The 72,089-nt window shown below is 44.8% G+C and overlaps 2 protein-coding genes across 12 annotated transcripts in view; both read left to right on the top strand.

The window, feature by feature from the left end:
- The window catches only part of LOC147029018 (nectin-3-like), a 427,027-nt gene extending 424,809 nt beyond the window's left edge, over positions 1 to 2,218 (top strand). For all 11 annotated transcript variants that reach the window (XM_085876143.1, XM_085876142.1, XM_085876144.1 and 8 more), the window contains one exon: positions 1,404 to 2,218. In XM_085876143.1, coding sequence (XP_085732269.1) covers positions 1,404 to 1,466 — 63 coding nt within the window. In that variant the 3' untranslated portion in view covers positions 1,467 to 2,218. The remainder of the gene's footprint in view (positions 1 to 1,403) is intronic.
- An 11,721-nt stretch (positions 2,219 to 13,939) lies between these two features.
- On the top strand, positions 13,940 to 61,091 carry ESS2 (ess-2 spliceosome associated protein). Its single transcript, XM_085879936.1, has 11 exons — positions 13,940 to 14,151; positions 23,540 to 23,604; positions 26,946 to 27,105; positions 27,353 to 27,433; positions 33,234 to 33,382; positions 39,548 to 39,641; positions 41,791 to 41,921; positions 42,469 to 42,562; positions 51,528 to 51,628; positions 51,772 to 51,887; positions 59,445 to 61,091. Exons 1-11 carry the CDS (start codon positions 14,109 to 14,111, stop codon positions 59,785 to 59,787), a joined length of 1,377 nt encoding a protein of 458 aa, XP_085736062.1. The 5' UTR covers positions 13,940 to 14,108; the 3' UTR covers positions 59,788 to 61,091.
- The last annotated feature ends 10,998 nt before the right edge of the window (positions 61,092 to 72,089 follow it).

The raw sequence follows: 72,089 nt of genomic DNA, 5'->3' as shown, positions 1-72,089 counted from the left end.
AAACAGATGGTGTTTGGTTTATCACCAGCAGCCTGGATTTAGGGGGAGGGACAGGGGCAGTAGCAAAGTGAGGAGGGAGAGGGCAGGGGCGAAACTGGGAGTGGGAGGAGTGGCAGAGAAGCTGAGATGGGGCAGGATGAGGTGGAAGCTGAGAAGAGGTGGGATGAGGGGGGACCAGATGGGGGGGGGGAATGGTCCTGACATTGAGGGGTTTGATACCATGAATGGACGTGAAGAGGAAATTATTGTCGTGTGCAAAGCCTCGGCAAAATTGACGCCTCAGGATTCCTCGACTGGATGACCTGCGACAGACTTCCTCGGTGGGGTGGTGGTGGTGAGAATGTTTTTGGTTGAAAGCATGGAGAAAAATTCAGCTGGAAGTGAAAGAGGAGGCAGGCTGGATGAACTAAGCGTTTCGGAATGAGGAGTTTTAGGGAAATAAGCCTTGTCAAAGAGAAAAGGAAAGGTTTTTGATGAAGAAGAATATTGAATTGGTTGTTCATGATGGAGTAATAATCAGAGTAAGGCACTTCAAGATACATTTTGGAGAAAAAAAATTATGTTGTGAAGAGATTTTAAGGAAGGGCAATGCTTTTTTTCAATGAAGATTGAGTTTGGGGATATTGATGTCAAACGGAACACTAAATACTGCATTTGAGTCATCAGAAGGAACACACCGAAGTAAAGAACAAAGATGGAGTCATCAGGAGGAACCTGGAGAGGATTCACGTTTCAGCCGCAACTCCACAACCCTCAAACTCATCCAGGCACAGCCAAGTGAGCTTTACAGAAAAAAAAATTCTGCAAGAATTCACTTCTCCTTCGACAGGTAGATAAACAAAGAGAGAAATAAAGAAAAAAGCAAGAATTAGAATGAAAAAGAGAAATGTGAAAAAGTAGAAAGAAATGTGAAAGAAGAAGAAGAGGGGATAGGGAAATGAGTGAGCACTGAGATAAAAGTTTGGGTTCTTTGCTTTTCCTGACGTTGTTGTCGGTTGTTTCAGGTTTATTTTTCCGAGTGTTTTTTTTTTCTTTCCGAAATGTATTGCTTGTAGTTTTTGAGGGAGGAGGGGAAAATGATTCAGCTGAGGGACCAGAAGTAACAATACCCTGGAGAACAGGAGCAAAAATGAGGCAAAGAACGGAAGGGAAACACACTCGACTATCACCAGTGGGCCCGACTTAACTCGGGCGCTGAATTAAATGACTCAACACAGCAGGATGTGGAAAAATGACGAAAAACACGAACAGCAAAACAGGAGTACTAATAAAACAGTAAATGCAATGTAACTGGTCCGAGAATCTAAGCTCAGATGTACTAGTAAATCAAATTAACAAGATAAATCAAATTTTAATGTAAATATCAGCTGAATATTAATATTATAATGTTTTCTTCCTCAAAGGTTTCATCAAAATTGGAAAGCAACAGCGAATATGCTGAGATATGTTCCAAAAGTCAAGATTAGCCTGATGGAGTCTCCAAAGACCAAGGAATAAATGGTCTCGCTGAACCTTCATTCAGCATCTCTTAACGACACCCTGCTTTACGTTTTGCACAATATTGCTGAATATTTTCATTGCTCTTTGATGCTAAAAGCTTTCCCACCTGATGTATTTGTATTTACTTCGGATTAACAGTTTGTACCGCAAATCCTCTGCTTTGAATTGTGGGTTTCTCTCGGATCTGAGAGCTTGGTTAGTACCTCTCTTCTCCGGTCTATGGAACCATATTCCAGAGGCTGTTCTGTCTCACTCTTCCCTCCAGGGGTTCAAGCATGCATTGCACAATTATCAATTGTCATCCCCATTTCTAACCCATGACCTTTATTACCACCATTAAAATTTCCTTCATCAACCATTTTACTTGAGAGTCTCAGGGTTTCCTCCCCTACTCCCCTCTTCTTTGTCTGTTCATTAATTCCCTTGATGGTTGTCCCACTGCCAGTTCTAACAATACAAAAATGGAGATATCCACTGAAGGTCAGGTATTTTAAGGCTGGGAAATGGCAGAACAGCAATTGCTACTTGTCTGTTCATGAACATGTTCCCCCGTGGATTCAAATCCACTCTTGAACTCTCTCGCAAAGAAACATGTGCATTTGCAATTAACCCTTAAAAGCACATGGTAATGAAATAGAGAAGTTAACTTCGTGAAAATGTTATACAGTATGGTAACAATTTTTATAGGTACTTTGAATAAAAAAATTTAACTACTTGATTGGTTGTATTTTTCATTGATCAAAATACTGAAACCTCTGTTCTGTTCTTGCGTATGGCAGCCTGGCTGTCAGAAAGCTATAATTTCTTGGAAGCGTGGCTGTGCCGCTGATGCTGTGCTCCTCTACCAGTACACTGGTACTCATTTCGACGACCTTGGAAGGATGACACGCTAAATCGACCCCACCTGGTATTAATTCAGCAGCCAATGGGGCATGAACTCAGGGCCCTAATATTAGTACAGTCAAAATGTTGGATGATTCCTGGATTTGTCCTCAGTGACAGAAAAAAAGTCCGAAGGGATCCTCCGGGGGGGAAAGTCCTGAAATCATGGAAATCCAATATGGCCACCACCCGGCTTCGGGGAAAATGAGAAAATTGCAAAGATTGATATTTTAAGATGTAAATATATGTTTTTCTGCATTCTAATTGTTTACAGTTATGGTCAGTGCATTGATATACAAGAATAATTATTAAAAAGTGAAATGTATTGAGGGTAAAATAAAAAATTATAGCTTTTTTGTCCAAAAATGTAAATTTTTTGTCCTGAAAAAAATATATATTAACCTGATACTGATTTTGCCTCCTGGACCAAAAAAAATAAGAAATGTTGAAGACACAAGATGAAATCAAGTCTATGGCAATACAATATAAAAATGTAAATAATTGAAACATGACAAAATTCACAATTCCACTCGGGGCAATCATATCTGCCTGACGAAGGTTTCGAAATGAACATGAAAATTTGCATTAAACTCAGAAACTACATCCATTATAAACTTACCATACATGTTGAGAAAAATCAAGCGTATTAAAGTAGAACTCGACAATGTCGTCATCATCCTCATCATTGTCACATGGAGTGTTTGTGCAGCCAGAGCCCCTGCAGTTTCCACAAGCTGGAGTGCACTCATTGTTGTGCATCTCATGGTGCTACATTCAGCCTGGCAGTTGCACCTAATGACACGTAACATCTTTTCAGGAGCTGGAGCTATTGATGTCTGAAGTGGCACAAAACCCTCGTCACACTTCTGCCAACCCCAGTCTGTCGGAAGAAGATCATCTGCACATCCCTTCCATTCATGGACGTGCAGATACACGCGCAGGCTGTGATACTTTGCTGCTTCTGATGTTGGTGGTAACGTCTGTGGTTGCACGTGAGAGGAGCTCCAAGCCACCTTGTCCCAGTTCTGCTGATACCGGAGGGTGTCCAGGGTGTCAGTTGACTTTCCGTTGTAGATTATCACCAATGTTTTTTCTCCTGCATCTGCCACATCACATACGGAAGCTGGATATGTATCAAAAACCTTGGCCTGCTCACGGAATGTGTTGTTTGCTTTGAACTTTTTGAGGGAAGCTCCCTTTCCAATCCCATGAAGACGAGATGTCGTGTCGCACCCAAGAACTGCATGTAGAAACAGTATGTGCTTGCATATGTCTGTACCAATCATTTTCTTTGTTGCCTTGATGTTCCAGATGCGAGGCTTCTTCGTGTTCTTCTTTGGCTCGGGACAAAAGAAGAGGTCATGGGATTCTAAACTTGCATGGTAGCATAGGAGGACAGGGAGGTCTGTGTCATCACCAACTCGCACAGTGTTGGTGACAGTAGCAGACTGCACGGCCTTCAGTACAATCAGATCAGCATCCCCTGAGGCATGGTTTGTCTCACAGTTCTTTTTCTGAAGCTCTTCACTCAACATAAAAATGAATTGCTGGTTATTCTGCCTATTGGCAAGAAACTGTTCCTTCTTCATTGTGAGACTCATGTCAGCTGTAAATGTCACAGTAGTGCCAGCATTCCCTTTAGACCGTCTCTGATGTGTCATGTCCTTCGTGTTGGTACTCTCATAACCATCAAACACGACTATGGCATCTCCGTACTTCTTCGTTACATAATCAGTGCACTGGTGGCATATGTCTCTGTATGTAGATCCACGAGACCATGGAATGCGTTGAACAAGTGCCCCGCCATCCAAAACATACTGTTGTCCATCATTGGGGACATCGGATCCAAGAAAATCCCAGATGGCATCAGCAAAGACTGGCTTGTGTGCTTCTCGGAGCTGAAGAGAGGAATCAAAGAGGGCTGGTGGATAGCTGCACAGTTCATATTTGAAGGCCGACTCCAGTTCTTCTGCTGTCTATGCAACAGTGATCAGTCTCTGGAAGAGGAGTTGTGGGTCAACCTGGACTTGCTCTCCATCAATCTTGACAGATGACTTCATGCCGAGGGTGACAACTTGGTCTTTCCTCTTAAATGTGGCCTCTTAAATCTTTCCTCAACGTGTGGCCCTAAATGGAGTTCTTTCATCCCCTCTTCCTGTGCAGGCTGGAGTTCCTCAAGGTAGCGTTCTGTGCCCTGTTCTTTTTCTGGTTTTCATCAATGATCTCTCGGACTCTCTGGAAAATCCTCTATTTCTCTTTGCCGACGACTCCACCCTCTGCCGTACCATCTGTCATCCCTCAGACCGGCAAGCAGCAGCTTCTTCGCTCACTGCAGATCTGGATAAAATCACAAACTGGTCCAACACGTGGAACATGTCTTTCAATCCAGACAAATCTCACACTCTCACTATGTCTCTTCGAAAGGACCGTTTACAAAACCCCCCCATCCACTTTCTCAACAATCCTCTGGAAGAAGTCTTTTCTTTCAAGCTTCTAGGTCTCACTATCTGCCATGACCTTTCCTGGGAAAGTCACATTTCCAACCTCGCTTCAAAAGCCAGTCGCCGACTGGGAATCCTCCATCATGCTAAGTCCTTCCTCGGCCCTCTTGAGCTCCTGACCACTTACAAAGCTTTTGTCCTTAGCCTGATGGAGTACTGCTCTCCCCTCTGGGCTGGTGCTCCTGCCTCCCACCTTTCTCGGCTTCACGCTGTCGAAACCAGGGCATTTAAGATCATCGGCATCTCCCGCAATGAAGCTGAGTCTTTGGGCCTCTCACTCAATCACCGCAGGTTGGTCGGTGGTCTTTCTGTCTTCTACCGACTCCTCTCCAGCCTTGCCCCCCTGCTCTCTCTGCGATTTGTCCCCACCACATTTCCACAGGGCGCTCAAGGTCCGCCAACAACCCCCTTCTGGTAAAACTACCAAAATCACGAATCACTGCTCATCTTCACTCTTTCATTCCTCTTTTTTCCCACCTTTGGAATAAACTTCCTCACTCTATTCTTTCCCATTCTTCCCTCCAGGCTTTCAAAACAGCTGTTCACCACCACCTCTTATCTTCTCCCATACAAATCCTCGATCTTTTCTAACCCCGATAATCCACCCAAGCCCACTTCCTTCATTTCTCCTGCTTTCCTTCCTGAAAGTCCCTGAAATGTCCATCTTCTCTTCGCCATGTTCCCCGTCCCATCCCCATCCCTCTCCCTTCCACAGTTCACCTAATGTGTCTGTTCCCCACTGTTTTGTCCCTTCCACTCCTGTCCCTCTTGTCTCATGCCTCCTTGCTGTGAGTTGTGTGTTAGCTCTCATACGAGCCTCGACCAAGGTATACAAAAAAAAAAAATCTGTACTCGGCAGGTGTTTTCCCATCCATAGATTTCAATATTTTGGCTCCTACAGCATGTGCTGTATCGACGTTGACGGTGGGGTGTGCATGAACTCCAGTGGCAATGTTCCTCAGACGTGGATCACTACTGAACGGATTCCGTTCTTGTAAATACTGAAGAGCTGATCGTGTGTCCTTCCAGTCACGAGATTGTCTTGCCTTGGTCATGTCCTCCTTCTGCTCTCCAGTGTTGTAGTTCACACGTGTGAGCTCCTGCATTGCCTGGTTTATTTCTGCACAGGCAGGCATTGATAGTAGCCATACCAGCCATTGTTGCTCTGTCATTCCTCGCCCTCGTGTGAGCCCCCCGCTGGTCTTCAAACTTCTCATCAGAACTTGTTCGATGATCAGGTCAGATGAAAGACCTGCCCACAGGCGATCACTTCGTCGAACCACATGGAACCCCTCATCAAAACGTTGTTGGACATTGGGATGTTGAGTTTTGAGGTTGGACATCTGCTGCAGATACACCCTCACAGATTTGGCATACAGGTTGTGGCCCGAGGCTGCCAGGTAAGGCAGTATTTCCTGGATGGCCTGAAGATGTAGTGCCCAGTTCCCAGTGCGCTCTGCCCGGATGTATTTGCGTAGAATGTCTAGCATGTCCATATACTGAACCCAGAGCACTGAAGTTCTAGAAGATATCTTTGCAGACTCGGCATGCTTCTGAAGGTGGTCTTTGATTCGTTTCAAGACGTCAGACTTGCATACTTCTTCCACAGACTGGGGTTGGCAGAAGTGTGATGGGGGTTTTGTGCCACTTCAGACATCAATAGCTCCAGCTCCTGAAAAGATGTTCCATGTCATTAGGTGCAACTGCCAGGCTGAATGTAGCACCATGAGATGCACATGCAAGAAGCACAACATTGAGTGCACTCCAGCTTGTGGAAACTGCAGGGGCTCTGGCTGCACAAACACTCCATGTAACAATGATGAGGATGATGATGACATTGTCGAGTTCTAACTTTAATACGCTTGATTTTTCTCAACATGTATAGTAAGTTTATAATGGATGTAGTTAATGAGTTTAATGCGAATTTTCATTTTCATTTCGAAACCTTCGTCAGGCAGATGTGATTACCCCGAGTGGAATTCTGAATTTTTTCATGTTTCAATGATTTGCATAATTATACTATAATGCCATTGACTTGATTTCATCTTGTGTCTTCAAAGTTTCTTTGTTTTTTTTGTTGTTCAGGAGCCAAAATCAGTATCAGGTAAAAAAAAAATTTTCGGGACAAAAAATTGACATTTTTGGACAAAAAAGCTATAATTTTTTATTTTACCCTCAATACATTTCACTTTTTAATAATTATTCTTGTATATCAATGTACTGACCATAACTAGAAACAATTAGAATGCAGAAAAACATATATTTACATATTAAAATATCAATCTTTACAATTTTCTCATTTTCCCCGAAGCCGGGTGGCAGCCATATTGGATTTCCATGATTTCAGGACTTTCCCCCTGGAGGATCCCTTAGGACTTTTTTCTGTCACTGAGGACATATCCAGGAATCTAAATCTGTTGAGTTTGCTTTTGTTGCAATTTGTGGGAGGTTGACCAAATATTTCTGCTAAAATGCCTGTACTATATCCTAAGCCAGCCACCTGAGCCGCTAAGCCAACACGTCTTACTGAAACCTCTGAATGAACGTTTGCACTCAGATAGAATCAGATTTGTGGAATTGTTTTGAAATGAAGTTTTTTTTTTGTTTGTTTGTTTGTTTTTAGCTTCTTGCTCTGTCATAATGAGCCAACACCGTCTATTCAGAACACTGTGAATCTGTTTAAGATTCTCATCCTATTTTCCATTAGAGTATCACCATTCAAAATAATGTTACGGGCCGGGGTCCAGTGGCGAGAACGACCACTAGGTGGGGGAAGTTACGTCGTCTCCCACAAGACTCCCGGAATTGTAGGCCGTCGCTCACGGATAATTCTGTGATAAGGCGGGTCGATAAACCGACCGTAGACGCTAATACCTCAACCGCGTAGCATAGGGTCCGCTTGTCTAGACTCAAGTTACCTAATTAACCACGCGGTTTTGACTACAGGGGAACCACGCCCTCGATACACCTTGCCCAAACCGAATCACTCCACCAACTACCAACTACCTTTCCGGTTCGGATGCAGCCGAGCGGAACTATCAAGGATGTACCAGCTGGAATGAACAGATTGTCGGGAATAAAAACTCGGCTAAACTCGGATTCGAACCATGCTGGACCAATGAACGAAAAGACAAAAATGAACTGGCAACATTTCTCGAATCATTTATTTCCACTAAGGCGAGGAAAATCATGTGGCACAGAAATAGGTTTATTGGTGTGTTATGCAGGGGACAGAAGAGAGATGTAGTGTGACAATTTTACAGCAACTTACAAAAGAGGATACAGAGCAGACTTATCGCGAGAATAATACAGGCAAGAATTACAGTAATCAAAAATTTAAACAGTCTTTACTTCATGGACAGGCACCACACACTCAGACAAAATAAACCCAGTTGAATGGCAAAGGACTTTTGCAGCCACGGAGGGAGGGAGCTGAGGTCACAGTTCTTTTGGTACTGTTTTGGGGGGAAGGGATGCTCCATGGTGCGGCACTCCACAGAGGTCGTGCAGTTCGGCCCACAGCCGCACGTGTGGAGACCATGTCTGTGAAGGAGCCGGGTGGAGAGCGCAGAGTCCAAGGTATGAACGGGGCTGCAGACAGGAGCAGGACCTGACTGAGGCCTGGTCAAGGTCTTTTCAGCTCTCTCACAACCAACCAACCAACCAACGAATGAACGAACTTTCAAATCCAACCAGCGAACCTCTTCCTCCCTCAACCAACAACGAACTCTCTGACTCTCTCACTCTACTCTGAGGATGGTGTCGTAATTTATAGATCCCCAAGGTCAGGGAGAGGCCTTGGCGAAGCTGACGTCATCGTTCGTCCTGATTGGACAGGGCCTTCATGGGGTCTGCTCTTTCTGGGTGGGGTTTCGGCCAGGCCGGGAAGGCCCACCCACTCCACGCGTATCTGGACCCGTCAAAAAGGAATTGGAACGTTTGGGGAAGCCGAGGAACTGGAACAGTGAACGTGAAGATTTTGCCTCGAGAAACGAGCCTCCGGAGACAGCAGATGGACAATGGTGTGCTGTAGCCAGCCAACCGAGGGTTGCAAGCGCTATGGTACCGTGTATTGTAATGGAGGGGATGTAATGATTTATTAATCTAACTAAAAAAAAAAACATCACAACGCACCCCCTTTTGCTTCCCACTACACACAAGGAAGGATCTATCTGCACATATACTTAACGGCATAACTAACTTCGGGACAACTGTATGTTTTGTATGCATTCGGTTCCTAGAACCGTAACAATATATTCACAAGGATGCAAAGGTAGGTCGACCAGGAATGGATCCTCGTCACAACAGATGATCAGCCTTGTGTTCAACCGAGAATATGAGGCCAAAGCCTTAGCTTTGCATTGGATATACCATGGGTGGTTCTGTCGCAACGAAGTGCAAGGTGGATGATAATTATCATTGTTGCTTATAATATATGATATAGATTATAATCTATATCATACAGCACTGTTTGCTGATAATTCAACGAAGTAAAACTTCCTTTGGATACAATTCCATTGTTGATCGAAATCAGCATGAGAGAGATAAGAGGTGATCTTGATGCTACATTGTAAATAAAGCTGTCTTGCCAGATAATAATACGGTCTCAGATCTTGGAGGTGCCAAATTACAAACGGCAATAGGTTTACAGAGTACTAAAGGGATTGGAGGAGGAGGGGAGTGATAGAAATCCCCAAGAAGGAATAACATAAATAGGAGTAACAAAAGGCCCAGAAAAGAACATTAGGGAAGGAATAGGAAAGACTCAGGAGGGAGAGAAGAAATTGTTTGTGGGCTCTTTGTTGCTGTTCAAATTATTCACAGGCCTGAGCAGGTTACCTTGCTCCTTTTCTGAGTAATCTCATCTTATTTTGACATGAAAACTGGAAGTTTGACACATGATAAATATGAACAAACAGTGCCCAAGCTAATACTCACCAGGTGTTAATCGAGTCATCGTGTATAGACTATGATGTTGAAAACCTCTGTGCCCAGACACAGGAGAAGATCATGGGGATGATGAAGTTGATGTTGGTTGGGTGGCTACCTACGCATCACCTGTCAATCTCCCGATCAACTCCGGGATGCTCTGCCAACTTTTGCCTGCACAGTCTATGTCCCACGATCTTCATGGATTGCTGAACTTTTCGATTGATGATGATTTTTAGGGAAGTCTACTGGTGGACAGAGTGAACTGAAAAATATGAAGATGAAGAGCCAAAAATTTGTCAAAGAATTATGACGCATTACAATCACACCCTCGAAAAGATAACTACTGGCAATACGTTGAAACAACTAGACTGTCTTTTCAGGCCAGTGGTCAATTTAATGGTTGACAAAGATGGTCAACTAAAGGTTGACAAAGATGGAAAGGCCTTCCATCATACCTGACAAAGGAAAATGGTGTGGCACGAAGCTCAGACGAATAGTTCATGCCTCAAACGCCGTCATTCCCCTCCAGCTCAGTGCGTGAAACATCAAGTTTACTTTACTTCCCACGGCAGTTTGTGCACCCTTGTTAACCCCCATTTGATAAAATAGATTTTCAGTTCCCTACTCTTTGCAAAAGATACCATGGGATGTTTAACATAATAAAAGCCATTGCGTATCGAGCAGTCTGAAACATAAAGTGCACCTGGAGGAAGATGCACACATGCAGCACCATCCTTGTGAAGCTCCAGTCAGACAGTTTGTAATTGAGTCTGGAATTGAACAGAGAATAGACAACTCAAAGGTAGGTCTGCTACCTCTGTACCACATTCTTGGGCATTCACAAGGAATCTAATACATAAAATTCATTGTCTGTCTGTATGGTCGCGTTTTTGGCAAAGGCCGCGAGGCCAAAAACCACTACATTTGGCACACAGACCAAGTCTAACCAAGGGATTGTTCAAAGGGTATTTTCATCCACCACCTCAGCCTCTACAGACCACTAAGACCCTTCAATGCCTCTAAGACCCTTTAAACCCCAAATACCCTTGAGACACCAAAGACCCTTTAAGACCTCGAATACTCTTGAGACTCCTAAGACCTCGAATACCCCTCAGACGTTTTAATACCCTTTATGACCCCGAAGACCCTTGAAGCCCGTTACATCCTTCGGACAGATGAGACAGCTTTGAGCCTTGATCATTTAGAGCTTTGGATCAGTTGGACCTCTTTAGACCCTTTTTACATGCTTGAGAGATTATATCCTTTTGACCCCTTACACACTATAACTACTATTGGACCATACCATTTGGAGCAGTGTTTCTCAAATGGTGAGTTGTGACCCCCAAGGGGGCCACGGACAGGTTTCCTGGGGGGTCTCAAGCTGTCTGCACTAAGTAGTTACACAAGTTACACAAGGGATGTTCCCAACGACTTTCCCATGTGAACTCGCATTGTCAAGCTCAGCAGTGATCAAAACTAAACCCAGAAACAGGATGATCAATGTTGAGAGTAAGCGACAATGTTCACTGAGTGAGACTTGTCCCTGAATTGACAAGTGTGAAAAAAGGAAATAAAAATGGTTCAGATTCCAGCCTTTTTGTGACTCTTGTGGTCAGAGTTGGAATGAATGGGCCCAACCCAGTTTTCCCCACCTTGGTTTTTTTTTAAAAACCCCACTTAAAATAAACCCAGTATTTTCCCAAGAAAAGTGGGCTTAAAAAACAAAAATTCATTCTTGTGGTTTTTGTTTTTTAAACCCTTGTATGGATGTAATAGGAGGTCAACGGTGACCAAATACCAGGATGGGTGGGTCTTCTGGTAAATCTGGCTGAGAAACACAGCTTTAGAATTTCGACCCTCTCGAACCTTTTAAGCACAAGTCACACAAATATCTACAGGACTGTGTATTCGAATTAAAAAAAACACAGACAATACTTTCTCAGCAAGTAATGTACAAACTCGACCACCCAGGGGGTGGGTATTCTGCTGTCTTTTGTCTTAACTGTAGCGTGGAAGGGGTGGGAATCTGGATGGGAATGTGGTGGGAGTGGGGTGGGATGAGGGAGGGGGTTGGGTAGAAGGAGATGGGAGGGAGAGCAAGGGGTGAGGTGGGATTCTGGAGGGGGGAGTCGGGTGGCAGAAGGACGGAGTGGGATGAGGGAGGGGAGGGTGTGGGACGAGGGGCCCGGCAATGCCAGGCATCTTCGCTCGTTAGTAATAAAAAGCAAACGTTAAGGAGATTGCTGAGAGACCAGATAGCACAACAAAGGCACCAAAGGTGACCCAGTGTTTACCCATTTTGATGACAACACTGTTTCTCAAAAATGCCATTTCCGGCCAGATAAGGCTGTCTGGTTAGGAACAGGAAATTGAAAGGAGGAAGTTTGAGTACATGAGGGCTGGGAAAGTGAGATCAAAAAAGTGACATCTTTGTGGACATTCTGTATATATTTTACAAGTGTTCACACATTTGTTTTATTAAAACACGAGCAAATATAAACCGTCACTTCATTGATGGGGATATTAAGGGGGGGGGGATTCCTGCAGATGTGATTCCCAGTTAAATGTCCATCCGAGAGACTGCACACACCTTGATGTGTCACCCTGCCTGGGAAACACCAGGATGAGTTGATATTTTGGTTGGGATTCAAACCTCGGCGAGACAGCTTGGAGTGAGCGTGCGTACCTCTCGGCGACCCAGCCATGATCTGGCGATTCATTGGTTTATAAAAATTTAATTGATCTGAGCAGCAGATCTGACAACTTAAAAAAAAAAAAAACATTAATTTGTCCAATTCACACATTCCTTGACAGCCCTTCCTCTCCTCGACGTCCAGAGATTGTATGGTGGTGGAGGGGGTTTGGCAGGAGGATAGTGTGAGGGGAGGGGAAGGGAAGGCAGCACGAAGGGGTTGGAAAGAAGCGGGAGAGTGGGGGAAGGAGCAAGGGGGGCACTCAGCTCGAGGGGGGGGGGACAGCCAGCATGAGGGATGGGGGGAAGGTTGCACAAGGGGGAGGTAATGCGAGGGAGGGGGAGAGAAAGCATTGTGAGGTGGGGGGGGGGGAGGCAGAGCAAGGGACGGAGGGGGGAGAGAGGCAGTGTGATATGGGGAGTAGGCAACACGAGGGGGGCAAAGACACGAGGGGACACACACACCTTTATTTAATTGTATAGATTAGTAAAGTGTAAAGAATAATTAACGAGTCACGACACAACCCTTATCTATATCCACCCTTTGGACAACTTTAAACACAAACATCATAGTCTTCATGCAATGAAAACAGCCCAAACTTTTTTTCAGCAGGTAATCTCTGTGGATATCACCTGCTGGTATTATTGAAATGTGCGTTTCCTAATTTTATTTTTACTTCTCCTTTTCATTTTAATTCATTATGACCTACAAACATGTAACTTCACCCCCCCCCCTTCCTCCCCTTTTTCCCCTCCAAAATGCACAATGGTAGGGTGTATAGATAAGCTTGGCAGGGGGATCTCCCTTCTGACTCCCCATTTATTTATCTATCCTTCTCTCTTCCGATCACTCCGTTCCGCTGGAGTGCTTTCTTGAGCCAAGTTAACTGCTTGCATGTTCCCTTCTCCTCCCCTCACACTATCCTCCTGCCAAACCCCCTCCACCAACAAATTGGTAGCGATTGATGTTCACTCAAAGTTCGAGATATTTTGTTTCATACGGAGATATCCACGTGATCTTTGTGACATCGCTCTTTAATATGGTCTGGCGTCCGTCGTGGTGCGTCCAGGATCGTTTTCTCCCAACGTCACTGCGTTGTCCTTCATTCATGTCGTCCTCACCATGACGGTGTAGTTCGAACCTGTTTTAATATGACTGTTCGTGCCTTTATACCGGATAAAGTAATTTCCTGCTGTCGTTTCACGTTTCGATTTGGCGTTGTTTTTATTTTTTTCATTGTTGTGATTAATTCGCTCGTTTAAAAAAATATATATTTTTGCGTCTAAAAAAAAAATCTTTGTGAAGTGTTCATTTAATCCCGGAAGTTGTTAGTTTCAATTCTTAAAGTGTGAAAAACAAAACGGTCGAACGTCTATTTTTAGTAATATAAATGAGTTTAAAGGATTTTTCTGAGGAAAGTGTTAATTTTAAATAAACTTTGTTTTTCGTGAAAATGTTTACGTTGCGGCCTGTTCTTGGCTAGGAGTTTGCTGGCTCGCCTTGTGTGTCGTGCTTTACTCGACTTATAAACTTACACTCTTGTAAATTAAATGATTGTCCTCGTTTTTAAATTCACCTGCTGGTGATTGGTGTTCTCAGGATGACGCTGCAAACGGCAGAGAAGGACCTGTCTGTCGAAAAAGGTGTGGATCTTGTTTATTTAATAATTAATGAGTTCTCTGACAACAAACCTGGACGCGGGAGAGGCTGTTGGGGCCATTCAAAGGCTGCGCTCGTGTTGTTGACCTGTGGTTGTTTGTCCGTGCTCGATCCTTTTAAATGCTGTGATTGTCAAGCAAGGAAATAACACTTGGTATGTGTAGACTTATGGTATGACTCGTAGAGTACCCGCCCGACGGACGATCTTGTTCCAAGCAGGTTACACGTTCTTCTGATGCATACCTTTATTTGGGCGGTGTATAGGCAACTGACAGCTCCGTATTGGTAAATTCTGATGCATACCTTTATCTGGGTGGTCTATAGGTAACTGACAGCTCCGTATTGTTAAATTCTGATGTGTACCTTTATCTGGGCGGTGTATAGGCAACTGACGGCTCCGTATTGGTAAATTCTGATGCATACCTTTATTTGGGTGGTGTATAGGTAACTGACAGCTCCGTATTCGTAAATTCTGATGCATACCTTTACTTGGGAGGTGTATAGGTAACTGACAGCTCCGTATTGGTAAATTCTGATGCATACCTTTACTTGGGAGGTGTATAGGTAACTGACAGCTCCGTATTGGTAAATTCTGATGCATACCTTTATTTGGGCGGTGTAATGAATGCGAGGGAAGAACCTTCGGAGTGAAGGCTTTATTTCACTTGATTGAAGCCGCTTCTACAGACACATCAGGGAGTACATGTGCAGCAAGGAGTACATGTGCAGCAAGGAGTACATGACGTGTAGCAAGGTATACATGTGCAGTAGATCACCGCAAAATAAATCAGTATAAGCACCGAGTCCGGTATACTCTCAATTCTTACCATTCAACGAGCACCAAGTGAACCACCGCCGTAAATGACAATGCCCCAGGGACAATCCCACCGACCGCGCGGAATCTCGGTTTTATCTGTCCCGTGTGCGAGCCACGCGACGTGATCACGCGTCACATCCTTCAATTCATCACATTCTCCCCGTCTTTAAATTGTAACGAGAGGCTCAACTAACGCACCATGATTACTTCAGCGCTACAGGAGTATACATTTCAAGCAGCGCGAACTATTTAAACTACAGAAGCATACATTCCAAGGAGTGAGGGTTATTTTGAGTTGTAGGAGCATGGTAATGAGCATCGATATATGATATAATGAGCATATAGGAGCATGAGCATCGAGGGATGCCGATAATCCCCTTTACATATCGAGTCGGCGAGGGGGTTTTATCCGTCGACCTCTCCGGGAGTAAGTGGTGGTTTCACTTGAGGGAGGCTTCCGATCCTCTTGGGGAGCCTCGACTCGTGCCGGGGATGACTCCTCGATCGCTCTCGGGTGGAACGCGGCAGCTCCGTCGCCACCATTCCCGGGTGGAGTTCCTGGGGGGGGAAACACCTGGGGAGGGAATGTCAGAGGGAGGAGTACCAGATGGTGGAGTACCTGCAGGAGGAGTACCTGCGGGAGCCAAATGGCGAACCGACACGGTGGTCTCCCTGCCATCAGGAAGTCTAACATGAGCATACTCTGGTTTAGCGTCTATGAGTTCGACCTCCTCCACCATTGGTTCATACTTGCTTTGTCATACCGGGCGCTTCATGAACACTGTTCCGGGATAGGTTAGCCAGTTGGGCACCGATTGGCCGTCAACATAACGTCGTTGGTGAGTAAACATTCGTTCGTGAGGAGTAGCATTGGTGGACGTACAGAGCAAAGAGCGTATGGAATTCAGAGCGTCGAGTAGGGTAATCTCCCACCGCTCGGGGCCCAGTCCTCTCGATTTCAGCGCCAGAGTTACGGCTTTCCAAATAACTCCATTATATCGTTCCACCTGCCCATTACCCTGTGGGTTGTAACCCGTCGTTCGACTAGTTGCTATGCCGTGCTCATATAGGAACTGTTTTAGCCCGGCCGACATGAAACACGGCCCTCTGTCTGAATGTATGTACGACGGTTTCCCAAACATGGCGAAGAGGTCAGACAGACATTTCACGACGGTGCCCGAGGTCATATCCGAGCACAGAAATGCGAAAGGGAACCTTGAGTATTCATCAACAACAGTGAATATGTATCTGTTGTCTGTCTCGGTCGGCAGGGGCCCTTTGAAGTCGATATTTAGTCTCTCGAAGGGAGAAGTGGCCTTGATCAACCTGCCAGAAGCCGCGCCATAGAATCTGGGTTTTAGTTCAGCACAAACAGGGCATGAAGCATTCATTTGTTTAATATCTTCGATAGAATAGGGAAGGTTTTGTCTGCGCACGAAATGTGCCATTCTGGTTACCCCCGGGTGGCACAGAGACCCATGGAGGTCTTGCAAAGCCCGACTGATTGTCGCCGAACAGTAGACCCGAGAGAAGGTGTCTGCAGCAGGGTTTTCCCTCCCGGGCCGGTAAACAATGTCGTAACTATAACAAGCTAGATCTATCCGCCATCTCATTATTTTCTCATTCTTAATTTTCCCGTTATTTTTCCCATCAAACATGAAGGCAACGGATCTCTGGTCCGTGACAAGTGTGAAGTGATTGCCCAGTAAATAATGTCTCCATTTACACAGGGCTTCGACAATAGCGTACGCTTCCTTCTCTATCGCCGAGTGTCTCTGCTCGCTTCCTGAGAGAGTTCTCGAGAAGAACGCGACGGGTCGTCCGGACTGATTGAGCGTCGCGGCGATCGCGTGATCGGAAGCGTCCATTTCCACCATGAATGGCACCGAGCTATCGATCGATAATACCACGGAATTGCTGATATCGTCTTTGAGGCTGTGGAAAGCTTTTACAACAGCGGCATCTGGTGGGAAGTTTTTGCAATGCACTAGGGGATGTATTTTTTCAGAGTATTGGGGGATCCATCTAGCATAGTAAGCGAACATTCCAATCACCCGACGCATTGTCTGCAGATCATGAGGTGGGGATAGCTCGCGAAGTGGGCGCAACCATTCAGGATCGGGCTTTATCGTGCCGTCAGCTATTGTGTAGCCGAGAAGATTAATTGACTTTGCCGAGAATACGCATTTCTCGTAGTTGAGGGTCAGATTATATTTTCTAGCAATGCTCAAGAATCTGTCCAGATTCATATCATGTTCCCCCCGATCCTTACCGCACACCTTGACATTGTCCACGTAAACAAAAGTGTCTTTGAGGTTTTCATCCGAGATGATGTCGTCCATAACTCGTTGGAAGCAAGCTACTCCATTGGTGACACCGAACGGAATCCTCCTGAATTGGTAGAGACGTCTACCTGCCTGGAACGCGGTGTAAGGTTTGTCTTCCTCTCGAATGGGAATTTGATGATAGGCGCTTCGCAAATCGATGGCGCTGAATATTTTGTAATTGGCCACGCGTTCGACCATCTCGTCTATGCGCGGCAAAGGGTCGCCATCGAGTTGGGTGAAGCAATTGACCGTTTGAGAGTAATCGACAACCATTCGTTTCTTATGGTTCTGGTTGGTGGTCACCAACACCTGCGCGCGCCATGGCGAATCGCTCGGTTCTATAATACCTTCTTCCAGTAATCGCTTGGTTTCAGAAGTGATGAAGTTCATATCGGCGGTGGTATATCGTCGCAATTTGATCGCTATCGGTTTACAGTCCGGCGACAAGTTAGCGAACAGCAGAGGGGACGATACCTCTGCGGTGGTCAGAGCATTTAGAATTAGACGAGGTTTGCTTCCTCCAAAGGGTATTTCGACGCTCGTGTGCTGCTTGAGGACATTATGACCCAGAATTACATCTGCGCATAAATCACGGAGCACCAGTACCCTTACATCCCGATGCGTGTACCCTTTTACGTCCAACTCAACATTGCAGTACCCTCGTACGCGGGACTGTAGTGATGTGGAGGCCATGTATACCGTATTGTCTGTCGGGTGGATCTTCCATTTCCTGCCCTTCACTAGCGAGCTGTTGACGAAACTTTCAGAGCTACCGGTATCAATCAGAGCCTCAGCCATATGCCCGTTAATTCGTACGTTGATGATAACTTTGGATAGATTCCCCGGTGAAGCTGCTGTTACTTTCTTTTGTGAGTAGAGAGCCGCAGAAGTGGGTTTATTTTTCTAAGAGTAGATTTGCATACCCTGGCATAATGCCCTTTCTTGTCACAATTCATGCATGTGGCATCCCTGGCGGGGCATTTGTTGCGGAGGTGTCTTTTAAACCCACAAGAGAAGCATTTACCAACCGAAGTAGTGGCTGAGGAGTTTGTCGAGGTCTGGGTATCCGATTCCTCGGGTTTATCTCCATCCTCAGTGTCGGAGGTGCCCTGGGGGGTTCCTTGAGTTTCCGCCGTAGCAGCGTTCATTAGCAACATCGGTGTCCCATATGACTCAGATTGCTGCTGAGCCGTATCCATTGCTCGGGCCTGGTCAGCTACCATTTCAAGAGTGGGTTGTGCTTTCTCCAGTAAGCGTTGCCGAATGGGGGCTGACCTGAGCCCTTGGATGAACGCCTCTCTGGTCGCTTCATCTCGGTGTTCCTCGGCGGTTACGGCCCGGAAACTGCAGTCTTTGCCCAACTGCCTCAGAGCTTGCAGGAACTGATCGATTGTCTCCCCGGCTGCTTGCCTGCGTGTGTTGAGAAGATGTCGTATGTATACCTCGTTCTTGCGCTTCACGTAGAGCGCCCGCAGCACGTCGATCGCTGCATCGTAGGTGTCACACTCCGAGAAGAGCCTGAATACACTGGGCGAGACATGGTTTACAAGGGCGGCCAATTTGTCGGCTCCCTCTTCAATAATGGTCAGAAAGTGTGAGAAGGAACGGAACCAATGCGACCATTTCATTTCCGAGTCAGTCGCGTTTGGGTCTGCATCGAACCTCTCCGGCTTGTAGATCTTGTCCATCGTCGGTTGAGGGAGCCGAAGGGATCAAGTGAAATAAATTGTAATGAATGCGAGGGAAAAACCTTCAGAGTGTAGGCTTTATTTCACTTGATTGAAGCCGCTTCTACAGACACATCAGGGAATACATGTGCAGCAAGGAGTACATGTGTAGCAAGGAGTACATGTGCAGCAAGGTATACATGTTCAGTAGATCACCGCAAAATAAATCAACAATTAGCACGGAGTCCGGTATACTCTCAATTCTCTACCATTCAACGAGCACCAAGTGAACCACCGCCGTAAATGATAATGCCCCAGGGACAATCCCACCGACCGCGCGGAATCTCGGTTTTATCTGTCCCGTGTGCGAGCCGCGCGACATGTGATCACGCGTCACATCCTTCAATTCATCACAGGTGGTGTTTCGGCAACTGACAGCTCCGTATTGGTAAATTCTGTTGCATACCTTTACTTGGGAGGTGTATAGGCAACTGACAACTCCATATTGGTAAATTCTGATGCATACCTTTATCTGGGCAGTGTATAGGTAACTGACAGCTCCGTATTGGTAAATTCTGATACATACCTTTACTTGGGCAGTGTATAGGTAACTGACAGCTCCGTATTGGTAAATATAATAACCTTGGTTACATGCATGAAAGTAAAAACGTACCCATTGTTAACATCCGCCATCGAAGATGGACGGAGGTTACTGTTTCAACCCCTGTCTGTTTGTTTTTTGTTTGTTTGTGAACAGTTTTACGGAAAAACTCCTCGACGGATTTCGACGAAACTGGTTCAGGGATTAGGTATGGTCCAAGGATCATGCCATTGGACTTTGGACTTGGGCCAAAGTCCAATAAGGCCACTATGGTGGCCATTTAGAAAAAATATTTGAATTTTTGTTTTTGCATTTCTTAATGTTTTAAGTGATTTCCAACCAAAAATAAATAAATTTGTTGGAGAAAAAAAAACAAAATTTTGCAGCTTTTTTTTTTTCAAAAAAATTTCGATTTTTTTTTTTTTTTTTTTTTTTTTTTTTTTTGGCATTTCTACATGCGCGTCGATCTAGTTTAGTTTATTCAATCGTGGTTCAGTGGAGTCTGATCCATTTTGACCGACAATGAATAGGATATCAGGTTCACTTAAGTGACCCAGCAGTATTAGCGGCGGAGGTTTTGCACTCTACCGAGTGCTCCCCCTCTGGTTTAAAATTTGAAATGCCTCGCTGCACTGGAAAACGTTGGGACAGGGATACTGTCCTGTAAATGTAAAGGGTAGAGACTTATAATATCTTTGGAGGTTGGCAGGTGGTGCTTCATGATGCACATTCACATGGAGAATTTGCGTTCCTCCTGCACCATTGTGTTTAATGACGTCATGACGTTGCAGGGAGGCTGTGCGTGCGCATCATAAAGGGGTCCTGTTATGGAGTCCTTCCATGGTGTCTGTGTCCTTCACTTGGGCCTGCTCCTTTACTGAAATATTGACGTGAAGGTGTTTATTCAGTATATAACACCCCCGCATCCTCCTCTCAAACAAACACACAAACACCAGTCCGTGAACTGTGGAAAGGATTTGTCTTGAGTTTGAACTCACTGACCTCCCAGACTCAAAGCGGACGCTCCAACAATCTGGACGTATGTAACGTTCGTGTCTGCACCTCTCACTTCTAAATTCATTTTGTCGGCAACCGTTTGTCCGATTGGCACAAAATTTTCAACATATTATGCGACTATTTTTTTTAGTTATAATTGTGATGTCATAGGTCACATGATGCGGCCGCCATGTTTGGTAAAACATTTGGATCTCTATATCTCCGAAACCGCTCCATGGAAAAAAATAAATAATAATAATTGAAACGTGCTTCATTGTCAAGTCCCGATGGGGGAATTGGTGTTATTAACCATGACATCATCCGTGCATTCATCATGACGTCATAATTCGACAAGTACAACGCTTTATCCGATCAGTATGAAAATGATTGAAGGTGATCTACACAAAAATTGAAGTGGAGAATGTGAATTTATGACGTCATACATCGTGTGTTTTGGCAACCTTGTTTTTTGTTTTTTTTTAACCTTCAAAAACCACCTGTGCATGAGGAACAAAAAGTTATCCACGTATGATGTCATCGGTCACATGGTTTGGCAGCCATGTTGGATTTACACAAAAATCTTGAAAAGTCTTCTGTGGAACGACTTGACTGATCAAGGGAAAACTTCACACGCAGGGATCCCCAGGCCTTGGGGATACCAGGGCGTTCACAAATAAATCATGTCACATATTTTGGCAGCCATGTTGGATCAAAGGAAAATAAATAAGTATTTCTCTGAATCCACTTAAACTATTGAAGTCGATCTGTACAATTAGAGTTTATTCATCAAGGGGAATACACGTTTGTCATTTCAACTTGATCGGTCGCACATTCTGGCAGCCAGCATTTTTAAATTATTCGAAGAAGAAACCTTGCCATTTTATCTTTTCGAACCGTGTGACTATATGTTTCAATTACGTGCTGTTTGAACTCGGTGGCATCCTGTCTATTAATCATGTACTGTTTGAATTTACCTTTTAACCCTAAAGACCCAAATTCCATGAAAAGTAAGTGGGTTATATCAAAGCGGGGTCGAAATCTTCTTCAGATTAGTCGTGACGTCACACCCGAGTCAATTCCCATATCCGTACCGTGTGCAGGTTACATCGTGGCATGATTCAACTCAAGCGGTGAATCATTTTTGAATTTTCACAAATATGCCGAGTCATTGCATCTTTAATATTTGTAGTACTACAAACCAAGATGGTTTCATGCCACACCAATGGCTGAAAGACTCGAAGTTTGCCAGAAATTGGACGAGGTTTGTCCGAAATACCCGCGTGTGGAACGGGCCTCCAAAATATTCACTCTTGTGCTCGGAACATTTTACAGAGAACTGTTATGAAAGAACACAGATGATGAGATCTTGTGATTATCTGTCACAATTGAAAGAGGATGCCACACCCAAAATTAAGTGGAACAAACGGCCGTCGCTTGAAACTGGAACACCATCTCTACCCAGCTACCAGCACATGTACACGGACGATTTGAGCAGTGAATCAAACACCTGTTGCCATTGCCCGGCTATTACCACAAGAGCACCTGAAAATAATTATCAATTCTCAACACAAATTTCTACAAATCAAATGAACCCCCGTCTCTTTACAGTGGAGAGAAATTATGTATGTATCATCATCCACCCCTCCGAGAGGATTCGACCGAGTGAGCTAAAACGTTTCGGGTGGCCTGCTCCCTCAACCATCACCCCCACAATCCAGCCATCACTCCAACAATACCCACCACCATCCTACACCCCTTCTTCAGATCTGTGAAGAGACTGTCGGTGTTGATCTTGCTGTGGAGTATATTTGAGAACGATACATACTGAGCTTGGCAGATGCAAGGTCGGCAAAGGTTTTTGGGCAGCCACACATCCATCGAGACCACTTTGCGTGATTGTGTATCTTACAGTTCTTGAAGAAACATGAACACCCGTACTTTCAGTTTGGTCCTTTGCAATATCTCGATTGTATGGTCTCCCAAAAGTCACTGTGCCCCTCTGCAAATTCCATGTCAGCCATGAAAAGCTTTGACTTGATTATTTACCCTTTCATTGGACAGCTGGATGAAGATGAAATGAGCAGTGCATATTTCCAACAGGACAGTGCCACCGCGCACACTGCTCACGGCTCCGTGATGCTGCTCCGTGACGTGCTTGCAGACAGATTGATTTCAAGGGACGTTTGGCCACCGAGATCCCCGACCTTTCACCTCTGGACTTTTATCTTCGGGGCGCTATGAAAGTTGAAATTCCAGTCACCATCAGTCACCATCAGTCACCATCATCATTTCATCAACAATATTTCTCAGGATGAGTTGATGCGTGTCTCCGCGGATATGCAAGGATGTGTGAATGCTTGTCTGCATGCATGTCGACACCATTTTCAACACTTATTACGAAGGTTGATTTTTTTTTTTCTTCATAATTCTACAGAATTTTGTTTGTGTGCTCGAGTGCACAGTGGTTTTTGGGACACCCTGTAGATACCATCCCGAGGGAGTTCACATCACGGTTGGAGAGTTGAGCTTTCTTCCTCGACCACTTCTGCCTTCAGCAATCCCAGTTTCGCATATCTTCCTCTGAGTCTTGCATACGGCTCCTGCTGAAACCTGATGTTGGGCTGCAATGCGCCACATGGACTACCTTCACTTGCGAAGACTTTGATTTCTCATATGGCTGTCATGTGATATTTTTTTCCCAGAAGCCATAGTATTCCCTATATATTCACATCACACGATGATATCGCCTCCTATACTTGTATAGTCCTGCAGGTGCATCACTTCTTGATTACTTGCATGACGACCATGACAATCACATTGCACTACAATCAACACGTCAGCTGGACTCACACATAATAATCACTGCAATCACAGTGTATAATAATCATTTTGCTTGAATTGATGCAATCAAATGTGTTCCAGGTGTTTACAATTTGTGGTTAATGTGAGGATTTTTCCTTGCAGGGGAGATGATGAAGGTACCCAAGTTGAAATCCCAGAAGGTCCTTGATGAAGACACGTATCTGGAGGTTGGTTTGTCTGATATTGACGAGGACTCTATTCTTACCATCTTTCATTGTAAAGCACTTTGGGATTTTATCCAAAATGAAGAGCACCAGAAAATGAATTTAAATATTTTTGGTTGACGTTGCTTATTTGAATTTTGCACATGCTCTTAATTTGCTGATTGGGATCGAGATTTTACACGAGACTTTTTGCAACTCTACCTCTCGAGTTAAAAATACATTTTGGGACTTGTCCTTCCTCGCATGGAAGGGCAAGCCCCGAAACTTCAGCACTTCTGTAAGGTTGTCAGAGCGGATAACCCGAAATTGGTTTATTGTCTTTTTTTTTTTCTCTTCTTCTTTTTTCGTTTTTTTTTGTGTTAAAGGTATGCACACTCACCTCTGAGCTGTCTCGCTTGAGTTAGAATCTCAACCCAGCTAGAAACTGTCAACATGGTGTTTCGCAAACAGGGCGAGGCATCAATGTGTGTGCCGTCCCTCAGATGGACATCGAGCTGGATGCCCAGTCTACCGCCACCAGTCGGTGGACATTAAATTTGCCATGGTGTCCTTCACGAAGAGTAGGCGAGCTCTCACCAGCACCAAAAACCTATTTCAAATCCCTGCCCTGACTGACTGCTCGAAAGACAATGGCAAACTACCCAGTATAACCCATGCCACAAAACTGCTTCGGCAGCACATGTTTGGGGGGTGGGTGGGTTGGCAGTGTGAGGGGAAGGCAAGACAGCATGGGGGGGGGGCAGCATGGAGGGAGGGTAAGGGGAAGCAGCTTACCGTTTGAATGACATGTCAAAACTTTATCAGTCGATGTATTGCCTACCCATCCGTCAGCAAAGCAATCAGCATGCTTTACCGGCCTACTCAAAATGCCTTGCTATTGATTTAAAAGGAACATGCCATTGGGGTGTGTTTAGTCTGCAAGTGGCTTGCTTTTGCTGCTATATTGCAAACGGGAAGCCCGAGGGACGCTCCTTTTCAATCAATACAATACCAGGCCATGTGTAACCGAAACATCCCCAACAGGTTCAAAAAAAAAAATTCCCCCCGAAAAATAACACTTCTTTCTATGAAGTAGGAATTACTTGGAATCGATGTCGATTCCCATTCACGACTCGATTCCTTTTGATTCCATGGTTGGAATAGAGTACCCTATGGAATCTATTCCGCACACCACTCTTATCCACTCAAGCAAGCACTCCAACGAAACGGTAGAGAAGGAACGGCTGCCTTGGCAAACGATTAATTATCGATCGTTTGTTACAAACACTACCTGGAGATGCCAAGAATGTCAAACAATTTGCGAATTGGACACATTAACACTTTTTTTTTAGCAGTCTGAGTTGCTGCTAAGGTCAATTTCACAGTTACATTTTTGAAATTCTTCTCAGGTGAAGAGATTATAGGGCTTATCACATGTGCGGAAATGAAATAAAGGCACGAACACCGACGTCTCCGGGCGTCTACAAGCATTGTGATGTATGCAGCGATTCGTAGGGATGAAGATCAGGCATTCGATGATATCTGTGAGATAAGTAAGAAAAAAAAAATTGAGCGATTTTTTTTTTTTTTTTTATCGTGAAGAAACCATTGTGGCCTGTTCCAAGTTGAGGCATTGTTGAGCAGGTCGAACAAAATGGCAAATTAAGACCCCAGCAAGGGAGAGTAGGCTGACCAAGGATGAAACCTTGATAAAGGATAATTATATAAGGCCATTAATTATCTTCAAAAGTGGTGTTTAAATTAACCCAAATACCCAGTTTTAATTTGTGTGCTTCCTTGGATCCCTTGGAGTCCCATTAGTATGCATGCAAAGTTTTAGACTGTGAGGTTTCATGGTTTTGGAGTTATGGAGGAGAGATGTACACACACATACACACACTGCAATTGGAGGCAGTCTGGGCTTCGGTGACTATTCTGAAAAGAGAGCCCTCAGAATAAAACTCTTAGAACAACAAAGTTGAACAACTTTAGTCCATGAACTGTGATCCCTTTACTGAAGTGAAGGTGTATACTTTGAGTCCTGGGAGGACTTCGTTCCATCTCCTCAAATCTGCAAATGGAGACAACAACCAATGACACACAATCTAACTTTTATTGGTATAGATAGGGAATTAATGATACATCGCCTGGTGGAGTTGTTAATATGCGACTTGGAAAAGTACCTGAGAGAAAGGGGTGTGCCTCTGCACAATGAACGAGTTGCACAACTTTCTCATGTCACCGAACAGGCAGCTGCCCGGACTGCAAACTCCCAACTACGTGCGCCTTTGCAAGGCCCGAGTGGACGGATGTTTGCTACACAAACCTCCGACGGATCGCTGCCAGTGAATAGACTTTGAACCTTGTGGGAGTGCTTCCTGTGAACATGGCAGGCTTGGTGATTTATTTTAATGGACGTCTGCAATTGGAAAGACGATGCTGTGCATCATTACCTAGTAACGGTGTAGAACTCTTCGGCAAAGGACATCTTCACGACGTGCCAATACACAATGCTTCTACAAGCTATATTTATGTGGGGGCTGGACGTATCAGTGCGACGTCCCTAAAGAAGACACCAATTTTGTTTTGTTGTTTCTGAATACTGATGTGAAGGACATATCTGGGGCTTGTGAATGTACAAGGTAAGTTAAAAATGATGATATTTACTATTAATCATGTCAGGGAGGGGTGCAGGTGATTTGGGAGCTATGAGAGCTGTGTGGGCTGTGACAAATACATAGTTTGGTTCCGGGGCCATATTGTACTCGATTTTTGCATCTATTGCTAAAAGTGAGGGTTTGTGCATTTTTATATATCCACTGCGGCCGCTTGCCTGTTTTAACAGGAAATGATTGGAACTCAACATCTCTCAACAGGAACTCAACATAGGAAATGATAGGAGTCTCGTGCACGGATATTTCTCGCATTTCCTAGAATCCGATTTGCATCCAGGAACACAATTATCGTTACCCATTTTGAAATTGCCACTCTTTAGTGTAAATGTGGAAAATTATGTTTAAATGATGATTTGATTTTCTTGTTTAGCGTCAGCAACGGCAGGTTAAAAGTGCCTGAGAGAGCAGAACCGAGTCACTGAAAATACACATACACACACACACAGGACATGCGTGACAGGACATCATTTTGAAAGTCAAGTATTGCTCAAGAAATGCAATAGCAGATTAATCAAAGAGTGTCCAGGTTTATCCACAATGCCGTTTCTCTTCAATGCAATTGGGATCATTTCCATTTCACTCTTGTTTCCATCTTCTGCACTTTCCTGATGGTGTTTTCTGTGAAATTATACAACAGTGTACCGCTTTTTGGCGTGTTGCTTCAACATCTGCATGTTTTTCGTTTTTCAGAAGTTGGAAGCGATTGTAAAGAGGGATTTTTTCCCGGATACAGAGCATTTACGTAACCACTGTGCTTACTTGCTCGCTGAAGAGGAGGGGGAATTGGAGAGAATGAGAGAGATTGCTCTACGTCACTCGCGCCTCCCTCAGCCAAGAATCGGAAGAGAAGGTGAGATTGAAAGAAGAAGGCTTTTTTTCTTCTTTTTTTGCAGTTGCATTGTGGGAGGTATTGCTTATATGCAAGGCTGTCTCACATGCATGACTCATGATCATGGTGGATCATGTGGCAGTAGTATTGTAGTGTTCAATTGACCCTCGATGGTGTATGCATGTTAATGATTTTAATTTTGAAAGAAATATTGAGTTGGATCTCTTGTCACTAAATTGTCCTTTTATTATTTTTTTTTCCCCTGCAGATACAACTCCAGCCTCGTTCGACAGTCCAAACCCAAGTTCCAGTTTTTCTCAATCAACTTTACCTCCTGCAAATGCAGATGGTGAACCTTTAATTTATTGATTAACCATTATTAAGGACTGGAAACTTGCAATTCTTCTGGACGTGTTAGATGTCCACAAACGCTGCCCTCTGTCCCTTCACTTCTTACATCCTTGAGTGGGGCCATGGAGTCTTTCCCTCATCCCTCCTCTTTCTGTACTATCACCTCCTTTGTTTCTGCTCAGGCCTCATGCACCCCTTTACATGGTCCACAAACCTGCCAATCATCACAAAATTAATTTTCTTAGTGTAGTCTGCATAATAATAATAATAAACATCAAATGCACAGGACCAAACTTAGGTCGATTTGCGGTACATTTCCTTCCCAGCAAGTGATTTTGCAGATAGTCAGACAACTCAACTGATCGGTGCATTGTCCAAAAAGCATAAGAGAAGCACGAACCGCTCGACTATCCAGCTCGTGATTCCAAGGTCAAAAGTAAGCAGGAACTGAATCGCAATATCTATAAATTGCAATCACAATCCAGATAAGAGTTGAAGTTCGAGCGGTTTAGCCTTGTGACACAGGAACCTGAAAAACGAGATATGCAACTTGGAAATTATAAAGATGGTGGCTGCCAAGAATCAAAAAAAATTTTTGAAGATTTTTTTTCTTGTTTATGAGACTTTTGATGCAACGAAGGGTTGACGCTCAACATCAGCTTCTGCTGCCTTCCCACTACTGTGAGCATACCTCAATCAATGTCCTATTGATTTCATCCATTATTCTACATGTTCACCGATGCAGATCGACAATAGCCTTCATGAGCAAGACCAGTTCCTCCTTCCATTAATATGTCAATGTGTGCATTGTCGTTTTCCTCAAGTACGTTGACAAGTATTTCGATTAATTTGCTTAAAATCCTAGCCTGTAAACAATATCGCACATTGTCTGAAGAACTGACTCCTTGTACATGTTGTCTCATGCTTCATCCTTTTCTCACACCTGCTCTCTTTATAATCACTGACAATCTCCCCCTCCCCCACTCTCTTTTCCTTTCTGTGACCCATCCACTCATGTACAATCTCTATGTTGTCCCTTAATCCTCAGTTATTGTGGATTTCTGTTCTCTTTGATGTCGCTCCTCTATGAGCCTTTATTTATGTTTAAAAAAATATGAACAAAAAATACCACTGACATGAAAGGTGGAAAAAATAGTCTCGTATTATCCAAATGTGTGTTGTGTAATGTGTTGTTGGGTACACATGCAATCCATTTAAAATCAACAAATGCGAGCAAAATTGGCTGCAAATCATTGAATGTGTTTGAAACCGAATTATGCAGCATAATGCAGTGATCTTGAACTTGTCTTGTGTTGCGGTCTTCTCAGAAATAGTTGCCAATTCTAGCAAAGAGCAAGCGGTCTGCATTGGTGGTACAAATGAATAAAAGCACGAGAATACAATGGTTAAAGTTGTCCACCATAAAAGATAAATGAATGAATGGTTTATTTTAAATTTCACTTGCTCGCCATTCGGCAAAATTGCTTATAATCGCAGAATCCCAGATATCTCATGTATCTGTCTTCATGTGTGTGTGATTTGTGTTGCAGATCCTCCACATGCCTTAACGCTGGGGGTGTGGGCGGGGGGGGAGTGAGTGGGTGGGTGGGGAGAGGGTGAAAATTATCCTCACTCCCCCCACCCCCCCCCCCCCCCCGGCCGAAACATACTTCGAAAAAGCCCAGCCTGAATAGAGTTGAAGCTTTTAAGCAAAAAACAAACAAAGCAGAAACAAAATGAAACACAAATAAATAAACAAGCAGTCATAGACTGGTACTGAAGAAATCGTCAACTTGACCTCTGACTTTGTCTAATAAAAGCTGTCTGTAGATAAGGTAGAGACGCACACCAGAAGTTTCTTCGATGATTCTGTACCAAACCATCAAAAATCGAATGTTTGACCTCACTTTGACCTTTGACCGATTTTGACCAAAATCTAATCAGCGCGAGCCATCACCCTCCTGAATCACGTGGTGTAATTTGACATTGGTAGCTTCTTCCGTTCTCGGGTTATCATGCCTACAAACAAACAAACATACAAACAAGCAAACAAACAAACAAACAGAAACGGAAGGCATCAATATACTTCCGAAATCTTTAGATTTCATAAGTAAGAAGCAGTCATCGACTGGTACTTACGAAATCGTCAACTTGACCTCTGACCTTGTCTAATAAAAGCTGTCTCTCGAGAAGGTAGCAACGCAAACCAGAAGGTTCTTCGATGATTCTGTACCAACCCATCAAAAATCGAATGTTTTGGATGTTTGACCTCACTGTGACCTTGACCTTTGACCGATTTTGACCAAAATCTAATCAGCGCTAGCCACCACCCTCCTGAATCACATGGTGTAATTTGACATTGGTAGCTTCTTCCGTTCTCGAGTATTCGTGCCTACAAACAAACAAATAAACCTTGCCAAAAGGTGACCACGTGTGACTTCTTTAAGGTCACACTGAGGTGAACAGAGCTGCTATCCACCAGGAGCGACTCCTTGAGGAATATTTGCCTACGACAGATTCCGATGAGAATCGTTCTTCCGAGTAACCATGAAAAATATGCGTTTGCCTCATAACGTCACCAAATGACGTCATAATGTCTCAAGCTTGACATATCTAGAAAGCACTCATCGAGGTGTTCAATTTGAGGTACTACACGATATGGTTCCTAAAACTTGAAAATTTGACGTTGGGGTCAAATATGTTTGACCTCAGGCGCTAACCATGAAGGTCAAGGCCAATCCCCACCAAAAATTAATCAGCTGAGCGCCAGACCATGAACTATATTCCCATGAAGTTTGAAGACGATCCCATCAAAATTACTCAAAAAATAAGGGTTTCGTCGACTCCCCTGATTTGCGACAAAGTGACCTTGACCTTTGACCTTGACCTTCAAAATTTTATGCGCTGAAAGGGACCTCTATAGGCCTCTGGTATGCGAAGTTTCAAAAATTTCCAATGATAACTGTGCTCTGCAGAGTGATTTATACGTGATTACAGACAAAAAAATAAATACATAAAACATATGAAGGTCAAGGCCAATCACCACCAAAAATTAATCAGCTGAGTGCCAGGCCATGAACTATATTCCCATGAAGTTTGAAGACGATCCGATCAAAATTACTCAAAATATAAGGGTTTCGTCGACTCCCCTGATTTGCGACAAAGTGACCTTGACCTTTGACCTTGACCTTCAAAATTTTATGTGCTGAAAAGGACCTCTATAGGCCTCTGATATGCGAAGTTACAAAAATTTCCAATGATAACTGTTCTCTGCAGAATTTTTTTATACGTGATTACAGACAAACAAACAAAAGAAATGAACCAATGTCACCCGCAGAGTGACCCGTATCTTGCCAAAAGGTGACCACGTGTGACTTCTTTAAGGTCACACTGAGGTGACCAGAGCTGCTATCCACCAGGAGCGACTCCTTGAGGAATATCTGCCGACGAGAGATTCCGATGAGAATCGTTCCACAGAGTAACCATGAAAAATATGCGTTTGCCTCATCACGTCACCAAATGACATCATAATGTTTCAAGCTTGACATATCTAGAAAGCACTCATCGAGGTGTTCAATTTGAGGTACTACACGATATGGTTCCTAAAACTTAAAAATTTGACCTGAGGCGCAAACCATGAAGGTCAAGGCCAATCGCCACCAAAAATTAATCAGCTGAGCGACAGACCATGAACTATATTCCCATGAAGTTTGAAGACGATCCCATCAAAATTACTCAAAAAATAAGGGTTTCGTCGACTCCCCTGATTTGCGACAAAGTGACCTTGACCTTTGACCTTGACCTTCAAAATTTTATGCGCTGAAAGGGACCTCCTATAGGCCTCTGATATGTGAAGTTACAAAAATTTCCAATGATAACTGTGCTCTGCAGAGTGATTAATACGTGACTACAGACCAAAAAAAAAAACCATATGAAGGTCAAGGCCAATCGCCACCAAAAATTAATTAGCTGAGCGCCAGACCATGAACTATATTTCCATGAAGTTTGAAGACGATCCCATCAAAATTACTCAAAAAATAAGGGTTTCGTCGACTCCCCTGATTTGTGCCAAAGTGACCTTGACCTTTGACCTTGACCTTCAAAATTTTGTGCACTGAAAAGGACCTCTATAGGCCTCTGATATGCGAAGTTACAAAAATTTCCGATGATAACTGTGCTCTGGAGAATTTTTTATATGTGATTACAGACAAACAAAAACATACAAGCTGACAAACATATCTTGCAAAACTTCGTTTTGGCAAGATAAAAAAAACATACAAGCTGACTAACATATCTTGCAAAAACATTGTTTTGGCAAGATAAAAAAAACATACAGGCTGACTAACATATCTTGCAAAAACTTAGTTTTGGCAAGATAACAAATAAACAAACAAACAGAAACGGAAGTCATAAATATTCTTACGAAATCTTTCGATTTCTTCAGTAATAAATCTCACAACTAAGGTGAACTTCCTCCAATGGTCCAGCAGGGGGCACTTTTCACTTCAAACAGCAGAGTAAATAATAAAACAAGCAGTCATAGACTGGTACTTGTGAAATCGTCAACTTGACCTCTGACCTTGTCTAATAAAAGCTGTCTCTGGAGAAGGTAGCGACGCAAACCAGAAGTTTCTATGATGATTCTGTACCAAACCATTAAAAATCGAATGTTTGACCTCACTGTGACCTTGACCTTTGACCGAGTTTGACCAAAATCTTATCAGCGCAAGCCATCACCCTCCTGAATCACGTGGTGTAATTTGACATTGGTCGCTTATTCCGTTCTCGAGTTATCGTGCCTACAAACAAACACACAAACGCACAAACACACACAAACACACAAACAGATTACGGAAGTCATCAATCTACGAAATCAAAAGATTTCGTAAGTAATAAAAAAATACCTTTCCCTTATCACCCTCCTCTTTCTTGCTCACTGAGGACAAGGGGGTTTGGAGAGAATGAGGCAGCTTGCTCGACATCACCTGCACCTCCCTCATCCAAGAGGAAGAAGAGAAATGAACACAAACCAGTAACTCTCCCAACATCTCAATCGTGCTCTTTGTTGGATCTCCTCAAGTCACACCCTCCACGATGACCCTGGTTCCGCAGAGACGACCAGGCCAACCCTGTGTCCCAAGGACCATCTTTGTAGATCACGGACTCATTCCCAAAGCATTGGTGGTCACCACTACCGTAGGGTTGGTCCATGCCCAGGCAAAAATAACATTCTTTCCTGTAGTATTTCTCTGCAGACTACTGTAGGATATGAGAATACACCTCTCAAATACCATAGTTCTCACTAACATTTTTGGCTGGGTGGGGCCTATGGCACACCGCACATGTGGGAACAGCAGCTTTATGTGCATAGACAATACACTGTGGTTATACAGCTCAGATAATTCCAATGGCATCCACACTCCCCCTGCCTCCCCCCCTCCCAGGATCATGATGGGTGAAATTTTTTTATTTCTTTCAAAACTTGATGGAATCAAACAAAACTTGCACATGCACAACTTCAGGGTACCTTCATTAATCCCTAAAAGTTTCAGCTTTCTCAGTCAAATCCCTTCAGTGGATTAGATCATACATAAATACATACATACATAAACCATAGCTTCATTATATATGTAGATAGGTGTGTGTTTGTTTGTTTTTACATGTACTCTGATTTATTGATATAAAAAAGGTTTGCCAATATTCTCTGAATTATAATCTTCTCGACATTTTACTGAGAGTTTTATAAAATTTTGCGACTTATTATTTTCTTACTCTTCCCTCATCTTTCCATGCAATAGCTGGGTCAGCTGATGTGTCTTCTCTCCCAACATTGGATGCATTCCTGGCCCAAAACACGAGTGAGGATAACTCCTCATTCTCTGCCATGATGGAAAGGGAGGAAAAGAAGAGCAAAGACAAACATCCGTGGCTCTTTTCACCTGATCAGGTTTCCAGTCTCACTTGTTCTTCATGCCTATACACATCTTGTCTTTATCTCCTTCCTGCTTTTGTTGTGCATCCATTGTTTATTAGTTTTCCACCTTGGTGGATGTCAATGTTTTGTACCCTGTGTGCAAAGCACAAAGTGGGGTTAAGCAATTGGTTCACTCTGTCTGTCTACAGACATCAGTCAATTTTTTTTTTTTTTTTTAAATACATGGTCAAGGCACATGGAAGAGCTAGGACACGGAACAGATCAGGACAACATAACAAAGGAAACAGCATGAGAAAGGGGCAATGCAAACAGCAGGGTGTCGGGAGAAAGAGGTGGAGATGGACAAAGAAGGGAAGCAGGTAATGATGAGGGGTAAGGGAGAAAACAAGGAGTGGACAAGATGGATACATTAACAAAATTTTGGGAGGGGGTGGTTTAACAGTTGTAGAAAAGATCATGGTTTTGAATGGTGTGGAGGGGGTTACTTGTGATAATGGTGAACAGCTCTCTTGAAGACCTGGAGGGAAGAATGAAAATGAAGAGAGTGTGAAAGGTGGTTCCACAGGTGAGAAATAAATGAGTAGAGATGAGCAGTGTTTCTGAATTTAGGCAGTTTTTCTAGGAGAGGGTTGCTGGTGGACGGCGTGTGCCTTGCAAATACCTTGGGGAGGGGACAAAGCACTGATGGGGCAGAGGGTGCAAAACCAGAAAGAAGGTGGATGAAGACAGAGAGACCACTGACCTGTCGGCGATGACGAAGTAATAGGCCCATAGACTTCAGCTTCATCGTGAGAGATTCCAATAAATTTGAAGGCCTTGGTTTCCACGGCATCAAGCTGAGTAAGATTGACTCCATCAAGCTGTGGATGAAAGCCTTGTCGGTGGATAGGAGCTCAGGTGTGTCGATGAAGGACTTTGCATGATGGAGGATGCATGTGGCTTTGGGGGCCAACTTTGAAATATGGCTTGCCCAAGATAGATTATGGCTGAGACTGAGACCCCAGAGTTTGCATGACTGAACCTCTTTGAGAGGATTGGTGAGATTGTGGATGAGAGGGTTTTCAGCACAGTCTTTTCAGACAGAGACAGAGACGGATTGTGGGATTTCTGAAGGATTGAAAGACTTATTCCAAGTGTTTGACCAGTTTGTGATTTTGTCAAGGTCTGAGCACAGGAAAGAGGCTGCTGCCTGTCTGTCAGAAGGATGAGGGATGTCATGGCAGACAGTGGAGTCATCAGTAAAGAGATAAAGAGGATTTTTCAGTCAGTGAGATCATTGATGAAGATTAGGAATAAGATGGGGGCCTAAAACACTGCCTTGGGGTACTCCAGCCTTGAGAGGGAGAGGAGAAGAAAGGGTTCCATTGAGAGCCACATGTTGGTTATGAGAGTGGCGGAAGCTAGTAATCCAAGAGTGGACTTGGCCTTGGATTCCATATGCAGACAGCGTGGAGAGAAAGGTTGGGATGCCAGACTGTTTCAAAAACTCAAGATATGTCCAGAGAGATGGCCCTGATCTCATGTCTGATATTAAGGGCTTCCATCTATTGTTGGGAAAGTAGAAGCAGTATGTCCAAGGTAGAGCGGCCAGATCTGAATCTGAATTGATGATTTGAGATGTGATTGTTTGAAAAAAGCAATGATTTGATAATCAACTGCATTGATGGATATGATGACCCTGCTGATGATTGGAATTAAGCTCATTGGTCTGTCGTTAAGGGGATCCGTTTTTGCACCTTTTATGTAATGATGTGGTGTTGGCTGATTGCCAAGCAGAAGGAAGATAACCGAGGGTAAATGACAGGGTGAAAAGGGCAGAGAGAGGAAGTGCAAGAGCAGCAGAGCAGATTTCCAGGACACGTGAGCTGATGCCATTTCGTACAGTTGCAGAGTCAGAGCGGAGGGCTGCCAGAAACTTTTCCACCTTCTCAGGTGCAAAAGACAATCCAGGAGTAGTTGGGTCAACTGGGAAGGATGGGTATGGAGAGAGGGAGGGGTTTGGGACAATTTTTTTAAGCAAACACAGAATTGAGGCGTTCAGCCTTCTCATGAGCAGAGTCTTCTGTGGTGCCATTTTAAATGAGGGAAGGGATGGAAGGGGAGCATACACCAGAGACAGATTAGACAAGGTGCCACCAGGTTTTAGAGGAGGGAGACTAGTTTGAAAGCTTGTTTTTGAGATTAGACAGATGTTGTTTTCTGCTTCTCTTGAGAGGAGACACACTTGTTGCTGTCTTTGTGGAATGATCTGAGGTTGCCTTTGCTTGCATTTGTCTTCCAGGAGGAGAATGCAAGTTGTTTTACGGCCTCACCACAAGATTCAGAGCGCCACAAGCAGGAGGATTGGAAAGATAACTGAAGACAAGATGGGATGAATCTCTGCATAAGAGAGAGCAGGTTTCTGTGGATGAATTCCAAGGCTGAATTAGTATCAGGGGCAGTAGATATGGGAGACCTATCCATGAAAGCGAGATGGCTGCTTGCAGTCTCTGTCAGTCTGTACGGCCAGATTCGGCGATGCTGAAGCAGCTCTTGGAGAATAGCCAGAGAGATATGTTTACTCTCACAAGCATATAATCAGATGACGGAATTGGAGCAGAGGAAGAGCGAGAGACATTGGTGAGGAAGTTGGTCATCACCAAATACAGAAGGGAAAATTTGCCATTGGGAGAAATCCGGGTGGGAAAATTCACGGATTGAGTCAGTTCCCATGGAGTCGCAGAAATCCTTTGCAGATGTGCCATGGCTGGTGAGAGAGGTACCAACACCCATCCAATTAGCATGGTGACAATTTAAATCACCACATATGAGAGAGAGAGAGAGAGATAGAGATAGAGATAGAGATAGAGATAGAGATAGAGATAGATAGATGGATGGAGTCGTTACTTTTGGGAGGACAGTAAAACACAGACAAACATGAGGTGGGAGTGGAGGGGAAGTCACAGCCAGAGGTACTCCTGGGATTTGGAAGGTGTCGGAGCAGTACACAGAGAATGAGACATAGAGTTTTTGATGTACAACACAACTCCTCCACCAGGATGGGGTTCAAGTCAATCATACCAGAGGAGACAATATCCAGAAAGAAACACTAAGGAGTCAGGAACATCCTGTGGGAGGAAGGATTCTGTTAAACAGATGTCTTGCTTATCTGCAGGGGCCTGGATTGAGAGATCTTTCAGGATGGAGCGGAGGTCCTGGATGTTTGAGTTCCTCACGAAGCATTTTGGAGTGAGGCGATTTTGGGAAATAAGATTGAGGAACTACTTAATTTTAATTGAATGTTATATTTTGAATACAGTAGAATATAAATAGGAACACAAACCTGCAGATTAGCGGTACTTTGGCTCTGAAGTTGGCAAATTGTACGGAATCTCATCCCCAGTGCAAATGCACATAGAGGAGTAAGGTAATTGTTATAGTCTGTCTGCCTGTCTTGCAGTGAGACAGAATTGAACATCATTCCAAACAGGAAACTTACTGTTTTATGGACATCATAAAGGACATGAATAACTTATTTAATGTGTTGAATATGGTGGTGTAAAAGACTGTCCATCAACGGCGGTAAACTTCTGAAAAACGTTTTCTTTTTTTCTGCAGCTTTTGAAACTTTTATTTTATTTAAATTGAATTATAAAGTGGAACATAGCTGAACACAAATCGGCTTCTTGGCACTTCCAAAAACCTACAGTTTATCAGTACTTCGACAAAATATTGCGCCATTTTACGCCATCTCGACCAATCAAATTTGACGCTCGCCCTCTCTGCATTGGGAAATATAGAGATCGAGTCAAAATTGCGGCTCGTAGGAAATATAGATTGTGTTCGGAAACGCAAAGTCGGAGTTGAAAAGACCCTTCCCATGTCCTTTTTCTTAAGACAACATTGGGGTAAGGTGTTCTCTGAACTCTACTTTATTATCTCCAAGCTTTTTGAGAAAAAAAAATACAAGGGGATATTTGTAATCGACTTGTCTGTCTGTCTGTCTGTCCGGCTGTCCATTGCGCTATCTCCTAAACGGTTGGGTAGAAATTCACCAAACTTTTTAGTTATAATCACCACACAGCAAGAAGTTGCAAGAGCAGTGTCAGTTTTTGACCCCGCCCAATTAGGTTGGTTCAAACTGTCAATCCCTGAAAAATGATGCAATTACGAGTACATTTGTAAACATGTTTCAGTGAAACTTTGTATGTGCAATGAACATTGAGCGAGACATGAAACGTAACGATTTCTAGGATTTCACCCCCGGTTCATTCCCCAGGGAGCGGGAACTCCGGGTCACGAGTGTCAAAATGGACAATTTTTTTTTTTCAACTGAATTTGATATTGGGTCATGCCTGGTGGAATTTTTAGCCATGTTTCAACTTTGCTTTTGGTGGGAAGCGTGGGGATTTGCGATGGCGTGCCATCGACTTTGCTCGAGTTATTATTTTACATTACCGAAGTGGCAGTTTGAGATTCAATTCAAGTCGCTCGACAGAGCACAACAAAAACAATGCTGGAGGGTAAAGAACGTACAAACATTGATAACATTCACTTTTTGACAAGACCCTCTCACAAACATCGCAATCATTCATCCATACCCAAACTCCCTTCCATTCCTACCAATTCCCCTGTATCTCTCTATCCCCAGTGTTTCTAAGTACGTATCTAAATCCAGTTTTAACTTGTCCACTGTTTCTGCTGCCACAACCTTTCCAGAGAGGCCGTGCAATGCATTAACTACTCATTGAGTGAAGGTCTCCTGTCATACTACTCTTTTAACCTTCCTCTTCTTCACTCTAGGGCTGTGGCCACAGTCTGTCACTGTCCATTCTGCTTTAAAAAAAATAAAGAAAGAAAACTTCTGTGTTTATTTTTATTAAATACCTGTCATGATCTTAAACATCTCCATCGGATGTCCTCGTAACCGCCTCCTTTCCGATGTAAAAAGTCCTGTCTCCTTCCGCTACTCCACATATCTTCGTCTAGCTCGGCCCAGAATCAATCCAGCCACTCCACCTGAACGAAACCCCCTTTATGGCAACTATGGCCTTCCTCACATGTGACTTCATGACAGTATTCTTGGCGAAATCTCATGAAATCCCTATGCAGTGTTAACACCAACTCTTTTAATTTCTCCGCCTGTAATTACAACCTGTGTTGGTTGCCCCTTCGTATCAAAGAAGACCGAATATTCACATGACATATGTGAACCATTGGTCAATTTTATTATTTATTTATTTTTTTGTAGTGCAGAAGCTGCTACTCAGATGGTAACCACACTCTAATATAGCAAGAAGTATAACCTCCAAGACCACACCACGATCACCGGTGTCAAGGAACCTCCAAGACCACACCACTTGTGACCCACAATCCAGGCAGCAATTTATAATTTGTTCAGGGTGCCGGCAATAACTTGCCGCCTCTTCATGAAGGACACTGTAGGATCACTATGGTGCTTCTCACAGGATGCTTTGTTTGAACAAGGTAATACTCACTTCATAATCGTCCGGTGACGCATTGCTCAGATTCCCAATACGTCAGCAAGGAACTAAAATTCCTGCAGCAGAAGGAGATTCAACATCAGGTTGGCAATGCATACTTGTACAAATTTTATTCGAGCAGGTAGTATATGTTTTTGCTTGCAAGCTACGACAAGCATTGCCAGTTCCGTGGATAATATGGGCGTCATGTCCAAGGTGTTTGTGCACATCACAGCCATTTTTAGTCTTGGCATTGCTTTATATATGGGTGTAACAGGGACTATGAAAACGTTATGGACGGATTCGGACGAAACTTAGTGGACAAGTTGGGTGTGTCACAAGCACGAATCAATTTGATTTTGGTAAAGATCCGAATCCGGATACAAGAATTTTTTTTTAATCTTTAAAGTGATTCTTCACCATTGAGATATGCGATCAAAAACGATACGTACTATATATAGCATGATATTTCAAAAAGTTATGGATGAGTTGGAACTAAACTTTGTGGATGAGTTGGTTGGGTGACGAGAACAAGCCGACTAGATTTTGGTTCAGGTCCGGATGCAGATCCAGCCTATCAATGGGATAGGAAACGTAAACCGTTCAGCCTGGTTGAAGTCTGTGCTCTACTGATTGCCGTTCTCGTTTTGTCATGTAATACTTGACACTGTATCACCAAAGTATAGAAATGTTGATTACCTCTTCTGTATTCTAGGCAGCAATTGAAGGCCCAGATACATCAGAAGGACCAAAAAGACTTGATACATGGAAGTATACACCCAAGAACAGCTTGATGTACTACCCAGAAGGTACCCAGAATGCTCCCGTTAAATTTCAGATATATTTGTACTTTCAACTTGTCTCCAGACGTCAGTTTTCCTGTGTGTTAATTGTTTTATTTTCCCTGCCTTTTTGTGATCTTTTCCTTTCTGCTGCTGCTTCTGCTTTTTGGTGCCTCTCATTCTTACTTTTGTACCTGTATTTTATTTTGGGTGTTCTGTGATTTTAAAATTCTCACAAAATGGGGTTAAACATTTGGTTCACTCTGTCTGACGGATGTCGGTTTATGATCGAGGAACTACTTAATTTCAATTGAATTATATATTTCGAACACTGTAGAACACAAATCGGAACACGGACCTACAGTTAAACAGTACTCTGGCTCTGAATTTGGCGAATTGTACAGCATCCCATCCTGAGCGTGAATGCACAAAGCGAAGGAAAACAATATGGGACTTTCAAAATGACATGAATGCTCATGAGGTCTTTCGTGCATGCGCTGTGTGTGCATTTTCAGTTACTCGTTTCTGCTCACCGGGTACTTTTAACTTGCCATTACTCATGCGAAATCTCTCATTCAAACAGTCTTTTAAACTTAATTTTCAGCATTTAAACGAAAGAGTGGCAATTTCATAGTGGTTGTGGTCCTGGATGCAAATTGGACTTGAAATATGAGAAATGCCAGAAATATCTGTTGATGTGAGGTGCTAAGGATGCACCATTTCCTATTAATACAAGTGAGCAGCACACACACACACACACACACACACACACACACACACACACACACACACACACACACACACACACACACACACACACACACACACACACACACACACACACACACACACACACACACACACACACCTTTTAACAATGGATGCAATATCGAGTATAATTTATCTTGTGGTTGTGAAACCAAACAAATTGTTGTTGTGGAAATGACTCCTCGGGTTAGCATTGCTTAGTGTAGTTTAGTTACCTCCTTAATACATATCTTAGAGTAAACGTAAGGTATTTAACTGTAATATTAAATACGCGTCGTTATGTGTTATTGATAGACAACGTCCACCCCTCATAATGTATGAGTCTAAAAAATCACCATTCCTGCGAACCTCTGTTTTATGTTCTACCCATTGCAAATCGGTCTTTATGTCTCATTTAGCATTTTGCTCGGCCTTCAGGTGCTAGCTGGGTGGGAAAAGCTGTCAGATGTTTTGTTGGTGAGCTGACATTGTTCTCCAACTCTTTTGTTGTGCAGATGCACACCCCTTTCTCTCTGGTACATTTCCAGGTATTTTTGACTTATTTTTGAAGCTTTGTGAGCCATTGTAGGTGTAACGATCCTTATCTCACACATACGATAAAGCTTTAGCGTGCCCTGAACACTGCTGTTTTAAGGGATTTCTGCGCATGCACACCGAGCATTCTGAGGTGGATTACATCATTTTGAAAGTCCTGTATTGCTTCCGTCTGTCTGTCGAATAAAACTGAAAATCATTCCAAACAGGAAACTTTGTTTTAAGGAATGTCACAGAGGACACAAATAACAGGTAAGAAATAACTAATTTAATGTGTTAAATAAGGCGGTTTAAAAGGGACTGAATCGACGGCGATAAATGTGATTCAATGGTTTGTTTGTGTTTTGTCTTCAGCCTTTAACACTTTTATTTTATTCCATTTTAATTGTAGATTTGAACACTGTATAACACAAATCGCCTTGTTTGCACTTCCAAAAACTTTCAGTTTCGTCGTACTTCGGCAAAATTATATGTTGTCTCCAAATCCAATTTGCCGTGCGCTCTGAGGGCGGAGTAATAGCGAGATCCAGACAAACCGGCGATGCCGAGCGATGCCTCGACTGAGATAACTTTGTCCAAAAGATCTTTGTTTAGTCCATATTTGTCTCAAAGATCGTTCCAAATTGTCAGTTTGTCCAAGAAGTGTTCACCGGAGGTCCAGCTCTGATGTGTTCCGTTTGACCCATCGACTTCATATAATTGGCATGACACCTATTATTCAAAGTTTACGAGCAAAGCTAATATAAATTGTGCTCATTAACGCAAAGCAAGAGTTGAAAAGACCCTCTCCATGTCCTTTTTCGAAAGACTGTACACAGCAAGGTATTCTACAAACTCATTTATAATGTCCTTTATTTTCTCCTGCACCCTGCAGGGATTGTCAATTCTGATGGTTTCAAGAAGCCAAGGCAAGTAACGAGTCATAACACAAGGTTTGCCAGGCAGCCATTCAGCCAGGCTGTCAGTCGCACCCAGTTGCAACAGGCAGCCGCTCAACATGCACAGGTTTGTGAGTGTTATGGTGTGTATGGACTAGAAGCAGGATAACCAAGTTGATGCACATTTTGCTGAAGCCATTTGACAATATTGCAGGCAGGAAAACCCCCTCCCCGACTGTGGCTGAACCACAAAAGCCTTACCAGGTCATGTCACGATCATCGATCATCGCATTATCTGCAAATGCCAGACCAAACAAACCACTAAACCAATGCTGGCACAAACAATTCCCACTATCACTCGCTTACGAAACACAAGCTTCTCATCATTCAAATTTTTTTTCAAAACGCAGCTTGATTTACGTGTTTATCGTCAGAGTGTGTGCCGCAACAACAGCTAGATGCACCAACATAGAACTGCCATTGTCGGATGGCAAGACTATTGTAAAGCCTGCTTCAAAATGATGTAATAATTGCGTTAAGTTGTCCATCCTGCTCCCAGACTATACCCAGCTTTACTCTCTTCAGTATATGTATATGGGAGTCGTATTTGTGTTGTTTTTTTTTTGTGGTTTAAAAACTCTCATTCTTTACCCCGGCCTTTGTTTGGCTGACAGGCTCAGCAGGGGAAGATTGGACCTGATGGACGAGAGATGTTAACGCAAGCGACTCCAGCATATAACCTGATTGCTACACCCTCTCCTGTACCGGGTTAGTATGATATACTGTTGCGGGGCCGGGTATCGGCTGCGAGCCCGACCACCAGATGGAGCCGCAAGTCGGCTCGACCGATTGCCCGGAATGTATAGGTCGTACTTTTCGGGAAAGTACGGGTCCCTTTCGGACCGAACTCACCAACAGGTCACCCGCGTGGAATAGGGTGAATAGCCAAATTTCTATATACCTAAGTATCCACGCGGGAAATCTACCGGGGAAATTCACCCTCAGCCGACTTTGTCCGAATCGAGTCGCTATCGCCGACTCGGATCTGGCGTAACCGAGCGGAATTACCAAAGTCGGGTCGGACCAAATGAACAAGTTAGTGCCGAATTCCATCAACACCGTCCACGCTGCCGGCTTGTGTCCGACGTGGAACGTTTCCGGGCCGGATCGCGAAGGCGCGCGCGTGCAGGCCATGCGCGATGTGCGCCATGGACCTCGCACACGCTGTCGCGCGAACCCGGCACAGTAACCACATTAACCCTATACGACGCAGAAGGCTCTCCACTCCCGTCTTCCGTCTGGTCACGTCTGCGTTTCAATCCCTCGCACGCCATGACACTCGTACCATACTGCACACCACTCGTACGTTTCAACACACTCACCGGGACATTCACGCTGGGGATTCGCGTAACCACAAGGGGTCCCGGGGCCTCTATACCCCCCAAGCTGCATATGGACCCATTCACAGCACACACCCCCTCAATTCCGCACGGCTCAACTGAACTCACCTGGTCGCAGTCCGCCTCAAGGGGGCATAGCGTCTCCACTCGTTACTGAAGGAGGCCATCCTGCCTCTCACATCGGGTCTCAACACATTCCACCCGCTCGACCCCATTGTCCCTCACTATCCCTACCTGTGTGTGTTCGTCAATTTCATTTAATTCACCCTCTATCTCCCGTGTCTCTGTTTTCATTTCCGTCGTCTCTTTTAATTTCTTTCATTCCTGTGTTTCTGTCTTTGTTTTTATTTCCGTCGTTTCTTCATGTTTATTTGTTTCTTCCTGGATCTTCGTCTGTTTCCTCCTTCGTTTTATTTAATTCATTCTCCACTCGGTCTATCTCCCGCGTCTCTGGCAATACTTTTATTTCTTTCATCGTCTCCTCGTGTCTCGCCCTACACATCTCGGTCTCCCCTTTGTGCTTATTAATTTCAGTCTCCCCAATTATTATGACTGCGTCCCTCGTCACCCCTACCTTACTCGCCTCCATTGCGGGTCCGACAGCCGTTGCACTCCCTCTCGTCGGCTCGTTCGTCCTGCCATGCGGCGCCGCCATCTTGTGCTCCGTTGTCCGCGTTTCGTCATGCGCAACCGCCATTATGCCCTCTTGCCCTGCCTGGAGGTCCAACCCCACGCACTGCATCTCACCCCGCAGTGTTCTCATATTTGCATCCATGTCGCCTTTTAGCATTTGCATATTTTCTTTCATTTCGCTTCACATTTGTTGTGCATCCGTTTTCATTTCGTTCCCCATCGCTTGCATGTTCGCATTCATTTCCTGTGCATTTTCCTTCATCATCCTCATTAACATTTTCCCCAACCAGTTTATGTCAGCCGACCCTGACGAAGCCGAATCGCCTCGGTCGGTCGCGGTTTCACTTGGGACCGGGGGAATTTGATGGAGGGGGCGCTCTTGCGCCGCCTCTCCCACTGCGCCCATTACTGATTCTGAGTTCAGTTGTGGTGGATGGTCGACCTGCATGGTGGTGTCCTGGGCCTCTGGTTCCATTAACTCTACACTATTATCATTACCCACCTGCCTCAGCTCGTCTTGGCTAGACATGTTGCGTGTAGGGAATTAAAATTTAATAGCTCGCGATTTGGGGAAACGGGGGGGGGGGGGTTCGCTCCCCACACCCCTGATCCGAATCCGTGAATTTTGTGGAGACGGATCGGTTCAAATTCCGCTCCTGAACACCAATGTTGCGGAATTCGAACCTGCTAATTTACGGAGGTGGATGGGTTCACATCCCACTCCTGACACCAATTGTTGCAGGGCCGGGTATCGGCCGCGAGCACGACCGCCAGATGGAGCCGCAAGTCGGCTCGACCGATCGCCCGAAATGTATAGGACGTACTTTTCGGAAAAGTATGGGTCCCTTTCGGACCGAACTCGCCAACAGATCACCCACATGGAATAAGGTGAATAGCCAAATTTCTATATACCTGAGTATACAAGCGGGAAATCTACCCGGGGAATTCACCCTCGGCCGACTTTGTCCGAATCGAGTCGCTATCGCCGACTCGGATCTGGCGTAACCGAGCGGAATTACTAAAGTCGGCTGGACCAAATGAACAAGTTACCAACACTAATCCCTAAACACGCGTCATGTCGAGCCAATGAAAAAAACACAAAACGAGATGATACATTCAACAATGGGGGTATTTATTAAAAATAATTGGGGGGGGGAGGGTAAGGGAGCACGTAAGAGGCAGAATTAAACCGAATAAAGCAAGGCAAATAACATACAGGCAAAACACTTACGCAATTTCCTACTTATCAGACGGGCCCACACACCCACACACACAGAAGTGGACCCCAATGGTCTTTATTGAGGTCTTCCCGTGAGAGGAATGGGAGCTGGAGACCAGAGCCTGCACTTGGACCTGTCCACCTCGTGTGGTCTTCGACGATCCGGCTTGACGGGACTCGAACCCGCAACACGATGCCACTCCAAGCACCCGGGATGGAGGAAAAACATCGGACGCCAGGCACTGCCAAGCCGACCAGACCAGACGAGTCGACCACTGCCAAGCAGACCAGACCAGATGAGTCGATCACTGCCAAGCCGACCAGACCAGACGAGTCGATCACTGCCAAGCCGACCAGACCAGACGAGTCGATCACTGCCAAGCCGACCAGACCAGACGAGTCGATCACTGCCAAGCCGACCAGACCAGACGAGTCGATCACTGCCAAGCCGACCAGACCAGACGAGTCGATCACTGCCAAGCCGACCAGACCAGACGAGTCGATCACTGCCAAGCCGACCAGACCAGAGGAGTCGATCACTGCCAAGCCGACCAGACCAGAGGAGTCGATCACTGCCAAGCCGACCAGACCAGACGAGTCGATCACTGCCAAGCCGACCAGACCAGACGAGTCGATCACTGCCAAGCCGACCAGACCAGACGAGTCGATCACTGCCAAGCCGACCAGACCAGACGAGTCGATCACTGCCAAGCCGACCAGACCAGACGAGTCGATCACTGCCAAGCCGACCAGACCAGACGAGTCGATCACTGCCAAGCCGACCAGACCAGACGAGTCGATCACTGCCAAGCCGACCAGACCAGACCAGACGAGTCGATCACTGCCAAGCCGACCAGACCAGACGAGTCGATCACTGCCAAGCCGACCAGACCAGACGAGTCGATCACTGCCAAGCCGACCAGACCAGACGAGTCGATCACTGCCAAGCCGACCAGACCAGACGAGTCGATCACTGCCAAGCCGACCAGACCAGACCAGACGAGTCGATCACTGCCAAGCCGACCAGACCAGACCAGACGAGTCGATCACTGCCAAGCCGACCAGACCAGACCAGACGAGTCGATCACTGCCAAGCCGACCAGACCAGACGAGTCGATCACTGCCAAGCCGACCAGACCAGACGAGTCGATCACTGCCAAGCCGACCAGACCAGACGAGTCGATCACTGCCAAGCCGACCAGACCAGACGAGTCGATCACTGCCAAGCCGACCAGACCAGACGAGTCGATCACTGCCAAGCCGACCAGACCAGACGAGTCGATCACTGCCAAGCCGACCAGACCAGACGAGTCGATCACTGCCAAGCCGACCAGACCAGACGAGTCGATCACTGCCAAGCCGACCAGACCAGACGAGTCGATCACTGCCAAGCCGACCAGACCAGACGAGTCGATCACTTTGGCTCCGACTCTGACGCTCTGACTTTGACTCACCGACTCCCCGACTCTGACTTCTTTCTGAGGCCCTGGCGTTCCTTATGTCGCATTTCTCCTGCGTCATTGTCTGCGTGTCTCACGCCTCTCATTGGTCCTGGGTTCGTGGGAACGTCGATGGTTGCGTGTCTCACGCCTCTCATTGGTCCGGGGTTCGTGGGAACGTCGATGGCTGCGTGTCTCACGCCTCTCATTGGTCCGGGGTTCGTGGGAACGTCGATGGCTGCATGTCTCATGCCTCTCATTGGTCCGGGTTTCGTGGGAATGTCGATGGCTGCTTGTCTCACGCCTCTCATTGGTCGCGGGGAACATTCCATCTCTCTGGGGCGGAGTCGGAGCTCCGGTGGCTGAGGAAATGTGTTCTCCGCCCATGTACGTGGTTGAACCCACGTTGCCAATGGCGTTGGTGTGAGGAAGCGAGGTGAAGGCGTGTTGTTGTTGTTATAAGGGGTGTAAAACAAAAGAAAACCTGACTATTAAAATAACTTCACAGCGCATTTACATAGCTTCTCCTTCCCTTGTCTAGTGGTTGAATCAATCTATAAAACGCATACTTACCGAAATATCTGCACTCCATGACCTGAATGTTGAGTGTGATCATGGCTTCCAGATTCGCAACAATACCCACACAGAGCCAGCTGCTCTTAAAGCCACCTGAGACTGCCACTCAGTCAGATATACAAAGTCAGTGCCAACATCTCCAACCAGGGCCGGATTTACCATGTGGGGGGCCGTGGGCACAATGATTGTGGGGGGCCCCCAAATTTGGAGATTAATCAACAACTTAAATTATAACTGCTTTTTCATCAACAACTGAACTTGTATCTATGGATTTGGCAGATTCTGATCAGGAATGATTTGGCATATATGTTCACAAATTACAATTAAATGTGACAATGTGACAAGATGGACGGATTGTTTTTGATATGGCTGGTGATTTATCTATGAGCTGATGACTTATCTCTGAGCTCATTCTGTAATCAAATCACAAAAATGCTGTTGCTGCAAGAGTAAGAGAAAGAGATGGACCAATATAAGAAAATAACAAACGACGCGCTGTCATTAATCATACTACGAACTTCGACTAAAAATCTTCTAACTTCTAAAAACCCTCTGGACAAGAGAAATCCGAAATGGTGATTAATAGCCGACTTCCAGCGACCGCAAATATACGGCAGTGTCATCCACATCAATGAACATACACACGGTGCCTTAATTAATGGACAAGCCTCCTGCGCGACTTCGCGGCAGCGAACTCAGATATGATACTGTCAACCTGCATGGAATTGAGCACATCAGATTTGGTTGAAATGATGGTCAGATTGACCAGTCTCTGCTGCCCCATCGTGGAGCGAAGATGGTTCTTGATAAGCTTGAGTTTCGAAAATGAGCACTCCCCGGAGCAGTTCGACACCATCAGTGAGAGGTAAATCCGAAGCAGCACTTCCACGTTTGGGAAAGTATCGGTGAGTTTTCACTCGATGAGAAAACTGTACATCTCGAGTTCAGTACGGCCCGAGTCTGGCTCTGACTCCTTCATCATGGCTTGAAACTGAATCAATTCTTCTGTGAGGTCAGGTGATAGATCTTCCCGATACAGCTCGACGAGCTTCGAGCATGACTCTCGAATCTGCTCCACTTCGAGTTGAACAAGAGCACGCAGGAATCCAAATCTGTCGCTCATCTCGCTGTAAGCGTTTGTACGCTTTTCCAACTGCGACATATTCACTGATGCGAAAGGACTCCTTGGCGTCGAGTTCTACTTCTGGAGTGTGTCCGTAGTCCAAGGGAGCGAGGCAGACATTACGCTTTCGTCTACGCGATCCGCGAGTGAATTCCTCCGCACCTGAGTGCTCCACTCCGTCGACAACGAATGTATCAAACTGATTGCGTAATGACTGCACGAAGCTCGCCAGTGACTTGAGGAGCTGCACGGCTGTGTTGAGATCGGTAGCTTGCGACTGAAGGGTTTTACTTGTACGATCAAATCTACCAAGGACAGTAGACCAGAAACCAGCATAGAACCCTATCTCGAGCGTGCACATCGTTTGGTGAAGTGTATCGGCAGTGTTTCTCGTTTCACTATTCAGTTGTTCATCGTTTGCGATTTCATCAAGGACATCCATGATTTCGCTGTAACCATCTAGAAGAGCTTGGGTTGCATCAGAATGAGCCGACCAGCGAGTGTCGCTGAGGGGCTTTGGTACTTACAGACCTTTGGCTTTCAGGGCATCAAATAATCTGGCATAGCGTGATGTGGAAGCTGTAAAAAAAATACAGACACTTGTTCCACGAATTCAAAGAATGCTGCTGCAGGTCTACAGCATCCCATGGCCGACTGACCGACTAAGTTCAGTGAGTGCGTCACGCATGGCACAAATATTGCGAGAGGGTTCTCCTGTTGGATCATTCCCTGCATCCCGTTGTATCGGCCACTCATATTAGATGCATTATCGTAAGATTGTCCTTGGCAGTTAGCGATGTCCAATCCAGTGGCTTTCAAAAAATCCAGTAATGCCGTCGCTTGCTGGAGTCCAGTGTGTCCTGTGTTGCTCAGAAAGGTCATGAAACGCTCCACTGGAGCCTCGTTCTCGATGTATCCTAGAATAACTGTGAGCTGGTCGATGTGGCTTATGTCAGGAGTAGAATCGACTGACACAGAGAAGTATTTTGCCTCTTTCACATGAGCGACGATGTTATCCAGAACAGATTTTCCGATGATGGAGACTAACTCTTCACATGTCATAGATGATAAGTAGTTGGTGTAGCCACTACCTTGCTTGGCATATTTCTGAATGTGCTGCGCCAAAAATTGATCGTATTCCGCAAGCAATTCCATTAAACCAAGGTAGTTACCATTCGTCCGTGACCCAACAATTTCATCCGATAGGACGCAATCTCACTCACCTGTTTGACGAGTTCAGGTTCCACACGACCTGCGGATGTTGCTCTGTCTGACAAGCGGATGATATTCGCCCAATGTACATGCGAACGCTCATGCACCTCGATAGAACGACTGGCCTGCTTCCAATCATTGAATCCTTCCCCGCCCAGGGCAGTAGCGCCTCCAAAGAGCTTGCAAGTGATGCAGTACAGTTTTCCGGTTGATGTGGAGAAGCAAAGCCAGGACCTTTTCACGGACTCTCCGTTTTGTAGTCTACGGTAAAAAAAGATTCTTGGAGCAGCAGCGTTTCCTAACTTCAACGAACTGTATGGATGAATCAAAGGGACCAGTCGAATTCTGCAGGGGCTCCAAATATCGTGATGCCCAGTCATCGATCATCTCTGACGACATTTGCTCAGGAGGCCAACATCCAATGTCATTGGCAAAGCCAGGTCCAGGATCAGTCAGTATATCTCTCGCTTCTTCATCTGATTCATGTTCTTCATCGGTGGAACCTTCCGAGATGTTGGGCGAATCTTGACGCGGGGGTTGTGTTGCCAAATCCACTTGTTCCGTCTCTGTTGGTGTTCCAGCCTCTGTCATGGACGAATCGCCTGTTTGTGCAGGAGTGAAAAACTGAGATTTTCTGGGTCTTGTCGACGACGGCCTTGTGTCTTTCATCTTTTTCCTTGGAACGTTTCCACTTTTGAGCACCACTGTCATATTTCCGTGGAGCTCTGGATTTGTGCCTGTCGTCACCAAAGCCGCTCATTGTGGTTTCTGCAGCTGGTAGGTACCGAGTAACCGAGATATTGTCAGAGTGCACGTGGGACGTACCGGAATCACGAACAACAAGTATTGAAATGTAGGTTCTGGTAACCTACGGTAAGTCTGCTAATACGGAGGATAACGATGAACAGCGGATCCAGGAAAATACCGTGATCAAACGGTTTGGATGAGACGAGACACCGAAGTTCTCTTTCTGCACAATGTTTATTAATATAATGGCACGAATAACGAAAGTCTCACTCAACGAGCAAAGACAATATGGCGACGGTTCACTTGCACCAACCAACAAGAAACCGGAAGCTCTCACCATATCCGGTGGGAAAACGGCAAGAAAGTAAGAATTACAGGCTTGCACTACACCAACATGGTATTCATGAATTGCATGAAACATTAATGGGCACAAGAGTACCAAACGTTCATACATATGGTGAAACAGCAAAGACTTTCTAACAAGTATGTTTCACAAACCTGGAACATAGGAAGTCACACCGTGTTACTGTGCTGTGCGTGCTAGTAAGCAGGGTACTGACAGCGTTCCCTGCCAGCTGCAGTTTCAGTGTGTACAATACTACCCCTGCCGGCCGTGTGCTGTGCTGGCCTGGCCGAGTTTTGTCACGTCGACTTTCACCTTTTCACCTCTCCTCTGGCTGGACCTCTGTATTCTGGCGGGCAGTGCCGTAGTTAGTTTGTCACGCTCAACCATCCGAAGCATCGATGATCGATCCAAAAAAAGATCCGAATGCGGGCCCCCAATGTCCGAGGCTTGCCCCGGGAATTTTTGACCACGTTGGATCCGTTCTGTGGACCGTGGAAGAAACGGCTTGAAAAAGCCAAAGCTTGAAAAGGACCCTCATAATGCCGGACAATTTTGAAAAGATATCCTTACAAAGAGTTTACAATCTTCATTCACCGATAATAAAACTTTAGCAGCACATTTTCAAGGGATTTTCAAAATGTCATCGAAATTGTGGGGGGCCCCGAAATGTGGGGGGCCCCGGGGCCATGCACCCACCTGGCCATCCCTAAATCCGGTAGTGTCCCCAACACAAAACTTGACGTATGCAAGAAGATGAAACAAACACAAAACTGTTTTGTGTGAATAATCTGGTGGACTTGCCTGGTTTATGGCCATAAAACCTGTCACAATTTGATAATGCCTTGCCTGGTACAGTTTTATGGGATTTTGTCAAATGTTAATTTTTTGAGTGATAAGAGAGTTGGTTTATAATTTTATGGCTTTTGGAAGACTTGTTTTGTTTTTTTTTGTTTGTTTGTTTTTCATGAACGTGCATTTGATGTGATTGTTTGAAAACCGAGTTGAGTGCTGTGCATTTCATTTGCTTCCTCATGCCAGGTGTTTCAGAATCTCCACTGATGACATGGGGTGAGATGGAGGGAACACCATTTGCATTGGACAGCCCCCACCCAGACCGCACACCTGGCCCTGCCTTTAAAGTACTTTGTTTATCTGTATTTTTTAACCATCTGAAGCTAAGGTTGTTGGTGTGAACAACCCATGTGTAAACTCTTCAGTTAACATGAAGACGACTTTTTGTCCTTTTGACATTTCCCTGTAAATCTTTTTGTCCCATTTGTAGATCCCAGCCCAAGGAAGGAGAGAGGTGTTGGGGTTGAAAATGGCGACCGAAGCAGCAGCGAAGCAGAGAGCCCGCAAGCAGGCAGCATTGCAACAAGTGTCACGAGCTCTCACAAGGTGACTGGTTGGTTGCCGACTGGAATAATGGCAAGGCACATGGGAAGACGTTCCATTGTTTTGGGCCGACGACTTTTATCCGCACTTGGGGAAGAAAGGACTGTGCGGAGCTGAAATAACTGAAATCATGATAGTTGGAATCATTTACTTTCAATAAAATAATAAAATACATTTTCACAGTGATTTGAGGCTCAAGAAGGAGCTTGTACATATATCATCCATCCATCCATCCATCCATCCATTGGAGCGTTGGTGCTGCCAAAGCAGTCTCCTTGGCTATTGGGCACAATCCTGGACAGGTCACCACCACTCCAACACAGTATACCAGCAAGCTGGTACTCATTTTGCTGACCTTGGAAGGATGACAGGCAGAGTCAACCTCACCTGGCATTAATTCAACAGCCAAGGGGGATTTGAACTCAGGATCAAAGGATCCCAAGCCCACCACCCTAAGGCCAAGGTCACATTTGCCACGGCGGCTGTGGGCTCTCCAAAATCTGCGGCCACTAGCAATTCTACGGCAGCCGCAGTACTTCCACGGTCACACAATGTTGCAGTCACATATGTTTTTATTTTTCGGGTAGCCGCACGGCATATTTATAAATTGTGGAGACCGAAAACGTGGGGGTGCCGTACGGTCTTTGATTTGATGTCGCACGGTGACCTTAGGGCGTCCCTGCGGTGGCAATATAATTTTCAAGGCAGACGCTGTTAGTCCTTTTTTTTACTGAAATAAAAATATACCGGTATATAGAACTGAATATACTATAACTATAATGTACCGTGGTCCCCCAGAATCCGAACGTCCAAGCTGTTTGAACAAATTAGAATCCGAACAATTTTTTCGAGAAAGTTTGGCCCTAAAAACCCAATACATTTTAAAAAAACCGAACAAAACGTAGCGTTCATGTTTGTCCACGTGTCTCCCCCACCTGTTCTACCCACATCTTCGCGCTTTGTTCATTCAGTGCGTCAGTGGAAGTACTCAGTCACATTTGCTCTACGGCGAGGATAAGGCGGCCGTACACCCTCTGAATTGACAGAAACGTGCAGCGGCCGCAGAGAAACTGAGGTGGCCTTAGGGTGGCCCAACGCCGTTTGGATATATTTTACAGGCCGTAAGGTCGCCGTGGAATTATGATGCGGAGTTATAACTTTTTTCATTTCTACGTTCGCCGTAGCAATTCGACAATCCGAAACAAAAAAAACTGGTAAAATTCCATATAGAAATGACTAAGGCAGCAAAGTTTTTCATGTGGCATCGAGTCCTCAAAGCTAAAGTTTTTATTTATTTTTTCTTCATATTAACATTCCTAACCAACTTTTCACCATTCCTCTCAAAGGAAGACTTCCTCCATGCTGTGATACCTAGCCTGTGGAGTGGCAAGATAGCTTGTGATTGGATTGTACCTCTTCAGAAATACAGTGATACCGTTCAAACTTGCAGAATTGTGCGACATATTGAAGGCAAAGGCTATCAGGGAGTGCAATCGCATTATGCGTGGTGTTGGCTTAATGGTTGGGGTGGTGGGCTTGGGATCCAAGGGTTCTGAGTTGAAATCCCCCTTGGCTGTTGAATTAATACCAGGTGAGGTTGACTCTGCCTGTCATCCTTCCGAGGTCTGCAAAATGAGTGCCAGCTTGCTGATATCCTGCGTCGGAGTGGTGACCCGTCCAGAATTGTGACCAATAGCCGAGGAGACTGCTCAAGCAGCACCAACGCTCTGCATTGAGTATGGTCGCAATGGATGGATGGATTAGCATGATCTATGTAGGCATGGCATGGAAACAAAACTGGAATCTCATTCACGTAATGCAAATAAATGATGTCTTAAAATCTCTGCTGAGGTGGAGTGATAAACTTTTATCTGAGGACCTGTTTGTACAGTGAGAGTTACGGTTCGTGATTTTCAAGTAACTCCTGCTTTCACTCACCCACAACCAGTGTTGGCTAGTATATTGTTTCTGGTTAAAATGCAGATATCATCACGTGCATGGGGTATCACGGGGGGGAGGGGGGGCGGGGGGGGGAAGTATCACAAGAGCAGCTCAAAAACGCGACCCACTTAAGGCCCACACCCCGACAACTGAGCGATGAATGGCTGGATGTTACTGCATGCCAAAGATGTTACATGCATGCCTTTTTCCAAACTTTCAATGGCTGTAAGGCCTAAGTCACATTTGCTCTACGGCGAGGATACGGCGGCCGTACGCCGTCTGAATTTACAGAAATGTGCGGCGGCTGCAGAGTTTCTGCAGTGACCTCAGGGTGGCCCTACGCCGTTTGGCTATCTTTTCCAGGCCGTAAGGTCGCCGTGGAATTATGATGAGGAGTTATAACTTTTTTCATTTCTACGTTCGCCGTAGCAATTCGACAATCCGAAACAAAAAAAACTGGTAAAAAAAATTAACCCACTTGTTACCATCCGTCTGGCCGCACATTCGCCTGCGGTCCCCTTGCAGGCACCTTGAGGCTACCTTGCATCTGCCTTAAATTCTATGGCCGCCGCAGGGCCCCCTTAAGGTCACCGTGTGACATCAAATCAAACACCGAACGGCAACCCCACGTTTTTGGTCTCCACAACTTCTAAGACCCAAGGCCGAAGTCACATTTGCTCTACGGCGGCTGTACGCCCTCTGTATTGACAGAAACGTGCGGTGGCCGCAGAGTTTCTGCGGTGGCCTCAGGGTGGCCCCACACCGTATGGCTATATTTTACAGGTCGTAAGGTCGCCGTGGAATTATAACGCGGAGTTATAACTTTTTTCATTTCTATGTTCGCCATAGCAATTCGACAAGTTGAAACAAAAAACTGGTTTAAAAAAAAAAAAACCCACTCGTTACCATCCGTCTGGCCGCACGTTCACCTTGGGCCCCCTTGCAGCCCCCCTGTGGTCGCCTTGCGGTCCCCCTGTGGTCACCTTGCGGTCCCCCTGCGGTCGCCTTGCGGGCACCTTGTGTCTGCCTTAAATTCTATGGCCGCCACAGGAACGCCCTGAGGTCACCGTGCGACATCAAATCAAAGGCCGTACGGCACCCCCACGTTTTTGGTCTCCACAATTTATAAATACATCGTGCAGCTCCCCGAAAAATAAAAACATATGTGACTGCTGCATTGTGTGACCGTGGAAATACTGCGGCCGCCATATTATTGCTCGTGGCTGTAGATTTTGGAGACCCCACGGCCGCCGTGACAAATGTGACTTAGGCCTAAATATGCCATGCGGCTCCCCGAAAAATAAAAACATATGTCACTGCTGCATTGTGTGACCGTGAAAATACTGCGGCCGCCGTATAATTGTTAGTGGCCGTAGATTTTGAAGACCCCACGGCCGCCGTGGCAAATGTGACTGAGGCCTAAAGGAGGCTTTCCATGCAAAATATTTTATAAGATTTCAATAATAATACACAGGCACAGCGGTATTAACAAATAATGAAATCTATATTCCCCATGGTGGCACATTCTCTCATGGGCCATTATGAGACGCATGGAGAGGACTCTAATCTTGTGCCATATCCAAGTACTGCGATCCTGGTCAGGACAAAGGAAAAAGCCGGGAGGATGGGAGCAAAGGAACAAAGTAACTTCAAGTGGGTCGGGGGTGCAGGAGAGCAAATGATTGGACTGGGGGTGGGGGGCTTAAGTGGCTGTCGTGGCAGGATTTTGTTTGGCTTGTTGGTGGGACTTGCAGCTTGGCGTCGTCATTGTCATGCCTGCTGGCATATAGATGGAGGTTCGGGAGCAAGTTGAGGCTGTCTGGTGCCCTCGCTTACTTCCTCTTTTCGGTTTTATTTCTCTCATGCCATTATCCACCTCCATATGCTCTGTCCTTCCAAACTCCAACAACTACTCATCATTCATTACTGTGCATGCCTTCTCTCGTATAGCCATGTGTGGAACGGAGTCATCGACACCGCCTCATATGGTTCAACTCCCTTCACACGGAGCAACGACTTCCACTGGCTCCACGCTGGTGGGGCCAGGCCCAACTTGCAAAAGAAGGACCTGTGGCTTATTAATAACGAACGTAGAGTTACCACGTACACGTATACGTAGAGTTCTGTAGATACCATGTATACGTCAGACAAAGAACCAAAATCGATGATCCAGCTCCTAGCCCCACCATCTTTTGAAATTGTCTTGATTCGCTGCCACATGGAGGCCGCCATATTTGTTCATGTTTCATTGTGGGTCGATTCGCCAAAATAAATGGAAAAACAATTTATTTTCATTTACTGATATCTTTTGCATACGAGTAACCAATAATAACAACGAGGATAACAAATCAGAGATTAAAAAAATAGTTTGCGTATTACGCATGCTGGAGGCGATATCGGATCCCAATGAGCTTCATGACAGGGCTGATCTTTTGTTTATTTGAATTACAGTATAAATCAAGCGTTGGTATTTGAGGTTTGCCCAAGTAGTTGTATATATAGTGTTGACACAATTGCATGATTTAAATTTTAAAAATTATTTCTGGACATATTTTTCAGTTATTTAGCTTTTTCCAGTTCTTCGTTCATTACTCGGCTTTGCCTGTTTCACATAAATTATGGTCTCGCAGGTATGCAAGGCAGCCCTTCCAGTCACGAAGGGCCAACAGGAGCAATACAACCACAATTATTCTCCTTAACACATAAACTACCAGGGCCCTCTTTACCACCCCCACTCCCCCACCCCCTTTATTTTCTTGCCATTGATGTAACAATATATTTCCCAACACAGGTGGTGCATGAGTGAAGGCAGTTTGGAACATCAAATAAATTGTTATTGCTTGCATTTTACAGGGTTGAAGCATCTGACTAGCACGCCTAATTCTTAGTATACCTGTTTGAGAGGTTAAAGCACCCGAGGCCTACCTCCAAGGGTGATGTCAACGTCTATGCTGTATGTGTTAATTTCCTTGCCGTCCTTGTGCCACTAGTTGCATTAGGCTGCAGAGGCAATTTCATTGGCCAGGCGCTAGTGGTTAAATCCTGGATGGATCACCACACTGACACAGGAGACTGGACTGAGTATTCCAGAAATTAGTAATTTTCTTAACGTGCTGGCGAGAGCTTACCTGCGCTTCGTGAAGAACACCACGAGATCTTTAACATCAATTACCTAATAATAGCAGATGGGGCACCGTTTAACATCCATCATTGGGACGGGCTTACATATTGTTGTCTCGTCCTGCCTACGAAACACCGAGATGACACTTTATAGCTGGGTCGACATTCAAACCCAGATGAGACAGCTCTGACAGAAGTGTTTTTTGCTTCTCCTTGTATATACAAGAACAGGTTTAAAATCTGACATTTTGGCACATGTACTATGTAAATTGTCCCAAAATAAAAGCCCTGCCTTTTTATTGATTGCAAAAGCTGGACTTGTGGAATAGAAGAGCAAGGTGACAGTAAATAAGGGTTGCATACTGAAAGTGCCTGGGAAGGCAATGGCAAACCACCCAGCATAACCCTTGCCAAGAAACTACTTTGGCAGCACCAACACTCTGCAACAGTATGGTACATCAGAATCGGAACTGACGGTCAAACACGAACAAGTTGGTGGATACCTCGATGGCGGTTGGTTGGCGGCCTCCATGTGGCAGCGAATCAAGACAATTTCAAAAGATGGTGGGGCTAGGAGCTGGATCATCGATTTTGGTTCTTTGTCTGATGTATACATGGTATCTACAGAACTCTACGTATACGTGTACGTGGTAACTCTACGTTCGTTATTATTAAGCCACAGGTCCTTCTTTTGCAAGTTGGGCCTGGCCCCACCAGCGTGGAGCCAGTGGAAGTCGTTGCTCCGTGTGAAGGGAGTTGAAAAATGGCTGTAAAAGCAAAATCAATTTGAACGAGCACTCCTAGAGCACGTACCTCCACCAGGCTGAACAGTTTACGTTTTGTATCCCACTGATAGGCCGGTTCTGGATCCAGACATAACCAAAATCTAATCGGCTTGTTCTTGTCACCTAACCAACTCATCCACCAAGTTTTGTCATAACTCGTCCACAACGTTTTTGAGATATCATGCTATTCTGTATGTTGTTTTTCGCCCCTTTTCTCATTGGTGAAGAATAACCAATAATTCTCAGATCCGGATCCGGATATTCACCAAAACCTAATAATTTCGTCGTTGTCATAAACCCTTAGCCTGGTGTTGGCTTAGTGGTTAGGGTGGCGGCTTGGGATCCAAGGGTCCTGAGTTCAAGCCCCGTTGGCTGCTGAATTAACACCAGGGGGTTGACTCAGCCTGTCATCCTTCCGAGGTTGGCGAAATGAGTACCAGTGTACTGGTCCCGGTGTATGCCCCGGTTAGAATAGGTGTACCATATCCCTGTGTGTCGTAAGAGGCGACCAGGGTTGGCGTCAGGAAGGGCATCCGGCCATAAAACATTGCCTCAAGAAAAAGCCAAACCCCTGCACAGCATGGAAAAATGGCTGTAAAAACGGTCTTTTTTGTCATAAACCCAATCTCTCCACCAAATTTCGTATGAAACCGTCTACAACCTTTTGATATATCCTGTTCACAGACGAACTAACAAAGTTTGACAGGGGTGAAAACATAACCTCCACCCACATTTGGTGGTGGAGGTAAAGATTGTTAACCTGAAGACAATCGTGTTGGCTGTGAGTTGGTTTAACAGGGGTAGAAGAGATCATGAGTGGGGATGGAAGATTATTATACAGGATTATTTTTTTTTATTTTTTTTTATTTTAGAACCCTAAATAATTCCCATGCACTAAAAACTATGTCTGTTGGGAACTCAGTGTTTTGCGTAAATGTAGCCTAATGTTACAGAAAGACGTTGCATGATCCTGAGAGTTATTAGGTATCACGTGACCCGGCAGTGACGTTTAACAGTTTTCACTCAGTCACGCCAAGGCAAATAATTATTGGCCCAATTGTCTTCTCAGAAACGGTAAACTCAGAACGTTACATCAACATGGTCCATGAGCTTCTTGGGCACCTTACAGAAGATGAAATCAACCAAGGATGGTTTCAGCAAGATGGTGCCACGAGTCACACTTCACGATACAGCATGAACGAACTTCCGCTACTCTTTTGTGACAGTGTAGTGTCCAAGCCATTATGGCCACCTCGATCCCCAGATTTTGCGTCGCCACATTTCTTTTCGTGGGGATATTTGAAGGATATTGTGTATGCTACAAATCCACACACTCTTGGTGAATTAAAAGCAATAATCAGTGACACAATCAGCAATATCCCCCCCCAAAAATGCTGCACTCTTTCGGAGAGCATGCTGTGAGGAATTAATTTGTGCCTGCAACATGGTGGTGGACACTTTCAGCACTTTATTTAAGGTAATCAAGTGTGTGGATCATGTTATGTCTTTCTGTAACATGAGGCTACATTTATGCAAAATATTAGGTTGCGAGCTGATATAGTTTTAGTGTACGAGAATGAGAATTATAGTGTCGAATATTTAAAAAAAAATCACCCTGTATGATGGGAATGAGCTTGCATTAAGCATCTAACAATATTTACCTGAATGGTTGTTTTTTTCCTCCAATTTTTGTTTTTTTTTAATCTTTCCTTAGTCCATCCAGCGGTGTGTTTGGTGGTTCGTTAACGCCAGCAATGCAACGCTTGGTTGCTCGCGCCTCAGCTCACGGCACTCCCACTGACCGGGCTCTCAGAGCAGCCTACACACCTGGCCGGACCTCATCCAGTCGTGAACAAGCTTCACCTGCAACGCCGGTATCTTCCAACCGGCCCTCACTGACAGACGGCTTGCTTGCTTTTCCTGTGGCTTGTCCTCTACCTTCTCAGTATATCACCGCCACAGAATCCAAACTCCAGGATGTCACAAGGAGAGAAGCACTGAAACCAACAGACTCTCAGTTACACAGAAGCAGAAAGAGGGCATCGGATTTCTTCTAAGTGCTAAGTGAAAAAAACAGAACAATATTTTGGGCAGATGAAAAGCATCATTTTAAATGATAGTGATCTATTCTTTTGTTTGTGTAAACCTCAGTGTTTGTCTTTATTGACAGATTTGCATTATTACTTGTAGCATTGCGAATCTGTCATCATGCCTGTGGTCATGGAAACGGCTCAATGATACAGCGCTGTTGCTCAGCCAAGGTAAAAATGTGACCAGGTTAAACATTACGAGGAATTCGGGGCATCAGAAAATTTGACTGCAAGTTGAAATGTCTTGGATTGTTCTGTGAATTTAAACCTTGTGTAGAGTTCCTGCCACGTAGTGAACTTGGAATAATATTCTCTGCATTCGGTTTTTCAGATTTCATCATCATTCGTTTTGGATCAAATGATTGGATCTGCTTGAGTCTAATACTTTTCCTTCTTATTAGTCCAGGAGCCAAATGTCATACAAGGCCGAGAAATATGAAAATGTAGCCCATCTTGTACTTATTTGGTTTAACTCTTTTTTTTTTTTCCAGCTTGGGACATACCTAAGGAACATATCCAGGCATATTGTAGTTCTGGATTGTGGTACGTATAAGTAATTTGCTGTGAGGGTGGAAACATACCAGGGGTAGGTTGCAATTTAACTTGTTTTGTGAAAGCAAGTTTTAGGATTTCTCGTGTTTTAGTGTATGTTTAGGATGCCAGAAATGGCTAATATATTATCAGTTATTAGCAAAAACTGATTTTACACATTTTCAATGGCTCGACAAAATTTATGTTCAAATCAATGAGAAAACAGGGTTACCAAAGTTATTTTTGGGATACACACAGATGTGAAACTATCAAAATTGGATCTTCTTTTATTTTATCTTCTGAGATGTGCAAAAAAAAGATTCAATGCTATATGAATACAATGTTATTGTTGTTCTTAGTTATTGGATAAGTTTGCATGAATTTTACGTGTGTATGTGTGTGTGTGTGTGTGTGTGTGTGTGTGTGTGTGTGTGTGTGTGTGTGTGTGTGTGTGTGTGTGTGTGTGTGTGTGTGTGTGTGTGTGTGTGTGTGTGTGTGTGTGTGTGTGTGTGTGTGTATGTATATATATATATATATATATATATATATATATATATATATATATATATATATATGTATATGTATATATATATATATATATATATATGTATATATGTATATATATATGTATATATATATATATATATATATATCTGAAACATTTTCAGTTATCCATAGAATGAAAGATTGGAATGTGGAACAGCTCAGGTAGAGGTTTTGAATAAAATCAGTCAATCCCATGAGACTCATGAATTTCTGTTTTTTTCTCACAATTATTCATCAGTGTCAGAGTCATCAGTGGAATGTACTTGGGTTTGGATGTTTTCCCATTGTTCATCGGCCATACAAAAACAAGCTTCTGTACAGATTAAGCCATTTGCTTTGCATCGAAACAAGTCATTCCGTCTACATGCAGACTTTTTGCATTTGCATGAAATGAGCTCGAGAATGGCAGTTGGTGCAGGTGCTTTTGACATGAGAAGTGGTTTTAGTATGCCACTGACAAGCTCCCAACCGTGTCCAGCAGGTGATGGCAAGTTCTGAATGGCACAGAGTGATTTCTTCCAAATATATTGTTGCGAATTCGCGCCTGCCGGCGTGCGGACGGCCACGTCACTCGAATCGCGACCGCGTCGCCCACCGGACGGACAATTCAGTCGTGACCCTCTCGGAACAACGCCGGGAGCTAGTCACGGGTGGGGGTTTAACCCCACCACGACCGTGCCAATTGCCCACCCGTGCAGGATAGGGTTGCTCGCCAAATTCGATCTACCTAAGTACCTGCGCGGATGTTCGAGCAGGCGATCGTACCACGCCACAGGCTGACTCTGGACACGATCCGCTTAAGCGGTCCGTTCCGTGCTGCAGTGATAACCGAGCGGTGTTATCGTCAGCCTCGACGGTTCCGATTAATTACCGGGCGTTATAAGCCCACTACGAACCCTTTACGTGAAGCAGGATGGAGGGTCAATAAAAGAGGAAAAGAGACGAAGCAGAGCGGGCACAGTTCAACAAGCAACCATTTTATTCACACGCACACACAGGCACGTATTTACAGCAATACACAATCAAAATGCGCATATAGTAACCAGAACAATAAAAGCAACGATGCAGAGCTACACCTGAATACGCGTACACACGGCAACACTTAAACAGTTCTACTTTAGCCAGACTGGCGCCACCCACGGACATTCACACCAAAACCCCAAAGAAAAGAAAGAAAGAAAGTCGCGACTTCCCTTTTGTCTCTGGTGCGTCCCTCTCCCGCGACCGTCAGCGTGGTCGCGCCTGGCCCCGACCTCTCTCGTGGCCGGCGAACCCTCTCCGGCAGTCCCCGTCCGGACGCACAGGTCCACCTCGCAACGGGCGCTGCCGCGTCTCCCGTCCGTGCCTTTGTGACAGGCCTGCTCGCCAAGCGCGGGCGCAGGACCTCTTCCTAATGACCAACCAACCGAACCACCAGCCAAGATGAAGAGAAAGAAGAAGCGCGAGAGGGAGCCTTTTAGGAAACCTTCTTTTTGGGAGCCTCTCATGGAGCTTTTCAGGGAGCCTTCTTTAGGGAGCTTTTTTTGTACCCGCCCGTGTCCGTCTTTTATCGCGCGGGACTCCGCCCTTCCGCCCCGCCCCGTTTTCGGCCCCGCCTCCTTTCAAGCTTCTTGGAGAAGCTTCTCGAAGGGGGCGTGCCCTCACGCTTTCCCTCCACCCCGCTCCGTCCGGGGGCCGAGAGAGTCGGTTCTTGGCTCGGAGCCAGGGAATTATTCCCCCATAAAGAGGCTCCACCTTCACATGACCTCTGACCTTTGACCTGCATCGCTCTTCCGCCACTCCAAAGCGCGGGGAAGTCAGACGGGAAAAAAGGCGGGAAAAGCCCACCGACCGTCCTTGTTGGTTTTTGTTTGCTCCTCCGTGGAGATTGTAACTGCACGGAGCCTGTTGAATGGCGAAGATGTGGTAGCGTAGATGGTGAAGGTGACGTGGTTGCAGTGTGGTTGGCACTGTGATGGGGATGGCATGGTTGTTGAAATGTTGTGTGTTTGAAATAAAAGACAGAAAAAGAAAAACGACTGACTCAAAGCGTCGCAGCCCGGATGAATCACATAAATTCCCTCTAGACAACGGGTTAGGGCTAACTACACATGCACCTATCAAGATATTTCACCTACAGGCCCTTTATGGTGTAATGCGAATTTCCACAGCCGTAACAATATGCTTGAAAATTGGCCCTCTCAATATGATGCCCATGACTGTTTGATGTTGGTGGCAAGTTCTCATTTTATTTCTGCTTTTGGCAGAATAGGAAATATCTAGTATCATCAGCTGTACTGTAACCATTTTTGAAATATAGTGCACAAATCAACTTTTCACATGAAGCTTGACACAATGAAGACAGATTGAGATTCTCTCCAAGTGGAGACAAACATTGTTGATGCTCATCAGATGCCTTGAGCAAATTAAATCCTTTTTTCTTGCCAATTCCAGAGAAGGCACTGGTGCTGTCACATCCAGTCAATGCGTGGAATCCAGGAAGAGCAGCACACATGGATGGACCAAGATCATTTGCTATTGTATGTATTGGCAAGTCACGTAACTTGTCTTTTGTACCAGTTCTGAACCACAGTTCAGGACAATGCATGGATGAAAAGAAGTAGGCACTTAATACTGCCACATCTGTATCTGGTGATTGTATAACCACTCTATCATGATCCTGAGAGGTATGAAAGGCACGCAACATCATGCGTGTATCTGCCTCTTCATGATCAGAGTGCAGCTCATCTAGACATTCAGAATGACCTAATGTGAGCCTTACAACCCTCAGTGGATCACAGAATCCTCCAGCAAGAACAACTGACTTGTCTGGTGGTAATGTAGCAGTACATGTGTTTGTCCACCTCTCACAAAGAAAATTTGTAAGGTTGGCCTTATTGACAGGATTACTCGCATCATGAATTTGTTCCACTGGGTTGGTATTGGAGTGTTTTCTCCAGCAATTTTTATTTCCAATGATGAGGATGATCCCCGTTTCAAACGTGTCTGCTCTTTGATCGAATCCTTCTTATCATATCGGTCAAAGACTATGTCAATTTGATTGCAGTCATTTTGGTTCAGTGCTTTTGTAAATGCTTCCCAATATTTATCTGCCAAAGCACCGAATGTTGTCACTCCAACAACCTTGATCATTTTCACCATTGCCATGGCATCTATTACAAATGCAGTCATTTGTGGTGGCTCTGAAATGGGTAATCTTTGAAACTTCTCTGTGTCTGTCTCTCGTAACTCCAGTAATGCACTCTTGGTGTTTGCTCGGAGAGTTCCATCGGAATGGGCCAAAGCAAATGGAACAGCTGACAGTTCATATGTCAGGACATCTCTCAGATCAACATCTCTAGATTTTGCTGCTCTGACTAATCGTCCAAAAAGCTGTCTGTCTGCATTGAGAACTTGTATCTTTTCTTCTCTCGTCTTCGTTTTTGTCTTCTGAACGAAGTTAGCAAATGTTTTCAATTTCAACTGTGGTACTGGGTCCCAGAAGCTTTTAGAATGACTGTTTAGTCATTCTTCAACAAAGTTTTCCATGTGACTTTTACCAAGGTCGACCGCATGAATTAGATTATATGTAAGGTCTTTTGGCATAACAGCACCTGGAGCAATATTCAGAAGTGGTAAAACTTCACTGTCAGTGTCTTGTGTTAGAAAGAAAGGAATTGTCATCAGTTCTGATGTAAACACAGAGATCAGTTTCTGCACATCGGCTTCATCCTCTGCTCATGCGATTCTGTGAAGATTCCTTGTGGGTCCCAATCTGATCACTATCCTGTAAACCACACATTTCTTTTGTAGCTGTTGTGATGGCTGCTCTCTCGTGACTTGTCAGGAACCATCTTTCCAGAGCACCAGATTTATGGGTGATAACAATGATTCCTCCGTGTTTCTTTGAATCGAGATTCACAGACTGTTCCCGGGCCATGTCTGTCCATACCTGGCTAAACGATTGACCAGAACGACTTACTGAATGGTTTCCATTCATGAATTCTTCGTGGACTTTGGGATGTGTATCTGGCAGCTTCCTCATGTCTGTGAGGAAAATTGGAATCCACTTCGAGTAGTTGGGTCGATCCATTGCAAAAAAGTACGGCAACATGGCAGCAGTAGCAGACAAATGTGCCAGCCAGTTACCAGTTCTCTCTGATCGGATGAAGTCGAGCAGAATTTTCACCATGCTTATATATGAGTTCCAGAAAGCAAAGAGATTGGATTTCAAATCGCCCTCAGCTTTGAATGATTGGAATAGTGTTTGAGGCTTTTGCATCAATTTTCAAACATCTTGAAATTCTTCATTTAGTGTTTCACCAACTGTCACATTTTCTCTGCAATTAAAATTGTTTTAACTGATTTCATCTATCTCTGAATCGATGAGACTCTCCTCGCAGTGGTCATGGTCCTGGAGCCATTCAGTGAATGCCTGCCATTGGAGACGTAGCATTGCTTCAAGCAGCAATTTGTGTGCTCTGACACCACGATTGTATGATTTCCCGTGCAGCAGAGCAGATGCAGTGCTGGGCCCATATGTACCAGATTCTATAAGGAGATCTTCTATTCCTGAATTAGCAAAAAGCTTCCCGATGACTGCCAAGTAGTTTAGGGCAAACATGAAATCCACCAAGTCTGATCATCGTGTTACGAAACTCCTCTGCATCCCTCCACTGTAATTATTTTGCCTTGACATGTATGGCCAAATCAAATGTGATGACTGTTTCATGCTGACCAAGCAAGTTCGTCATTGACTGCGCTTGTTTCATGACCGTATATACAATGCTAAACTCAGTTGCAGACCCTGGAATCATAGGACAGTACCCAACTTCTGTCAGACATGGATTAGCCTGGCATATAAGTGCATTAAAAGCACTCCAGCTGGGTATCTGCTGCATGGCTGGATCCGATATCAAATCAAGTGTGAAGAGCTTTGTTGGGCACATTCGAACAATAGCCCATGCAAGGTCCATGTCTGCTTGATTTTCCTAGACTGGTTGGTTGGGCTGGTACCACTCCTGTCTTATGCCATCAATGAAAAACTTAGCTGATGGTCTTTTCCCCAAAAAACCCACATTCTAAGATGTGTTGTGCGTTGTCTGTCATTTCAAGACTTCGTTTTCTTATGTTGTGATCTGCATATTGTACTTTTTTGGGCTTGGGACCAAACAATCGTCTTTGATACATCACCAGAGTGGTTGAATGGGTTGTCTGTTTCCCATCGAAGGTGTGTTCCAGAAAATCATTGTTGTCTCCTGCCATTTGAATGAATGCACCAGGAACAATATTTGTTGGAATGATAATGCCATGGTGTTCTGATTGAGCTATGACCTCCCTTGCCAAACTAGTATCCACAACTTCAATGTCATCGTGTGAAACAGAATGTCCCATTCAGTTGAGTAAAGTGACAACTAGTTTGGAACTTGTGATATGCCTCATGGTCATTACCAAACTAACATGCTTGGGCATTTTCTCTCTTCCATGTGATGCAACATGTATTATGTCTTGACATATCATAAGTATATGTCTCTCATCCACTTCGTGCATGCATTGAGAGTTAAGATCTCCATAGTCATCAAGATCCATGTTCCTTTCTGCAATGAGCCACCAAAGAAGCCAGTATAGACTCTCTGGAATAATTTCCTTCCCCATTTTTAATGTGAGGTCATCAATGTGAACTGGTTTCATATCAATTCCCTAACAGTTCTGTAAATCGGCTTTGAGAATCTGTGATGCATGAAACAAAATCTGCTTTGGGGTGTTTGAATCTCTCAGTTTCTTGTTTTTCAAAGCATCTGTCTCCTGACTTTTTGAGCATACTTTGGCAGATGCATTGATGACATCCTGTAATGATATATCACTGGAATAAACAAGCTCGGGTTTTGAAGGATTTGGCTGCTGGTGAAAAACAATTGAATCTTTAAAGTGATTCTGTAACCTGATTTTGAGCCTGTGTGATCTGTAATTATCTGCACAAATCTTTTTCTCTTCTAATAGAAACTTGAACTGGCAAAACAAATATGTCATAGTGAATCCTTTCCATCATTGATGCCAGGGGTTATTTCTGTCACAAGTTCATTGAAAGCTTCTGAGTATAGATCTTCATCAACAGATTCCTTGTAAGATTTGTCGCTCATGTTCCGCTTTGCTGTGTATATAGATTATGATACTTGGCTTCTGCTGCTATCAGATCCACATCTCGGATTTTTGTGAGCATGGTGCTGTCTCCTTGTTCCTCAACGGCATCAAGTATGTTCTGGCAAGCACTGAATGCTGCTACAGAGAACAGCTTGGTGACTTTTTTGTGGGTCTTTTTTTTTTTTGGCAAAATATTGTTATGGCTGTGGAAATTCGCAAACCACCATTCAGGACCCTCAGGTGAGATATCTTCAGAGGTACATGTGTAGTTAGCCCAAACCCGTTGCATAGAGGGAATTTATGTGATCGATTCGGGCTGCGACGCTTTGAGTTAGCCATTTTTTCTGTTCTACCTTTATTTTGAACCAACCACGTCTCAACCGCCATCACACAACAACCACGCCACCGCCACCATCTTCGCTCCCACATCATAGCATCACCGCCATTCCCAAACGGCCCCATAACCATCAAACCACCACCGAAAACCCTCCACCACCTTCGCCTCACTCCTTCACAACCAACAACCGCACCACCTGTGAACACTGAACGTCGGGCTGTCTCGGGCCCATTCGGCGATTGGTGCCGAACGCACCGAGCACCGAGTCGTGAGCGCGAATAGCGACCTTTCCGAGGGAAAATTCGGATCAAAAACGCTACACGCCCACTTCTCCTCCGTCCAATTAGCGAGCGCGGGGCGGCTTGGCCCCGCCTCCAGGCGCGTGTGTGTGAAGTCGATATATGCAAATTCTGGGATCAGGGGAGGTTCACGCCCCCATTTCCTCCGACCAATGGGCGAGCGTGGCTCCGCCCCCGAGGTCATTCTGATCCTAAAATTTGCATCTTGGCTTCTGCCCGCTTATAAAAAGGCGAGCGCAAGGCGAATTGAGAGTGGTGATTCGGGGAGTCGGGTGAGGAGAGTGTGGAATGGAGAAGAGTTGCAGAGAGAGTCGGGCGAGGGAGAGTGGTGGAACTGCAGGCAAGGGAGCTCGGGGCCGAGGCAACACGGACGGTGGTCGGCGATGAGGTCGCGGTGTGGGATCGCTCGTCTCGGGACCCACACCAGCCACCCACTCCCCTCCCCCAGGGCATCAACAATCTCCCTTTCCCCCGCACTGAGATAGTGCAAAAGGCGGCCCCGTTCCCCCCCCCCCGACTCGACACGTGGTGCCAAGGAGCACGGAGTCGGGACACAGCCGCATGGCCACATTTGCGGCTCGCCCGCCACCGCGTCACGAGGACGCGGGTAAGACCCACCCGGTCTCGCGGACCTGGCCGCTCCTCCAGGTCACGCGCACATTTGGCCTGCAGGCCTGTCTTCCTCCTTGTCTATGAGCGTGGCTTCTTTCCTTTGCTTTTGTGTAAATGTGTGTTGGCGCCGTCTGTGAAGTAGAACTGTATAAGTGTTGCCGTGTGTGCGCGTAGTCGGTATTAACTCTGCGTCGTTGTTGCTTTTATTGTTTTGGTTGCTTTATGTGCATTTTGACTGATTGGCTGTATATACGTGCTTTCCGTGTGCCAGGAAATAAATGTGCATTGTGTGACTGTTTTCCCGTTTCGCTTCGTCTTTTCCTTTTTATTGACTTTCCATCCTGCTTCACGTAAAGAGTTCGTAGTGGATGCAAAACGCCCGGTGAATAATCTGAACCGTCGAAGTGGACGATAACACTGCTCGGTTATCTCGATAGTACGGAACGGGCCGCCCAAGCGGCTCGTGTCCGGAGTTGACCTGCGGCGAGGTACGATCGCCCGGTCAACCATCCGCGTGGGTACTTAGGTAGGTCGAGTTTGGCGAACAACCCTATCCTACGCGGGTGGCCGATTGGCACGATTGTGGTGAGGTCGGAAGGCCCACCCGTGACTGGCTCCGGGCGATAGTTCCCGGAGGGTCACGACTGAATTGTCCGTCCGGTGGGCGACGTGCCGCGATCCGAGTTACGTGGCCGTCCGCACGCCGGCGGGCGCGAATTCGCAACAAAATGCACATAGACCAGTCCATTCCAGAAGTGCAAAATCTTGATGACCTTCTTTGCTCATCATCCTGCCTGTCATTGTCTTCTACATTGGCTTCCAATGCTTGCTTGAAGGGTCTTTTCATTACATAACTTAGATTTTGTGCACTTGTATATTTAGCATAACAGTTTCTGTGCCAGAGAATGTTGAGCTCAAACAGGTTTTCTAGTTTCAGTCTCTCGCCGATTTCATCCTGTCTTTGCTGCTTTGCATCTTGAAACTTATTGATGGCAGTTTCCGTTTCACCACAAATAGCCTCAGAGTTATAAGTATGGCATATCACACACTTGTTCCAGTCAGTTGTTTTCACCGGCTTTGTTGGAAGAAGGGAAAGAGTTGACTGGTCATAACTACTGCTGTGGCTGTCCATCATGAGTCTATCTGAAAAACATACAAGTATTGATAACATGTTTTTTTTACAAAGATGCATGTGACATTTCAATTAATTTAGCTGCATGTGATATTTTGAAAAGCTCGAGAATAATTAACTTATCTAATGTTAGTTGAAAATCTTAAATAACTGTACTATAGGTGTATTCCTTGTCGTGATAGATTGTAAGGTATAAAATGTATAATTACCACTACTATCGATATCTGTATTATGGGAGATTCCATCTTTTTTTGCTTTCCCGGTTTCCAGAATTATATGCTGTACGAATTAGTAGCTGAAAAAAACTGGGTAATCCCTTGAAAAAAAAAATAGATAATTGGAAAGTAAATAGGTACAGTATTAGTGTTGGAGATAACAGGTACGTCTTGTCTACCAGTGATCTTTTTCACAATCTGGTCTGTAGCAATTGATCAAGACAAAATTGATTGACCACATTATATGACTAATCTTACAATAACAATTATTAATGCAGTGAAACCTCTTTTGAGAAGTCATCCAAAATGTCACAAAAGACTGACTTTACAGAAGGGGTGATCTCTCATGAGCAGTCTGTTTTCATGTAAAAGTGCCAGTATAGCCAAAATTAGGTGGCCTTTCAGGAGAAGGTGGTGGCTCATGAGAGGGACCTGTGTGGTCGTATGGCAGCTTAGCTGCTGGGGTAGCTATCATTTCTTAAAGCACGACTGTGCTTTTGCTGATGCAGTGCCCCTCTACCAGTACACACACTGGAAATGGTACTCATTTCGCCGACCTCAGAAGGATGACAGGCTGAGTCAACCCCCTGGTGTATTAATTCAGCGGCCGACGGGGCTTGAATTCAGGTCCCCAGGATCCCAAGCCACCACCCTAACCACTGAGCCAACACCAGGCTCAGAGGGACCTCTCGATAGGTTTCACTGTATAAGCAATACATTTTTCAGATTATCATAAACATAATATAAAAAGAGGATACAAGGTCATTGCAAATTTATATTTCAAGAGGATACAATTCCTATTTCAGGAGGATAAATCCAACTTTAGTACAATTAACCGCTCATGAGCATTGTCATACAAACTTGTTTTCTGGTTGAAGTGCACATGATAAATAGGGTTGTGGTTGTAAAATCATTGGAAAATGTGTGTTTTTGGTTCATGCTATTATTTTATGATATATTAACCACCATGGATACACATATATCAGCTAACACATGTATAAAAACATTAAAACTCCTAAAATTGGCTTTCGCGAAAATGCATACAATTGTCACCTCCACTTGATATGTTTTAACCCATTTTGCAAATTACTTACACCACAATTCATGACTACAACAGGCCTGGGTAGGTTGCTAAAGGCCCTGTCACACCTTGACGATTTAGCCACCGTATGCCTGACGTGTGCAAAATTTGGCTAAAACGCCGGCACGCGTCGAATACGTTATGGGTAAGTTTGTATACGTTAAGAGTACGCTGGCATACGTCACAGTACGCTGGCAAACGTCGTAGTTCGCCGAGCTGTGAGACACATTTTCCATGCTTGAAATTTCCCGACGTATGCCAGCGTATGACTCACGTTCCGCATAACGCTGGCCAGAAGTTGTAGGCACGTCACGCGATCGTTGACACATGTGGACACACGTTACTTGTGAGTTACTCATCAGTCGAAACACGGCGAGGTAATGTTTAGTGTACCCGAAACTTATTTCTAACCTATGAGTAACGTGTTGTAGGCATGTTAAGCGATCGTTGACACACGTCGACACACGTTACTTGTAAGTTACTCATAAGTCGAAACACGTCAATGTAATAGTTAGCGTCGGTGTTCCAGACTCCCTGGTTTTTTATTTTTTATTTTTATTTTTATTTTTTTCTTTGGTATGATGGTGATGTTGACACTTTGATTTCTAGTGCGGTTATAATATAATATAATTAAAAGGCTGCCGCTCAACAATTTAAATCATAACCGCACTAGAAATTGAAGTGTCAACATCACCGTCATACCAAAGAAAAAAAACAAACCAGAGAGTCTGGAACACCGACGCTAACCATTACCTTGACGTGTTTCAACTTATGAGTAACATACAAGTAACGTGTGTCAACGATCGCGTAGCGTGCCGACAACTTATGCCAGCGTATGCGGAATGTGTGTCATGCGTCGAGTACGTCGAGAAATTTTCAACATGTTGAAAATGTTATCAGGTACGTACAACATGTTTCAACTTGGCGGACAATGATGTATGCCAGCGTACTACGACGTATGCCAGCGTGCTCTTAACGTATATAAAACTTACCCATAACGTATTCGACGTGTGCCAGCTTGGTTCGGCAAATTTTTCATACGTCGGCATACGCTGCCTTAAAATTCAAGGTGTGACAGTGGCTTCACACTTTGTTGTCTAGTGCGGTTATGATTTGAATCGTTGAGCCGCAGACTATGAATAGTGATCGTCGGCGATACGCTGCCGTGTGCTATGCATAAGTTAGACTATCGTTGGGCATAGGTTGTGAACACCGACAACACGCTCAGCATTCGTTGGTATAAGTTATCTATATATGATTAAAACGTTCTGTGTACGTTACTCATACGTTCTGCATACGTCCAACTCGTTATTACACGCCCAAAACTTTAAAAATACATCAATAGTTCAGCGTACGCCAGCGTTTTACATACATTTTGAGACCTTGCTATACGCTG

The sequence above is a fragment of the Eptatretus burgeri genome, chromosome 4 (genome assembly GCF_056783735.1).
Source record: "Eptatretus burgeri isolate ZD-2024b chromosome 4, Ebu_testis_v1, whole genome shotgun sequence".
In the NCBI taxonomy this organism is placed as follows: domain Eukaryota; kingdom Metazoa; phylum Chordata; class Myxini; order Myxiniformes; family Myxinidae; genus Eptatretus; species Eptatretus burgeri.
The sequence above is the reverse complement of the archived record's forward strand: the minus strand, read 5'-3'. Positions and strand labels throughout refer to the sequence as shown.

Coding starts and splice junctions, on each gene's coding strand:
- ESS2 (XM_085879936.1), top strand. CDS start 14,109: ATGACGCTGCAAACGGCAGAGAAGGACCTGTCTGTCGAAAAAG. Junction 27,106..27,352: donor GCCAAGAATCGGAAGAGAAG/GTGAGATTGAAA, acceptor TTTCCCCTGCAG/ATACAACTCCAGCCTCGTTC. Junction 39,642..41,790: donor CTTGATGTACTACCCAGAAG/GTACCCAGAATG, acceptor TGCACCCTGCAG/GGATTGTCAATTCTGATGGT.